General features: G+C 30.3%; 1 protein-coding gene across 3 annotated transcripts; it reads left to right on the top strand.

Annotated features, from left to right (window-relative positions):
• Positions 1 to 18,102: 18,102 nt before the first annotated feature.
• LOC129000797 (sodium/hydrogen exchanger 9B2-like) lies at positions 18,103 to 49,836 on the top strand. Of its 3 annotated transcripts, none has more exons than XM_054427806.1 (12): positions 18,103 to 18,253; positions 36,857 to 37,053; positions 38,034 to 38,112; positions 38,817 to 39,191; positions 41,583 to 41,765; positions 43,572 to 43,747; positions 44,638 to 44,744; positions 45,548 to 45,712; positions 46,685 to 46,828; positions 47,365 to 47,466; positions 48,516 to 48,669; positions 49,280 to 49,836. In XM_054427806.1, the coding sequence occupies exons 1-12, from the start codon at positions 18,246 to 18,248 to the stop codon at positions 49,480 to 49,482; spliced, it is 1,893 nt and encodes a 630-aa protein (XP_054283781.1). In that variant the 5' UTR covers positions 18,103 to 18,245; the 3' UTR covers positions 49,483 to 49,836. The 3 variants fall into 3 exon arrangements, with proteins under 3 accessions (XP_054283781.1, XP_054283780.1, XP_054283779.1); XM_054427805.1 differs by lacking the exon at positions 18,103 to 18,253 and adding an exon at positions 34,929 to 35,028 and having other exon boundaries at positions 36,857 to 37,008; XM_054427804.1 differs by lacking the exon at positions 18,103 to 18,253 and adding an exon at positions 34,929 to 35,028.
• The last annotated feature ends 22,253 nt before the right edge of the window (positions 49,837 to 72,089 follow it).

Raw genomic sequence — 72,089 nt, 5'->3', positions numbered from 1 at the left:
AATTACTCAACAAGGTATGTTTTAGCAGCTGAGTTATCTAGCTATAGATGACAAATCAATAAAAGCTGACTTAATGAAGCACAAGGTAAAACTAACTATACAGCATTTAAGAATCAAACACACTACATCTTTGAAAATGTGAAAAACCTTGAGTTTATACATTTTATTAATTCAGATAATTTTAATAAATATTTAAAAGTTAAAATAATGTACAAACCTTATCAGATTGTTCAATAAAATACATCATGGAGTATACAGTAATTACTCGCCTTAGGCTCGTACTCGTAACTTTTACAATTTTTGGAAGTAGGGCGTTTTTTGAAGGTGAAGGAGTGCGATTTTCCAAAAATACTTAAAAGTGTCTTGTAGAAAATTTCATTCCAAACTCACGATTTTTCCTCAAATTGAATCTAGCTCTTACCGTTTTCAAGCTATAGCCGTTTGAAAAAAACGTGTTTTGTCGTTTTCAGAGGTGCGCCATTTTGGATATTTGGAGGGGTTGAAATTTGAAAATGGGCCTTTTGCAAATTTTATCGCTAATTTAAGATCCCATAGTACAATACTACGCAAATTCCAAGTCTCCAGCACATTTCTAAACGGTTCAGATGAGCATACGAAAGTCGGTATTTTTCAATGTTATTTCCCATAAGAATAACATAGGGGGGAAATTGTTAATTTAGGGGGGGTTGAAAGGGGAAACTGCGACTTTTCGGGATTTTCCCGGGGGTTTGGGCACTAGACCTACAAAACGCCGAAAATTTCAAGTCTCTAGCTCATCTAGAAGTGCCCAAACATTAGTATACCTGATCAGTGAATGAGTGAGTTACACATCGGGCTGTATAGTTTATTAGAAGTGAGTTACACATCGGGCTGTATAGTTTATTAGATTATCAACAGTAAAACTGTGCAAAAACAAAATCTGTAAACCGTGTTTTATTGTAGTTTATTATTAATTTCTCACTGGTTTATATCAATAATAGTATTGAATAGCATATCATTTGAAAGATTATTAAATGACCAAGTTTTTTATTCATTTCAACATTGCATAAATGCAGGTTTATGTATCAAAGTGGGCTCATGAACATTTTCGTAATTTATTAATTTAATGACATTTTTACTTTATTTTGGATATAACGTGGACTATGTAATGGTATAATTGTTGAATGAAACCTTTAATTTATAGCAAATTTAATATTCTTTCCAATGATTTTAACTATAACTCTCTAAAGTAATTGGTTAAGTTTTTATTACATAAATTGTGGAGCAAAGTCTAATAAAATAAGAAAAACACAAAATCCCCTATTACAGCCAAACGGTTGAAAACCAGACATGGGTTTATAGAACATTTTTTGTTCATTTTAGTGAGTAGAACCTACTGGCGAAGTTAACACGCTAAGTAGAAACTCACCCTGTATTTGTTAAATAGATTTGCAAATATTCAACATTATAAATGAAAATTTAACTTTTGACAACCTAAATGAGTACAGCGTATAACACGTTTTTAATAGCCTTTAGTTTATAAAATCTAGATTTTTTATTTGGAATGTTTTTTTGTGTGGTTATACATATTCTATAATTATAATTTAATGAATTATATAAATAAAAAAAAATATAAAAGCTATAATTAATACCACATGTTACGAATACAAACATCTTGCTTGGTCTTTCAATGGGCCTAATTTATTAAGAGTTCCATCGTGTGTTTATTGGTATAGTAATCGATTATTTCCTTACAGTTAAAAGTAAACCCATAATAAAGTAAGGGACATTTCAAAGTAATCACCATGTTACTGTTCGGTTAGACAACGTTCTGTGCAGAAAATGGCTCAATTTACATATAAATTACTTCACAAACAATGGTTTCACGTAACCATTACTAGTTTTGAATGGTGTGCGTCTGAAATTTGCAGACCAATTTAGTTGAGTGTTCAAAACTTCTGTACAAATCATAACCAACAATACCTAGTGGTTCAATAACTTCGTGGCCCCTTATACGATTCTAGTCATATTATTAAGAAAACATGTTTAAATAGTTGTCCCATTGGCAATTTATATAAATACGTTTGAAAATAATGTTGTAGAATACACCGATTTGTTGAACATTTTTGTGTTAAACATAGAATATGTTTCATCAGGATTATGTAAAACAAAATATTATTTTTGCCTTTCTTAATTTCGAATAAAATGAGCAGATGATTTTCTCATGTATTTTCTACATTAGTAGAATTTTATATTGAAGAGACAAAAAGGCTTTTAAAGAAAAAAGGTTGAAACGTTTCAAGTGTTTGTGGGTTGTCATGAATCGATGGTTTCTTTTCACCAATCTGAGAAGCTTAGTCCGAGATTCTTCCGCTACGCCAGTAGTTTTATTTAGTTAATGAATCAACAAGTTTGAATATTTAGTTTTCACCATATTACACCGTCTTAAGAAACTTTTTATTCAAGGTTTAAGTCCAGAAATCCTCTGTTTGCCGTCTGCTTAATCGAATGGAGTTTCATTTCGTACTACTATGCGGTAATGTGTTTTTACTCTTCACCAGCTTATTTGGAAATGAGTGGTTTATAAAAAACATAAACCATCTTAGCGGTTTTGTGTAGTGATTGTTTGTCCTTTAGTCGGTTGGAATATATAACGGAATTTTACAGTTGTTCCTTTATATTCTTAGGTTATATTCGAGTGGTATGTTTGAAAATATTGTACTCTACTCATTCAAAATGTGTACTAGACTCGTATGGAATCCTACAATTCCAGTAAACACCTATTTCCGGACTAGTACGAAATACATTATTACATTGTAGATCTACAATAATCTAGATTAAAATATTTGATGAAAGCTAGGAAGGAACTAAGGAGCTAAGGAAGTATAGGTTATTTTATATCCAACCATCATAAAATAGTATATTACGTTACTAGTCCTGAAAATAGGTGTTTGCCGGACGAGTGTGGTCTGTGGTCATTCCCGTTTGAGACGAAGTCAAGTACGGGATTACCATACGAGTCCGGTACACACATTTTGACGAGTGACGTACGATGGTTTACGCCGTACTACTAAATCTGTATGAATCCTTAATTATTACCACCAACTAAAGGACTGAAAATCACTAGTCATAACCTTTAAGAGAGGTTATGTTTTGTGTTGCTACTCATTACTACCCAAATACCAAAATACCCAAATAATCAGCTGATTGGTGTCCGGTAAAACTCATTACAGTACAGTAGTACGCAATGAAACCCCATTTGATTAAGATGGTGGCAAACAGCTGTTTTCTGGACTAAATCCTTGCGTGGGAAGTTCGTCAAAATAGTGTAGTGTGGCGTAAATATGTTTTCACAAATCACAATCTTTCAAATATTGTCATTACTGGTGTACACCATTTAAAGAAAATATAACTTACTGATTACGACCAATGACTTATCTAATATACTGCTTTATATTTGAACCTTGAACCTGCCCTGTTTAAGTAATTAACCACTCCCCCCCCCTCTGCTTTACAGATAAGACCACGAGGAAGGCCTGTTTAGGCCGTAGTCTATGCAAATTGAATTGTCGGTGCGCAAGTCGCTACAGTGTAAATTATGACGACTTCATTTCTAGGTGATAATACAGTAGTCCTGGTTAGTGAAGTTGTGCTAAATATTCTTGAAGGTTGCACTAGGACAGTAAGATCTACAGTGGCATAGAGAGGTCTCTGCTTGATGTGTTCTTTTATTTTGACAACCATTCGGAAATTGCAGGTAAGAAATCTTAAAAAAATATATATATAATTTGTTTTAGACATTTGATAATTATTTGTCTTTGTATTCTTAAACCAAATATGTGGTTGAGACTGCTTATTTAATAACTGTGAAAGATTTCAACCGGTAAAAATAAGCAGTTAAAGTAATTAATTTCAACTTTTGTGAGATATTGACCGGCAAATATAAAATACAGTAACAGTAAGTAAAATATGTCATGCAACGTTCATGGTTTGTTATTTAGGTTTGAATATTTATTAGGTACTTTTAAACACCCCACATAAATTAAGGTCTAGTGTTAGTAAAAAAATCTTGATTTAATGTATTTCGGGACTTATAGACCATTCTAAACATAACAGAGCGTTTGAATTGTTCACTATCATTTTTACTTCACACACGTCTAACTAATTCCGGATATTTATATGTTATTTTCGGTTCTTTCGTTCTCTTTAGTCAACAACAATTACAATTCTTGGATGCCTTCCTTAATTACACATACTTAGTACAATAATATTTAAGGTATTGAAGTGTATTGCATAATTTATTATTAAATCGAAAGTCCAAAATTACGGATAACCATTATAAACAACATGCTAAAAGATTTACAACAATTGTTACGATTGATAGAACACGTTAATAACTAATTGACTCAACGTGTATTGAACAGTTTCATGGTAATGAACACTGTAGTGTAACAACTACATGTTCACAACACCGCTCTTGTCTATAGTGTTCTTCGTAATGCTCAATGAAGTTCAGCACTTTAGATACATTTACTTCTAATTACTTCTGTGAACACTGGTGTAACTATCTGCTTATAACGTATAAAATTCCTCCATAAAACGTATGAGAACTTGCTGATGAGTTATTATCGTATAAAATCTGCTTTATGTTTTATTATTTTTATTTGGCCTATTAAAGGGAAAAAAATTAAAATTTGCCTAAAATTTTCTGTAGAAACAATATTGTTTTATAATTACACTATGATTGGTATACACAGTTTTAAATTATAAATTTATGTTTAATACTTTTTCAGGTCTTATTTTCACCTTAAAATGAAAACGTAAATACAAATAAATTTTCGTTGTTTTGGTATGCCTACATAAGTTTGACAAAAAGATGATTTTTCTAATTTCATATATTCATTAGTACATTTAGAGCAGTCACTTTTCCCGAAATGATACTTTTTTTTCTCCAAGAGCATAAATAGCCTTGAAATGTGTATTTGCATAAATCACGAGAAAAAATGTCTCTTAAATGAACAATTAGTTATTGCATTCTATTTAGTAAGTTCTTACAAAAGTCAATATAATTCTTTCAGCAGCATGTAAAGAGAAGAAAATCTGATCGTATAAAATATGCATTTAGTGAATTTAAAATACCCTGAAACGTTGTTTAAACATAATTTATTTCGTATTTCATACTTCCAACATTCCTTATCCTAAAACGAAATAATCTGGAGGGTGAAGAGAAAGCAAATTATTAAAAATTTCTCTCTTGTGAATAACTTTTCTCGAGAGTTAGAATTTATGATGACTATTATTCTTTAAGACCAGAAATGTTAATATTCTCCTGCTCTCCTTTTAATTGGTTATTATGAAGCGAAAATATTTACAAAGTTTTGCTTGATTAAACTATATAATCAGTTGTTTACTAGTTAGTATGATGTAATGCATTTTTTTTAGATTTGTAAACCTGTGTTATATTAATTGTTAAAGATTTTTCAAATGTAGGCTATAATCTTGCAACAGATTAACCGTCGGAAAGATAATTAATGTGTATGAAATTAAATAACTGTGTAAGAATTTTGCGAAATGGAATATTTATATTATTAATGCGCTACATGAAACTTAGTGAACAATAAGATTTTTTTGTTAAAAGATTTAGCCCCACGAGTTTTATACCAAAATGTTCGTCTAGGTCTGTAGATTTGCAAACTGACCTAAAATGTTTGAAAGAACCCTTGGGCTCTGCCCCAGTGGCTTTTAAAGCTCCCATGTTATCCTTATGAAGAACACATTTGTTTACATTATGATCAGCTGGATAATTTAATTGCTGTTAATATTTTAGTTGCAATTTATGAAAACGTGTACGCTACAAACATTTACTGACTTGGTTGAAATGAAATATTTACTATTTAAATTTGGGTTGGCGTAAATACTACAATGGAAAAAAGCTAGAGAAACCCTGGACAATTTGAAATTACTAAATAAAAGAAAACTGAGTTACAATTTGCTGCATTTTTTTAGCAATCATTGAAAGAACTGATTTGCAAACCATGGAAACATAAGAATGCCATAGAACACCACCATTTAGAATAAATAAATAATGTTTTTTTTTATTTATAATTTTTATCATGGACAACCTAATGCAGCTATGAGTTGGAAACATTTGTAGAAATCACAAAAATCAAGCTTTTGAAAAATGATAAGATATTTACGAGAATTGTTGATTATATCGACCTGTTATATACATCATGAGTAGTTCAATAATCTTTGAGTCGGCTCTTCATCAGAACTATGACTGTTGTTTGTTTTTAAAAAAAGCCTGTAGTATTTCGCGATCGCTCGAATTCGAGCAACAGGTACGCTAGTAGGTATTTTTATTAATAGTCCCAACAAGATATTTTGAGTTTTTTTGTTGTAACATACGGAGATTTAAATAGTATATAACCGTAAAAGGGAATATTTAATTATTCCAATATGAAGCCCAATGGCTTACAAATATTATTCACGAATGTAAAAATTACAGAATAAGGTGTTGATTGGTGGTCTCAAACGTAGAAACTAAAATGCCTTTTCTTAATAATATTGAATTTCCATCAGTGACATGTAAATCAAGTTATAATCAATTGAGTTGTATTTTATTCAACAGTCTAAACTGCGGCAGGGAAACAGTTTGAACATTTGATCGATTTTGAGCTGACGTCTGCCGTGGAATATAAGTTGACTTGCCTGTCCTATAAGACTTTAGAAAAGGTCTGTCAACGTCCGAATAACCGAAGTACGAAACGCAGTCAAGCAGTGTCGTGGTTTTTATCACGCTAAATTATTACAAGGAACAAATATTACAACTAAGCAACTAAATTACAATTGTTAGCTCTGTGATATGGATTGATGTGTCGAATGCGTTGAGTCTTATCACTGACTATTTGGGCTGCAGAACTCAAGTGTGCAAAACCAGTGATGGACCGAGGACAAAAGAAGTCATTTTGATGCCACAAAGTTCGATACTATTTCCATATCAATGGCACCCTGCCTATACGACAGCTTTTTAAGATTCAAGGTTCCGGATGCGAGAATGCTTTTGTTGATTACGACGACGTAGACCTCATTGCTGTACGCATCGATGAGCTAACCGAACTAAAACTGAACCTGGTCATGCGTGTAAAAATAACGACCTATGAGTTATCACTTGGTGACACAACTCTATTGACGCTACACCAAGTCACGACTGTACTTGGTCACTTTGACGACTTATCAGATGGTGTTAATATAGTAGTAGTCTTAGTAGTGAGAGACGGCAGTGAGCCCTTTGATGTAAGACAACTTGGACTAGTTCTGCTTAAATAAGTCAATTGTTTAAAAAATGTTGTCCAAGAAATTGGGGAGGTTTTAAGTGTGTAGTTTACAGAATGCATACCCCACATGAGACCACTGCTGCTTAAATTGTGCTTCAACACATTGTGGTTGAAATACGCACATAAGTAACGTCCCCATCTTAAATAATTGATTGACTGATTGGCATTTTCTCTTCCTAAGCAATTGCATCAACTGCTATTGTAATATATGTATTTTTGTCTTTGAATCTATAAAATGTATCTTTGAAATCCCTGAAAATATATCAAGTATTGCTATATTTATTCGTGTAAATAGTATATGAGCCGTATACACCTGCTTTGGTAACAGAATCAAAGCTTTTGGAGGAGAGTCGTTCTTTTGGATCATGAGGATAACAAAGACCAATATCGATAATGAATGAGTGGATAATGAATTGGTCAAAGCGAATACATTTGGCGGGCCGATAGTTAATTAGGAGGGAAATCAAGGGTAATTATTGGTCTAATTGGATGAGGAAATAATCGCAATGTAGTCCTAAATGCGATTTCATTTTCCATTATGACTCTTGTATCACAAGCCTGTTTTTAATATTTGACTTAGCATTTGATTTAAATTTGAAATATTATATTATTACTTGATTCATGCTTGATACGCCATACATAAATTGTTAGGTTGATTCTTTATAACGTTAAGATTAAGATATGAACGGATCTTTATGTGTATAAATGCTCAATTTCATAATTACCTAATATGTTTAATCGTTTATATAATATAGCCTACTGTACTAGCAAACCCATCGAGGCTTCGCTCACGAAAATTTAAATTGAAAATATAAATGTTCAATCTGAGTAGGGCCTACACTTCTTGATTTTTTTATTCATTTAACTGTTAAAAATCTATTATGCAGTAAAACACTTTTTAAAACCACAAAAATAATAAATATTTAAATTGTATGTAATAACACATAAACAGCTGCTCCCTCAATTAATAGGACTAATTCAAAAGTATTCATGTGTTAAAATGTAAACAAATCTTTTCCCAATCAGGACAGCATGGGAAGCCACTGGGGCAGAGCTCTGATAGAATTTCTTGAAAACGCTCCTTATTGGAAACTCCATGCCAATTCCTGAGTTCTTACGGCTTGTAGTTTTTTAGATACAGTGATCAGTGAGTCAGTGAATTTTATTTGACTTTTATAAGTAAGATATTTTTGATGTACCATCATACACATTTGTTAGCCTCAAGTGGTGTATTAAAATAATAAACATGCGCGAATTCTTAATTAAAATGCACGTTTTTTAAATAACACAGCAACCTTTCAAAAGTACAGTCGTTCAAGTTACACGAGCCTCTAATTTTATTTTTGCTAAACTTTGCTTGTATTGCTTGCCATACGGTCATTTGATTCGATCTTTCTGATCCAAATTAATTATAACAATGTGATTTATAGTTAAAATAATATTTTTTTTAGCATACCCATTCAAATACTTTAATTTTTCAAAAGGCGATATTTTTGATTAACGCGAGCTTAGATGATGAGTGTAAATGAATGTATCAAAAGTAAATAGCTTACCCTATTCAAATTAGGTTTTTAAGTAGAAATAAGCTAACTAAAAGTGAATTAGTATTGGCATTTTTAAATATCCATAAAAAAGTGGGTGTTCAAAAAAGGTGAGCATGTAATTTACGTAGTGACACCTTTGGTCAGAATAAACAAAAAAGTTCAAATAAACATTCTTGTTCTGTTTAGCACCTATCTGTATTTATGTGTTTTACAAAAACATTCATAACTCCTTAACATTTTGTGTGACAGCGTTGAAATTGTGTGAAAATCTTCATCTTAAAGGCTTATAGGCTGTTATCTTTTTGCTAAATATGAATAAAAAACGCTTAAAACTTTTCAAAATGATGGCTGTTTTGACAATGAAGAGGTTCCCATGAACGTGACATGATATTGGTGGTAAAATGACTAATTATCATTTCTACCTGTGACAGATTCAAATCCTATTTCCAATTCTGACACATCTCCTCAATTAGTTTGGACATGTCATTGGAACTTCTGTCTGTTGTGTCATAATTAGACGTCAATGAATGTATGTTGACCTTATTTTGACATAAAGCTGAATCCCTATCCCATTCCCTGATAAATAGACACTTCCATATCGATAGTTTGGTTTCGATATATTTTTTCAATCTATTATAGCCAGAAAAAATATTGTATTTTGAAATATTTTTCGGGATCGAAATGAAACTGCTTGAACTATTTTCCCAATAAATTGAACTAATGTTCATTTGTACATCCTTGATAACATATGTAAGCAAAGATATCATTTGTTTAGCGAAACACGCCTTCTGGCGACATCTGTTAGTTGAAAATTTATTTTCTCTAATTAAGTTATACTTCACTTGGAGTCCAGCAGACAGTTTTGCTACGAGCCATGTCACTCAGCTCATTAACTATTGTTATGTTAATGGCCATGTCAAGTTAATTAGTTCGTGTTCACCCGATGCTAATGTTAATGCCCTTGTAGGCAGCGATTGCTTGCATTGTCCACTGTACAGGTCCCTTGCCTATGAGGTACACAGCATTAGAGGTACATTACAGCAACAAAAATTGTATGACTGCCTGTTTAAAATACGTAGTTTAACATAGTACCTCTTCAATGTTTGCATACAGTCAAATATACTTCAAAAGATATTAGTTTTTCGATGGAACCAAATTGGAAAGCCAATTTGAATATTAATATATTATAAACTTTATGATAGGTTGTATTATATAGTTTGTTAACACCTATATATTTTAATTGTAATTTCTAATGTTTATTTTAAGGTGGCAGTAAATAACAAGTCTATTAAATTCCCTACAATTGCATGCACGTTTAAAAACATAGATGTTAATAACATCGAAATTAAAAATTAATTTAATGGCTGGTTTATGCTAAGTATATGATCAAATGGTGTTTAAATTCTTATTGTGAATAACACCAATCTCAAATCCAATTTTATAGGATAGTTTACACTAAATATATCAATAAAGTTAGCCTCTAGATTGGGTATATACAATTATTAGGTCATACCTTAGCAATCTTACGTAGTCGATTCAACGAAATCGATTTCAAACACCCACCATCAGTCGGGTTCTAGGTCGACCAAATTTTAAAAGTTGTATCCACCCAAAGGGGTTTGTAAAAGGTACAATAACACTAATTACGTTACAATAAACACGGAATTTACATCTAAATGAGGAGAAAATCCAAGTTTTTAAAATTTGGGTTAACCTCACTTTTGAAATGACCCCACTTTTTAAAAGTAAGATTATCCCATTTTTTTAACAATTGTTTTTGTTTAACCTAATTTATATGCCAAATTTGTGTTCATTGTAAAAGTATTCAGTGTTATTTTATATTTTACAAAACGCTTCGGGTGTATACAGCTTTTAAAATTTGGTCGACCTAGAACCCGACTGATGATAAATCTTTGGGAAATCGATTTCGTTGGGTTTACAAAGGATTGCTAAGGTAAGAATTTATAATTTCAATTGCTAAATTTATTATCAAATAACGTTAAATAGTAAAATCAAATATTTGAAATACTGTATTCAGAATATTGCAACCAACAGTCACTGATTACTTCTTTTATCTGTCCTATTTCATATTTAAGTGCGTTTTTCATCAATACAACTACGGACTATAATATAAGAATACCATTTAACAATAATACTAAGGCGTCTTCTTACCATTAATATAAAAAAATCCATTTAATTTATTAAAATATGTGCTCAATTTGAATCGTTCCTAACAGAAATGCCTCATTTAAATTTAATATTTTCAGGAAAAATATAAAAGCTGTATTAGTATGAAAACTTAACAAAATCATACATCATACAACATTATCATACAAAACATTATTAATACTGGTGAATTCACTGGGAAATAACTTTTAATGAATGGTTCAATGAAATGTTCAGCCATATTTTTAGAGTAATAAGGAAAATCGCTACACAGGATGGAATGTTGAAAAGTTTTATCGGGCGTGGATTCATTTTTATGGATCAATAAAACGTTATATTCATTAGGCAGTTTGTAGAAAAGAATTTTTCATTGTACGTTTCAATGAAAATATGGTTGAAACTGTTGAATACAATTCGGGTTGTTTTCCCATAAGATAATAATGTCTTTGTTTACAAAGAAAATTATACGTTAGAATAACTCTAACTGAACACTTAAAATCTATAAAATAAGGAAAACTCGTGTAAGATAAGGGCCTGCTAATGTTAAATATTTAATCTACGACCACCCTGAAAACATTACCCATTGCTCATTAGGAATATAAAGAAATATTAGTGTATCTATACGTTATTGGTACGATAAGGAAAATGATGAAAACATAAACATAAATAAATAATGCATTTAGTTGGATAGGCCTATCATGGGGACGAAACACTGCCGTTATAACTAAACGTAACTAATTGTATTATTTGTTTATGTGTCGTGTGTTAAGTGTCATGAGTGTAAACCAACAACGATGCTATACAAGCGGATTTTTTAATGTACATTCCTGGACTGTATGCTTGACAATGGCATCTCGCCGAAACATGTAGCTACGGAAGCTAAAATTTGGAACTGTTGACAGGTAATATAAAACAAGTAATAATAAAATTAGGTAAAGTAAACTACTTTTGCTAATGTGTCATAACTAATATTTTCAATTTTTTTACAACTTTCTTTATTTTATTTGGGTGTATGTAGGTAGGTGCACGTAAAATAATGTTCTCAGACAATGTTATGCAAATGCTATGTGGCTAATGTTCTTGTTCCATACAATTGAAGCCATTGTTGGCCTACGTTTAAACACCCGGATAACATTGTGACTGGCAAACAGACATTACCCCGCATTTTTAACAGTACTGTATACGAAAATGTATTCAGGGTTTCATTTTGTAAATTAGGATCACACACATAACACATTTAGATCAAATTATGATGATATTTTAACTTGGTAAAGTTGTCATTGCATTTTAAAAGCTTAAATATTCGTTACTTCATTATTTTATTCAATTAAATATGACACAAAACGTAAGAACATGATGAGTATGTTGTCATTTAGTTTGGTTTTTTTAAACATTTTAAAACAAAGAGTATATTACACAAAAGACTTGTTCTTAGTGTGCATTTAGGACCTAGTCAGACATATGTGATCGTATATATTTTTATAAACCCCTAAACTTTACAACTATTTTTCAGGTTACGAGATCATAATATTAAATCAGAAAATAATATGCATGGGTAAGTAAAAATCATTCTGGCTACAAAATTGTTTAATTATAGATAGACCAATCAATTAATATTCATTACTAGGTTTGCAGGGCTAAACAATGTTTTAGTAACTCAACGTCGTAAATGAAGAGGTTTTAGAAAGCCTTGACGTCAACTCTTAAAAATATGTTGATTTTTTAATAATTCATAAACTATACACTATAAAATAGTATATTTATAAATAACTAGGATTCATTTTGTTTTATGAAAATATAGTTTACCATGTATTATCTGTAACATATTTTTGTAAATTTAATCTACACACTAATTTGTGTTGAAATTTCTTTCTAGAATATAAAGCAACAGAAAACAATCTAGAACAAATCCCCAAAGCTATCAAGGAAATTGGCCAACTTCATGATGTGGTGAGGCAGATAAAATAAAGTTACAACAGTAAATAATGAAAACCGTGACAAGAATCTCTCATCAGAACGTTGACAAAACATTACCCCCCCCCCCTCCCACGTTTGCTCAACACTCCCCTGTCCTTCTCACTCACTCAATCCGCACTCAATCTCTCTATTTCACTTCATAACGCTACGTGACGGTTTAGTCCATCAAATAATCTTGTCTTGTGTTAAGAGTTAAAATAATCACAGTTTAAATGAAAGGGTATTAAATTTGGATAATAATTTTGGATTTAAATTTGGGTAATTTAAATTTGGGTATAGTATTCCTTATAATGAATTTGTTGCAGTTCTTTTTTTCAGTAAAAAAAAAAAATTAAACAATAAACCATTTGTTTGTTGGAATGAAACAAGACCAAACGACCACTAAGTAGGCTGCTTAAGTAAAAATAAATATTGATGAAAAATAATAAAAAATAAAAAATAATACATCTTAAAGTTTATTTTTTTAATATCATTTCAACATTAATACTTAAAGGTAACTCTAGCGCTTGAAAATCTATGTTATTAATGACATGCAAAGAATGTATAGGGTTTTAAAAAATGTATAAATAAATTGTTATGGTACTTTAAAAACAAGAATATCTGGTTTCGTACACGTTAACTAAGTTTGAAAATTCCTGCTACATATTTACTTAACGAACATTCTACATTTTCCACAATACTTTCCCTAATACAGTATAATAACAACATTCGTTCAATGAACATATTTTGCATACTAACCACTGAACCGAATCAGTTTGAACATTGAAAGTTTTGAGATGAAAATGGGAAAGTAAGGGCTTATCAGTTTCCATTTATATACAAAAATAACCGTATTGTAATGATTTGTTACGTTAGAGTTTTTCAAACCTGAATTTTACACTTTTTAGCAGCTTAGTCGACTGGTAATAGTATCATAGATGAAGTAATATAATAAAAAGTAATTAATAATAAATAAGTAATAAATAAAAGTAATGTAATTATATTACTTCATCTATAATAGTATATTTTTTGCGTTTATTTATCGTTAGTTTTAATCATTAGTTGAAAAACACAAGCAATTATTTTGTAGTACGTGATCATACATACTAACATTAGTTTTAATTAAAGTTAGGACTGTCTACTGTCTTATAACCATAAAGAAAAAAACCATTCGCAAAGAAGTTTAGGAGTTGTTTATAAATGTATAATGATAAAGAAAGAATTTAATAATAAAATTACTCATCTTGGTGAAAATTTATTTTAAATATACAAACGGTTATTAGATTTACATAATATATTATTATCCATGTTTTAAATTTCCCCTTTATTACAGTTTAATAAGCTCGCCATGAAGCCGCAGAATTTTCAGGTAAACTGATTACGTCTGAGGCCCAAGAGAAAAATGGATAGAAAGTAGTTTCAGCAGTAAATAATGAAACCCGTGACATGAATACAACACTGGTTTTACCGCTAACCCTGCCCACCTTACCGTATAACTTGTGTGTACACTTTTTAAAGTAAAAATTGGGTTTCGTAATTCTATCACAGAAGTCAATAAACAGCGCCATAGAAAAAAAAAACATACACCTTAATATCCAAATAATATACAACACTTTTTATTTGTATATTTTTAAGCACTAAAGTATAGACGGTAGTAAAAACGAATATATTGGTCGAACATAATGCTATCGTTTTATTTTTTTTCTGCTACCTGAGAAAGTTCCTTGCAACGGCCATAGCACACAAAGTAGCTAATAGCTGCATGTACTTACTTTTGCCGCAATCATTTTCTTTCCTCGCACACATTTTTTTCTGCACTCCAGTATTGCAACCAAATAACATAAAACCGTGTGCTTTTTTAGGCACGTAGTACGTGTATGCTACGACTATGATCAGCTGGTTTAGTGTTACGTTTTTGTATTAATAGTCAAAGGTGTTACCCATTTTGTTCAACGCTTGGTTTTAACCTAACCTAAAACGTGTTGTGTAGTGTTTGAAAGAATATTTTGTTATATGAGTAAATGTTGGAAAAATGTAATGTGTATCATAGGTGCAAAATGCCTTTACTGCACTCGAGAAACTTTTCAATATGGAGAATTTCACTCATTTGCAGCAGGTTATGAAATTTGAAATCACAAGAAAAATAATATTTGGTATTCTTATATCGGCTAATAATTTCGTATTTTAAAATTTAAAGCAATATTGGCCTTGTAAAATAAACTAGACTCTCAGAATATTAAAACTTCACGGAAAAGGTCTGAGGTTTTTTCTATTAAATAGTTCAGACTACTTAATTAATTATAGTAGTGTGTTTGCACGTTTGATAATTGATTAAATTAACATGTTTGGATTCAAATAATAAAGCCTAATTATCTTTCAGATAGTAACGGTATCTATAGCAAGAAGTGGGATATCCCACAGAAGTTTTGCATTATTGTTTATTCTTTTAAAAATAGTGCTGGCTAAAAGTCCCGATCAAATGTGTGAAAAATAAATAATTATATTTGCTTTTTAATCTCATTATAATTATAATTTCATTTTTAATCAAAGTTTTTATATCATCTAAAGTTTAATTGTAACTTTCAACTTGTAATTTCCATTAGATTTGCATTGGGCGATCAGCAGATTTACTGATAATATTAGTTTGTAATTTATTATGAAACAGGCCCCTGTGCGTGTTTTACCAACTTATCGTTTTATTATTACATACATTATTATTATTTGCTTCTGACTACAATAAAAGTGACCTGTTTTGTCACTTTGCTTATATGTTCCTCATTTATCAATGTTATGCGTATTACTACATGAACTACATTAAAACTACTTTTCAATTCATCCTGTCAATTATTTCAGATTTAGTTCTGTTTATTAAATTATAAGGTTTCAAACGCACCACTTCATGTTAATTCTTTCTACAACCATTTCTCATAGCAAATTAGTCAAATGAAGAACGTCTAGTTACCAGCGTAGCTTACTTGAGTGTTTCAAATTATTATTGTTTTACAGTGACGTTGGTAGCGAGCTCATTGCAAAACATGTGGCCATACTGAACAGGTGGTTCCTATTATAGCGTTGTAGATTGGTTGTAGCCTGGGCAAATGCAGCCAAAAACAGCTGTTCTGCCATTGCTCGCAGACCTTGTTATTTAATAATCTTGTGAGGTAAAATTTATAAATCATACACGAAAATGATTGTAATTTTGAAGTATAGCAACTTTAATTTTTATACATCAAAGTTAATTAGATCAAAATTTAGTATTGACTTTTTATATTAAAATTAATAGATACATGATTTGTTGTCACACTAAGTTAAATCATTAATTATTTGATACTAAAGTAGACAGAAATTCCATTAATTTGGACCACTCGTCGTTGAGTTTGTATTAAAAATACCATAGTTGTGTGAGAAAGTCGCAGAAACGCTACTGTCTAAAATTATATTTTTCGCCTTTCTTTTTGTTCCTGACATAATAAATTAATTGATGAGTCATATGAGTTTCGATGGTTCACAATAAGTCCATCTGTTTGACTTGATAAAATAGTTTATGTATTCGACACAAATCTGTAACTTATATCAGCAAAATTTGTCAGTGGCTCACTCTCATCAACTTGAATAAAATTGCATCAAAATACTTTAACATGGGGATGGAACATCTAGTTGTATAAATAGTCAATAGTACGTAAAACTATAAACATTTACGAAATGTATGAATGTAATATTTTGCATTCTTGATACTCTAATATGGCATACCTAAGTAAATAAGTATAAATTATAAATAAATAGTAATTAAAAATTTTATAATTTGTAAAAGTTATATATCAGTAAACAGTATTAGTTTTAATAGTAAATAATAGGCCTATATATTTTAAATGGGTTTGAACACAGGAATAACAACGAGTTCGAGATTGGACAAAGTTCAATCGGTATTCAATCAAATATGCATCAAAGGTTTAAATGACATTCAAAAGTCAGTTGTTTGGAAATTGATACGCTGTCCCAAAAAGACTTGTTTTAGTCAAAGACTGTATTTTGTCAAGCTAAATATAAAAGTGCATATCTCATTGAAAGTTTGTACAGCTAGTTAAAGTCCACCAAAAACATAATTTCATTTGAGTTTTTGTTATCTTTTATTTTCAAGGTAAAAGTCAACAATTTATAACATAAAAGTCTCGTCATGTACTAATATTGTAAACCATTTACATAAAAGAGAGAGTAAAATATTAAGGTTCTAGGTGGTTGAATGAAGATTTATTTTTGCTAAATGGTCTTCTTAAAATAAAACGTACGGTAATAACTGTATCCTGAATAAAAACTGCACCATCACCACAAATATAAATTACCAATGTACCAATTAAAAAAATATGTCATTAATTTGGATTAATTGTTTGTCTATTCAGGTACAATGTATACACATTTCATATTGTATTAAATTTTTTTCTGCAAAAAATAATATGTAATTAAGTATTAAGTAATATTAATTAAGTAATTAATCTATATTAAGTAGAAAACTTGGTACATAAGTAAAATATGAATTTACTTATACTTTAATAAATCGTATTATATTACCTCAGTTTTCCAAATTCGTCCAACCTTTTTTTAGTAAAATAACCACTTAAAACTGTATCTTAAACTTAAAGCAAAATAACATATACATAACCTATCAGTCATCCCTAAATATATTCGTGTCCCATGCAAACCCTTTTTAAATAATATTTCAACTTAAAATTCAAAGTAACATACACATGGTTTTATAGATTTATCACTGAGAATTTTTTTTATGGAGAAAAATCCCTAAAAACTCTGAATGTCTTTCTGAATCGTCTGGTAGGAAATATATATCAAAGTTAATAAAATTATATTTCTGAAAAGATTTACTTGAAATAGCTTTATTTCTATCTAAATATTTTTTAAACAATTATTTATAAATTTCTCGTTCCACATATAACACACATAAAATAGGGGGTTTACATGATAAATAACTTGTGTGTGACTTAAGGTATCTCTTGAAAAGCTACGTCACTAGTCACGTGATCACTACAGTCAGCTGATGTCACAGGCGTCCCAACTGATCAGCTGATTTGTGTCATGTTTGTTGTTCTGGTCAGTGGTTCGAGTGAGGTGGCACCGCTTGATGGCCTAGTGCCTTGGCGGTTTAGTTTACTTTTTTTATAGTAATTGTGTGTTTTTATGTGAGTGCTTGGTTTATTTATTGTAGTGGAACTTAACAAACAGTAATTATTTTTACGAAATTCTAAACGAAACAATGATTAAGTAAGTATATATTTCTTTTTAGATGGTAAACATATTTTTTTTGCTCTTAGTTTACATTAATGATAGTGTGTGTGAAAATAAACTATTGTAAATATTTTAAGTAACGGATAAAATACTACGAAACTTTAAATGTTATACCACTTGCGGGTAAGGGAGAAATAATATTTATGGATATTTTGATTATCATGAAGTCTAACCTAAGGATCCAATAGTAGTTTGATTTAGCCAGTATAACATTTTATGAACTTATCCATTTTAGAAACTACTTTAGACTTCCTTACGTAAAAGGAGATTTCGGATTTTGAATAGTGTGAGAAATGCTTATTTTTTTTATATATTTTAAAACTACATGTAAATAAAACACATTTAAAACCATAATACCGTTACTAGATGATTGCAAACCATACAGTACACATATAAAAAAAGTTTTAAATATGTCTAACTAGTTTCAAAAATAATATTAAAAAAAAAAACTTTTTGTATGAAACATTTCACGAGTAATATCACGAGGTATTGCTGTACATCTATTTTCACTTCAACAATCATCTTTATAAGAATGAAAAATACGAAAATAATAGATTTGTATGCTGCAAATATATGCAACTTTAACAAATGCTAAATGCGTTTAATTAACGTTTAGCCAAAATTTTAATAAGATTCCACTCGAAATGTCATAACGAAAAATAAAATCAATACACAACAACACTTGTATCCAGGTCGATTTAATTTATCTCGTAAATACAGACGGTGTCCAATTTAACCAATTTTAGGTTAATTGTAATCTATGTTTACATTTCCTTGTGTTGACTGATACCGGATGTGGAAACGAAGCTAACCCATAGTTGAGGCAAGTGAATACTGTCACATTGTCACTCTGTTGTCAAAGTGTCAAGTGACCTTGGACCACGCTAACAAGCCGATCAGCTGGTGATAATTATCCAAACACCTGTTAACAGTTTTATCTATGTCTTCCACCTTGTCCAACTGTTTAGAGCCAAAATTAGAAGCTCAATAACAGCTGCCTTGATTAATATTGTATGACGTTTATGTTAAGGATCATCTGGAATCATTATCACTACTTTGTTGATTGAAGTTGTCATCCATGTGTGGGATAGAAATACAGTTTAGGACCCAGCTTCACACCATAGGATGCTAGGCTCAAGCTTGAAATGTTTTACATATTACTTTAGGCTTAAGCCGATATTATGACATGGATAAAATAATTGCTGATATACAGGATTAGAACTTACAACTTCTAGTACTAAACTCGTGTGCTCTACCACTATACCAGCACACTCCCAAAACATGTCAATCGTCAATAAAATATTACTCTTACATAATAATTTCTTATTTCCTATATCATAACGCCACATTTTTATGAAAGAAGACTATAAAATATGTTATCAACAAATCAAGGGCTACATGGACAGATGAATAGCAGACGGTTTATGGCTGGCTTCAATGAGATACGTCAGCATCTGCCAACTTGTTTGTCTGTCGTATTTCAAATTTATTTTTGTGTTTACGTCGTTTTCATAAATTCTTTCATTGTTACGCATGAAATATAATATATACAAAAAATAAGTTGATAAGGTGCTTTATGTAACAAAATTTATTATTTAGAAGACAACGTAAGATTTCTGGTAATTAAATTTAAATGTTTAAATTCATTAACATAGTAAAAATTCAAATCTAAACCTTACTACACCTTTATTTTTGTTTCCCATTCTTAACTAATTTGTTTGTAGAAGTCTTTAGGTTGGTAGGTAGGTTTTAAACGTGTTAATACACTCTTAACTGTCATGATTCCTTTATATTAAACATTTAAGTCTGAAAAATAAACATATTCCTAACACCAACACAATTGTTTTCTCTATGTTTGTTACATTTAGAGGGGACACCCAACAATTAATTATGTATGTGTTCAGTTTTTTTTAAAGATACATTTAAGACTCCAAGTAGGACTAACGCATTAAATATGAATAACAAAGCTATGCTGAACATAAAGATACCAAACTTAAAAATGCAATGAGGATGCTCCTAAAGACCATTTTATTACCATCTCCAACACTAATGTGGTAATAAATGGGGGATTGCGATAGTAAAATCTCCTTACTATTACTTCCTGTACTAATAATTCACAGTTTGTGAATGACAAAATATTTTTTGTGTTTTGTATGCTATATACATTTATATTTATGCGTGCCAAGCTATATAAACATAGCTATTCAACTTTAATCAGTGATTACTCTTTGATTGACTTTAGATCAAATTTTCCTCTTGTGCTGTGTATTTGGCAAAGACAACGTATCACCGACAACCAAACAGTGGTCAGCTGTTTAGCATGCAGCCTGCAGACCTGGTAGGAGAGAGTGGGGCTTCCTGTTACAATCGCAGCTAATTTACATTCCCAGACAATAGCCCTATCTCCTAGTTTACACGTTTGTTTGGGTCATTCAGCAATATACATAAGTAGACATTTTAACTCTAGATGGAGGAATTGAACGTCATATAGGGAGGTATCATGAAAGGAACACCAAAATGTCATGAAAGTGAGTTTGCAACTAAGAAATTCTGGCTGGGAAACATGGTTTGTTGGTTATTTAATTCGTTTATAACCCGGGAACGAAGGAAAAAGGTTAGTCACTGATAAACATGGATTTTGAGTGTTTTAAAATGCCAGGGTACATATGCATTTGTGTAGCCTAAATTCAAAAATGTTATCCCTTTTTGTAAAACTTTTTAAAATATATTTATAAGCTGGATATTTCTTTCCTTTCATCTTAAAGCTTAAAAGGTTTTTGCCAGTGGGGAATCAAATATTAGTGGCATATTTGATTGGGGTATTTGATTATCAGGATTTCCTCCACAAATGGTTTCATAAAATAATAATTTGTACGTTCAAATTTACTATGTTCATACTTTTCAAATGATTTTCATTACACTCTCGGCCATGTAATGATTGACAGCGATAAATAGAATCGTTGTAACAAAATATAAAATAAGTAAATCTATATAGTTTAAAGTACTTGTATACTTTATATAATGATGTAAAGTATTCAAGTACCTATAATTCTAAAACTTGCGCTAACCTAGTTTGAATGAAAATTAAATGGAATGAGTGGGTTTTAAATTTAAATGACAAACAACTGTTTCTTAAAATAATAGCTTTCATACAGTTCCATAAATCTTATTCATAATTACACGTCATAAACACAACCGGAATTGATTTATATGACAGGATTCGAAGAGGACTGAAATAAACTGTAGGGTAAGTGAGATAAAATGTGAAAAACCCTCATTTGTAAAGTGCAATAACGGCTGAAATATTGTTGTCAGCATTCATCATCTTGCTTGACTGGTGCTTTCGGATTTTCATACTAGTGTCTTCAATTATTTCTAAACAATTACGATGATAAAGCGAAAAGTGTTTTCTTCTTTCGGATGCTAGATACGTTTTGCGGTTTAAACAAAATAATGCGGGAATCTGTTTTGTTATTTTCTTAACGAGTTTGGAATTTTGACGATGTTTATGTCTAGACTCTGCCCTCGTTAAATACTTGGACTTTTTGTTTGGTAGAACTATTAATTTTGATCAATGAAAAATGTGGCCTGAGTTCGAAACTGAGCTTGCTTGTAATCGAATCAATAACCCGAGTATTGGGAATTGATCACTTTGACCACTAGACTACACGAAATTTCTACAGGTCATGAAATCTCCTGTTGTATTCTCTGTCGATAATATCGACACAATAAACTCACATAAACTCATAAACACATAAACTCTAAACTTATGGCTTAAATCGTTTCATAAATAGAAAACAATAAATAATCAATGTATAACTATAGTTTTTGACACCTTTTGACAATATTGTTTTCCTTAGAAGTTTTAAATAAAGCACTAAATAACGATTGGATTCCATTTTCTTCAAACCGTTTGGAAATCATTCCTCAATACGACGGTTATAAATATACCCTAAAATGATTGCGAGTTCAATTAATATTTTTACTGTTGATTTATTTAAAGACGTACGTCTAAAACTTGCCTGATTCAAAATCTTAAAGCTATAATATGTGATCTAATTAAGGGTTTATTATGGATCTGGATGTCAATTATTATTAAGATATTATTTATTATATCTCAAAATGGTAAATGTATACAACTGATATCAGGAATACTTTGGTTAGAGATGTAACAATATGAAGAACGTAAAAAATAGCTATTTAAACTTACAAGCTAGCTGCATGAGACTAATTCAAGGTTTATGTTTCATATCACCAAGGATTTCTTAAATTTTAAATCAAAATCTTATCAAATAATTGATCTTATTATTAAAATACTTATTATAAAACATAATTTATTTGCCTTTCAAAATAAACTAACTCCTAAGTTTCATACATACATGAACGTGCACTTAAAGTTTTAAAGGAAATAACGCAGAACAGATGGCAGTGAAATATTCATGGTAGAATGATCTCGTTGGAACGTCAGACTGTTGGGGTGGGGGTTGCTATATTGGCCAATTACCAGTAAGGATGGTGATGACAGCAACGCTCTCAACCCTTGCCCATATCACCCACAGTGCGCACAGATAGTCACTGTCGGTGCTGCTACTGACAGTGATCACTTTTCCTAAATATTCTGCAAAATACTCTTGCCTGATGTCTTTCCAATTTATCCAACGTATTTATTCACTGTAATATTTTCGTGAATGCAAGTTGTATGTTGATATGCAAAAAAAGTGTTCGTTCTGTTGTATTTTGTACATGGTTAATAAACGTATTCTAAATAAGACCATATTAAGGACTATGTTTTGTGTAGAAGTTTATATAATTGTCTTAAATTAAATCTTGGAGGAGCAAGCTGGCTTAGTGGTAGAACTTGGGACTTCGGTCTAGAAGGTCCCGGCATCAAATCCCTCCAATTACCAATAAGTTTCATCAAAGCAGTAATATATGCTGAGACCCCTCTTGATCTAGTCTACAGAAGATCTTAGTGTAATACAAAGATTATTTAAAGTATCAAAATATAGTATTTTATAGCCTATTTAGAATAGCTAAATTAAGTTTATTGCTAATTAAACAAAGTTGATTGAATTACAGAATTGAAAATTAGTTATATTTAATCATTGCTCTTTATGGGAAATAAAAAAACAAATTTTAAAATGTTCTCCGAAAAATCCACTTTAAAATGACCAGCTATTTCGAGTATACAATTAATGTATAAAATGACTGATTTTGACGGAATCTGTTTTAATGGAATGTATACTTTGTCGGAATACTAAGTCAACGAAAACACATTGTAATTCTGACTAAGGGCAGCTGGTTGTCTAAGGTGAGTCGTTTAATAAATATTAAATGGGTGGACAGGGTACAAAACTTAGTCAAACGGTTGGAACGAAGGGTATTAAACACTAAGTAGTCAAAAATCCAAACAATACTTAATATGCGATATTTAATTGGCAATATTTCCTTGATAGAGCAAACAATTTATTTTGATAGTTACTTCTACTAACTCTCATATTAGCATTTCAAATTCTTATAACATGAATTTATACACAACTAACGTTTATTTAAAATCCATGTTTTAGCCCCTGAGCTGTATAATAACTAAAAATAGGCTCTACCTTCGTCACTGCAGCTCAAAATCTTGTGCTGTAACTATGTTACGGCCGTTTCGGCATTACAATGCCATCGTCAGACTACAAAAACACAAACCCAAAGCTTACACCGAAAATAATTTGGACGATATAATTTTAAACTACACACATAGTTACACATAGTTACATAGTACATAGTTACATAGTTACATAGTTACACCACAAGATTTTGAGCTGCAGTGACGAAGGTAAAGCCTATTTTTAGTTTTAACGTTTATTGATTGCTTGTTTAACCATCCAGTGGCTCAAGAAAAAAAAATGTTTGTGCTTTGATGTCAAGAGATGACAAACACAATTTAAAATTCAAATGTTGGTGCTGCCATCAAGTATATCTCTCTTTGTTTCCTTGAGTGACTGGTTCGTATTATGTAAAGTGTCACTACAAACTATAAGGCTGAGTTAAGGAATGGATAGAGTTCTTTACTCTAATTCTGAATGTTGCTGGCTTGAGTTTTGTATCACTTTACTTGATCCACTCTAGTGTTTTATGGATTAATTTTTTTTATTTTGATCTAATACCAATCCAGTTTATTGTTGGCAAAATACCAACTGGAATAAGTAACACATGGGCGATGGATCATCTAATGGATAAAAATGCTTATGCTATAAATTATTCGCGTATCATTTTGATAAATTGTAAGATGATTGTTTAATAATTAAGTAGATAAAAATGTTTGACTACGTTATGTCAAATGATAGAAAAATATTTTAAGATTTTTTTGTATCTAGTTTACTTAGGCTATTTTTGTATAAAAGTCCTACACTCAAGTTCAGATAACATGCTATGCAATTTTGTGATATGATAACGAAAGTTAACACAAAAACACAACAACCTTATGTTATACACTTAACATACACTTGTGACATATCCTAGATAATTTATTATTTACTTAAATCAAAGATTAAGTATTTTTACAAAACACGCTATTGATTTTCAAAATATCAAAGTTGTAGCCTCCACCTCAAATTACCTCGAACGTATAGGTCTAAAAACCACAGAGATCAGCACAAAAACCATTTAAAGATCATCATTGACCAAGAAGGCATTGATTCAAGTAATACTTGGTACAATTGTAGAGAAAGTAAAATTTAAAAGCTCTGTAAGCTTTGAAAGACGTAGTACATAATGGTCAACGAACGCTGGGTAAACGTACGAGATATGTAAACAAGTCAACCCCACTACACATTCCAAGGACATCCAACCCCGTCCCTATCAATATAATCATTGACTATTGGATACTGAAGTAGACATCCCATCTATATGGATCAGCTGTCGCCAATTTGTATTAAAAACGAATATAGTTGTGTGAGCCAATCACAGAATGCGCTAGTGTCTAAATTATATTTTTTGTTGCTGACATAGTTGATGGGTCTTATCAGTTGCAATAGCTCACAATATTCCATTCTATTAGTTTGATTTGGTAAAAAGTACATTAACATAAATTCTAAATTGTTACTTTAGGTCAGCACAATCTGTTGGCGGTTCAGAACAACTACGACGATTTTGATTAGAAAACTGGTGACAACTTGAACATGGGGGTATAATGTACGACCTCACCCTATGAACGCCACTTACTACTTGTCACTGTGCGGAAGTCAAGTCACCCTAAAGATGGCACGCTGTACCGATGCCGAAACGTTGGTGAATGATAGTGTTAAGTCTTTTTTCACACAGTCAATATCCGAATATAATGGGAGCATATTCGGGAAGATGAAAAAAAGAATAAAATCACTTTACTATATAAAGTCCGGTTATATTATAATTTAATCGATATTTTTTTATATTATTTCTTCAGAAGTCAGCTGTGTGTCAATAGCAAACCAATCATCGTAAAGTTACTTCTACACAATTAAACAGAAATGGCTAGTCTTCCAGTCAACTATACTCCGAGCCAACAATTAATAATTATAAATTGTACTCTCCCAAAGTCCAAAGTTTGCCCCAAGTTTGATTCAAACTTGTCCATCAACTGCTTTTAGTCAAATAGAACGTTGGTTGGTGATTAGAATTTACCGTAACGTGGTTACCAGAGAAGTTTAACAAGAACATCGATCCAGTAGTAAAACCAGTTTTCTGAAACGGTGAATCTTTTTTTACGAATTTATAGAGAAGTTATTAAAGGCCCCTTATTCTTTATGGATTTTATTATATTTTGGTATAATTTAATATAAATAAGTCACGTATGATAAAACGTCTTGTAACTTATCTCCCTCAAATGATACATACAGTACCAGTCTCCATTCATTGATTGGGATTTATTCATTGGGATTGGAGGTAAATTTGGGAGTTTTGCATATTTCATGCGCTAATAATCAATACTATGTAGATTAGTTACATCATTAAACAGGATAATCGTATAAATGGGGTTTTCAAAATATGTAGTCCGCAACAGAAAAGAGTAAAAGGCAATTTGCCGCCAGAGGTGGAGTTTATTGGAGCATTTCTGCCCACTGAAAAGCCACCTAACAACATCAGGGTGCCAATCATGGCTTTATTCCTGACATATATTTTAGACCAATTTTGTTGAACGAGGAGGATTTTTTATAGATTTGTTTAGGATTGAGTAGCCAACTAACATAATAAGAGGAGTAATTGTAACTACAACTATAGTTACAATTGCTCAGGAATCTTGTTGAAAAGATGTTGATTAATGTTATCGTACTGCAACATTGCTTTCAATTAACCTAACAATTTATTTGTAATATTAAATCATATAAATTATATTTGTATCGTATGCCAAAGACCAATATTATTAATATGGTACGGATTTATTGCTTTATAAAATTTCTGCCAAATACAAGTCGCTCTTTTCCATCTGTTGTGTCTGTTTCATATAACAAAACAGAAAAAAAAATTATGTTAATATTTGTTGAACTATCCTATTTAGATTTTTTGTCAATTTCCTCGTCAGAGTCGAAGGTATAAGGTTTCTATTTCCAAACCATACCCCACATGGTTGGGCTATGAACGCATTTTTTCCCCTTAGCGTTCCAAATCCGTTGTGTTTTTTTTTTTTTTTTTTTTTTTTTTTTACCGTATTGTGTTAATTTTAAAATTGGTTTAGTATACGTCATAAGAACCCGTTTACTACGCCTGGAAAAGTGTTCCCTGGTTAATAATTAATTGTTCATATTAATATCAATGTAGAAGTTATAGTAGTTCCAATAATTGTATTAATTCCGTCATATATTATTTTGAGGAAGTTTTTAATGAAAGTTGGAGACGTAGCACTGGTTTTTCATACAAACTAGTACTAAAATACAAAATAATAGCTGTTGCTTCTAACATAAGTAACACTTTGAACAACGTATTAACTTTATATATTTTTACTCACAATATAATATGATAAGTTAATACCTGTTACTAGGTGGTTTTAAACAAATGCATCGTATTATTTTTTTGTTGACCTTTTACGTAACTTAAATACTGAAAACAAATCAAATGGTAAAAAATCTACTATTTGGTGACAACATTTATTACACCATCGGTAATTTTAATAGCTTACAAAGCCAACTCTTTTATAACTGAAGGTGAAACACAAGACCAGTGTTATAGACCTGAACAGCCCAAGTAACACATGTCCATTACAACTCCGGCATCTGCACGTAATATCTTTGTCGATAGCCATCACTCATTTATTACCCGATATTTACTTCAGACAATAATCTTTAACTTGTATAACTTAGGATTTATGGCTGAACTTTTCTTTCAGCTCAATATTTTATTTTTTTAAAGTCTTCTATGTTTTATTACAGATTTACTGAAACAATACACTTTTTGGTTTTAGTCATAACAACACGGGTAACGGACCAATTAGGTTCGAAGGATTGAGATAAAAGAAGTAAAATTGTAATGATTCGAACTTCAACTAATCAGCTGTTCAGGCCAATTGAATTGTTGAGTAGTTCAATTAGTGATTGGTACAATGTTTCGTTGCATCACTGTCAGTGGCTATGAGAGGTTATAAACAAAAACATGACCTCTCTTAGAAGCTATGAATATTGATTTTCAGTTATTAAAACACTGCCGTAAGCAAAGTAGTGTACGCAACTCGCGTAAATAGTGTTAATGACACTCGTAGATGTTTTTAAATGTTCTACTCGTTTCGTTAACAGTATCTTTACGCAATCGTTGCGTAAACTACTATTACAAAACTTGTACTATCTTTCTTACTGGCAATATCGTTAATGTTACAGCTACGGTTAATGATACACAATTTTGCAAATATTCGAAGGAAAACATTTACCTGGTTATGGTATCCAAACTAAACTAAACTGTTTTTTTTGACAAACTAAAATAGTAACCTAAAATAGTAACATAACATGGTCATTTCAAGGTTTTATTTTTAGTAAAATTTACTCATTTTCGGTATATTATTACTATAAACAATGCGTGTAAGGTTTATATTTTTCACCGTTTTACTTTTTATGTTTAAGGAATCATAGAAATACTGACACAAAAAACATAAACCTTTCAACTACCTTTTTTTAGGTAAAGTATAATGTTGTCCTAAACATAAGGCTGCAATAGTTAAAGGTGTCTTTTAATTTATGCAATAATACATGGCCAAAGAATGAATCACCTGATACTGCCAAAATGAGCCTCTGTTTTTGAAAGACTTAGCTGTTTCATACTGCGGATTGAGCACATTATCAGGTCATCATGTACATTCTAAACTATTGAATGTGCTCTATTTGCAAACTTAAAAGCTGCAGTCTTTCAAACTATACGGGGTCGTTTTGACAGTAAACCAGTTAATTTAAACCCGTTTTATTTAATTTAAACTATCCAAAGACCAATACATCAATACATATAAAAAAGTACAGTAAGGTTAATATAAAACATTGCTACCTGCAACGGCCCTTTTGAGTTAATACCACAACATTGAATCGTAAACGTAAACAATCTATATTTAGGATTAGTTAGAATTGCGTATCCTCTTGGTAACATAATACAACTATGCTATTTCTGCTCCACTCAACAATATAAATTTGAGTTGGAGCTTACATGATAAAACTTATCCTATTTATCAAACCGGAACCCAGTTTGCTCGCTTCACTGGTTTAGCCGTTGCCAGTTTAAATTAGTCGCAGCCAGCTCAACTTTGCACTCTGAAATACAAGACGAGTACATGTAAAATGTCAATGAATGTATATAGTAATTTCTCTCTCAATGTAACAGTGTTCAGTTACCATCATGTTTAACGAAAACTTATTCTAATTCTACAATACAACATTTATCAGATGTTTCAATTTTAATGATCCCGTAGGTGTTTGATAAAAAGTTAGTTTGTCAAAAGTTTGTTTTTACAAAATAAAATTTTAAATTAATATTAAGAAATTTGTGAAATTAGCATATTTTTGTTAAACAAAAACAAAAGCAGTGTGCAAAATAAACGTAGAAAGAATGAAAGAAAAATGTCCGTCCCATAAAACATTCCTTGCAAAGTATTTCAATGTATCTTTAGTACATAACAAAAAGTATGAACAGTTGAAACTTTTTTCACGATCGTTTGTTTTTAGTACATAGCATTAAGTATGTTTAGATGTTATTGTTTAATTTTTTGTTTACCAAACGCGTGCAAAAAACTGGTTTTATTCAAACAAAATAATATCCGCAATCATACACACCACTGTTGTTACAAAACGCATTCAAATTTAATTTAAAGTAATAATTAAAGGAAGAAAAAACATCATAAACACATCGAACATACATTTGAATTTGCAAATGAATCAATCTATCTCAGTTTGCAATTATTTCAATCACATTTTCCTTTTGCTTTTTTCCATTTGCTTCTAGGATAACAATGAAAATATGAAAAAAAGTTCATTACTATTTGTATTTTAATTTATATTTTTACACAAGAGACTTTTAACGTATAATTCGTTTAAGGTACGAACTTGTGACCTTTTGTTAGTTTAATATTATCAGTTATTCATTAGAATCACTCATGATGACAAGTCAACTTTGTAAAAGCAGCGAATTTTCTATTTTATTTAAGAAATTTGGACTGGAAAATATTTAGTTGACTACCAAAAATTTGCCCAAGCGTAGGCACTAATGGATTTTTATTTTTGTTCAAAAGGCATAACCCTTAAGACACCTTTACGATACATAAGTTTATTTTTAGCTATTCTTTTAAGTTTCAATGATAAAGTTGTACAGTCAATGGCTATAGCTGAAAGCTTAAATTCACTAACTACATGGTTTTTCACATACTAATATGGTAGTCTTAAGTTTCAAATAATCTGTAACCTAACTAGAACTTATGCCCTTATGAGTCCAATATATGAAAGTAGAGACGCAAAATTTGTCATGAAATATAGCAAAACTCGTTAGTTGAAAAATCATCACATCCACATCTTTTTGCGTAAATGTATAGTAAAAATATTATATTTTGGTTTTTTTACTCTTATAGATGTCTACTAAACACTTGCCTAATATAATTAGATACGCAGTTAAATTTTTGACCATTACAGAAGGAAAGACTGGAAATAAGTTCTTCAAGAAAGATCAGACGGGATGACTGGGTCCATTATGGTCCATGTTTCTGTGAGGATAAAGCAGGGCTGACAACATGAATTAATGAAACTTCCAGTACTATTAATCATCTCTTTTGAGAGAAAAAAATCATCGAGTGCACTTTTATTGCTGCTATTATATCAATATCCATCATTCTTTTTATGACGACAGTTATTTATTAAAATTTTACCATGTTGAAACCTATTTTTACATGCATAGTCAATTAAAAACTATACAATGCAACCGAAACGTTTTTTAGAAGAGTGTATGTAATATTATATGCTAGTATGTAACAGTTTTAATTTGAACCACTTGAATGATTTCTTTCTCCAAAGTTATAATCTATATGCTAATTCTCATATACTTTAAATAAGTTAAGGAAGTGACTATTTGTTTATTAATCTGGCATCGTGTTTTATTTTCCTAAAGCTGTTATAACGAGGTTGTCCAAAATGGTAATTTTTCTGTAATACAGTATTTTGATAATTCCCATGTCAATTATTTTATTTAGATTGGTAAAAGAAAGTCCATGATTTTATCAAAAAGTTCTTATTATATTTGTTTATTCGCTACATTGTTTATAAATAGACTTAAAATATTATCGAGTTTTGTTAGATCGTCATATATTTTTTAAATTATCCCTAAAAACGAGATAACTAATTAACAATTCATATGCAATTGTAATATGGTTATCATGTGAATTATTTAAGGCATACGAAGTGTTAATTAATATTAATTAGTGTTAATCAGTTATTTGAAGACCACTCATATCACCAGAGTAGTTAAGGACATTATGAGGGTACTATCAGGTGATGTCTCTAAAGCAAAATCTAAATCTGTATTTAAATAAAGATATGCATCACGCATAGGTTTCGGTCAACAGTTCAGTTCAGTTTTAATCAGACAGTTTACCTATATTAAAATATTTGAATTGATGGAAATCCGTGTACAATTTCCGATCCAAACTAACTTAAACTATAAATTTAGACTTGGTAAAATGAATTAGTTGGAATGACTATCCCACTCAATTTTTCACCGGCTCTTTATTCTACAATCATTATTTAGGAAGATGTATTTATACAGTTTTACATCATAGACAGTCTTAGATAAACCGTTCAAATAGTAAAGTAAACGATGATTTGAATTGGCTCTGCTTGTCAAGTATCGTTCGTCAGGATATTTTTTTTTATTATTTTAATTTCAAAATTCGGATAAGGAAACTAACAGACTATACATATTCAATAGACGGATGGTTCAAGAACCACAGCGGCGTCACTAAGCTCTTCATATAACAACACTCCTCTCCCCACATTTGACTTGGAAATTTGACTTCTCGACGGATTTTTATTTACTTAATAAGCAGACTACACGAAATACAAGATGTGGCTGGCAATATAGTTTTTATTTGCTCTACACTAACTAATTTTTTACCTAAAATCACTAAATTATATAAGTACATTGGGAGTTATCATAAAATCTATGAAAATATTTTTGGTTACGAATAATTCTTAAAATATAACCACAATATTGTTTATAATAAGTGAAATATGTAGTTGCTTTTAAATTAAAAAAGTAATATATTATTTTTGATGTTAGCATGTAGTTTTGTTTCATCATTACGAAATATTGTGACAAGAGAATTCGTTATTAATTGACTAATTAAATATTGTATTACATATTTCAAAAATGACTCATATCATTCTCTACTTAGAGAAAGACATAGCGTGTTGTTTTAAAATAAACATAATTGGTGGTAATTATTTTAGAACATAGAAGTGCAGTGTTGATTTAACCCTTACAATATTACATTACAATGTGTATAACAATAACGAGCGGCCAATTAAACTCCTGTCACTTTTGAAACCTAAAGTACAATGATCTAAAGTATTGTGGCAATTTCCAGTTGTGATATTAACGATTGTAATAGATTCTGATGACAAATTTATCCCATGATATTCCTTGTGGTCTCTGAGTAGTTGAGCGACGAATGGCAAATTATGAAAAAATATAATGTGTTAATCATAAAGTAAACGGATATAGATTCCAACATGTAGCGTTCGTGTATTTCCAGTTACATTTCTTAGCAAAGTACTCATAATTTCATAAGTACTCATGTGGAAACATGAGAATCAAACCTGGATTACCCCAAAATATTTCCATTTACTTTGAAAAGGGCATGGTTATTTTAATGTTTCGAAGTATACTATTTCTATACTGTATCTACAGCTATAGACGTTATGCCCCTCAATTTATTAATAGGCATACTATACGAGTAGTTTCTTAAGCTATTGATTACACAATTGCCAACCTATTACATCATATAACTAGCTTCTACTGTAGTAAAAAAAAAAAAAAACTGGAAGTGTTATCTCAACGAGTTAACACAGATAGTGAATAAAGTGTGCTTTGTACAACTCGCTGTCACGGTTAGGGTTTTTCTAGGTCAACATTGAGTTGTTTCCTGGTGTAATTAACTTGTAGTTCCCCGCTAAATGCTCATTAAGTCTGCGTTTGTCTTAATAGGAGGGAAAAACTGGACGTATAAACTAGTTAGTAAAATGAGTCCAATTACCTTTCGTATCTGACTCATAAACCAATAATGATTACAAGGCACGAAGAAGAATGAATAGTTGTGTCATAATCATTTGAAGGGAATGTAACGAAAATAGGTTATTTCATTTTGAAACAAAACTAGGCAATTATTATTAGCTAGTATTGTTATTGATTGAATAGCCATGAGCTGAGTGAAATAACAACTCTTTAGGAGACTCATCAGATTTATGATTGCAACGTAAACAATATTTGCATACACCAATGAGCCAAGTAAGCGTCCCATTACGATTTCTAATTCGATTGTGATAAACAACGTAAATAAGTAGCGCTATAAACATTGGTTGTTATAAAGAAAAAATAAAAAAAAACATTTTAATGATGTTTGTTAATTTTTGTGTATCAATTTGGACCTAACCGACAAGTTTTGTAAACTTGGCGAGGCCAAGATGTTGTATTATCCTAAAATAAATATATTAGAATTTTTTGAATTTGAACGTGTATATCGATTGAAAATGTCAAAGAAATTTGTAAACAACTAGCTTTCTTCTACTAGCAACCCGTAAAATAAAGTCAAACACAGCTATGCCATATCACCTAAGAGTCTGTCGTTACCAATATGATTGTGTTAAAATAAAGATATGGACGCCACCTAGGTGAGTATTTTAACCCAAACACGAGAACTAGAGTGAAATACAAAATATAGGGCTTATTGTAGCTTTGTTATTGACTAAGATCAGCTGTTTCATCAGTCAGGATCATTTGGGGATATACCTTTTCTGGTTCATTGCTATTTAAATGGAGATTCTCTACAAGTTCAAGTACATATAGCACGAAAACCACAAAACCGACCACACTGATTTTTTACACACTTAATTATCACATCCATATCTTTATGTTAAACCACTTTTTAAAGAAATATATCAACATAAAAATTATTTTCAACCATTTAAAGAATACCAATTTCTATGCGACATTCTAAATATAAACATTAAATATTTACTTTATTTTATGTATTACTAATCAATATGTGTTTGATTTAATGTACTCACCAAGTACCCAAAATAATGCATGCAAAATCATACGTTTCTACGTAGTACAGTTTTACTAATTGTACCTAAAGATAAAAAAAAAACTTTCAGAAAGCAAAATCAAAGCATAGTGTAGCCAAAACCTCGGTAGGGTTAGCTTTGTTTAATTATCGTTATCATAAGAAGCGTTCTAAAATTCTAAGTATCATATTTTCTTAATCTGGAAGAAACGAAGATTAATTAAAAAAAACTAATATTGATTATTTTTTACATAAAAGGTTCCGTCTCCCCATGCTCAATTATCAACAAAAACTCGGCTCAATTTCATGTTTATGAGATACCTAAAGCTAATAACCCAAATAAAAGTGAAGGGTGAGTGTAGAATGGTGATAGATGATTTGTGTAGCTTTGTTACTGACTAAGATCAGCTGTTTCAACAGTGAGGATCCATTTGTTCAAAGTCAGGAAACTAGATCAAGTTTCAAACCATCAAAAAGCTTCTGACTTTTCTCAGGATTGAACCAGCGACCTTTTGACTAGCAGTCAATTAACATAACTACTAAGACACTTCAGCACCTAGCCACAACTGTATCGTTCCTACCGAACAGTGTTTCAATAATTTTGTATGTTTAATTATACTAAATAAATCTAAATGAAATTGATTTGGAAACAACAAAAACAAAAACTTGTAAATTCTGTCGTCTGTGACAACATCGTTTTACCACATTTCCATCAAAGAACCGTCTTGTCACTTTCCTCGTTATCAACCACCTGCCTTATCCAACTCCGCCTGAATGCCTTGATTACTAGTTCCTGCCACAGTCATTAGTATTGTGCGTGCAAGCAAACGTGGATATGTAGTGTTTCAGTGTTGGTTTACACTACACACCTTTCATCGTAGAGTGTGACAGTTTACAGAATTATGCAAGACGATGCGGTACACAGTACGAAAAAGGTGGCTAGGAAGCTATTAGATTGGAAAAATGAATACTTCTTTGGGTTATTTTCTCGGTATGTTTGTTGAGTATTTTTCATGTTTAAGGATTTGTAATTACGTTTTAATGGGTTTAACTTTTGTTAAACATTTAGCTATTTAAAAAAAAATAGTTTCGATGTGTAGATATGTGGTTTTAATTGAAAATTTCAAACGGTTACTAATCCGTTTACCGGAGCAATGTTGAGATGTAGTTATTTTACGTTAAAATGGCTTCATATAAATTTAAAGCTATGGTCGTTTATATAATGTGATGTGTCGCTTATTTTGTATGAAAAAGAGAGCTAAATACTCAAAAAAGTTAATAGATGTTCCTTTCAAAAGTAATAAACTTTATAGTTATAAAACTAGTTTTACTATAGACAGTTTTACGGGAAGTGCACTTAAATTAAGTAATCTCTGCATTAATTAATCAATGTATATACGTGACGTGGATAGCCTGCTTACATGTTTATTTAGATTTATAGTATATTTCGTAGCTAGGCCGAAAATGAGGTTTTGCCGACTCGGGGACTTAGAACGATCGAGAGCTGGAAAATTATTTAGGTCCATGGTACAACCGCTATTTTTCACCACACTTTACCACGTTATAAAAGCTTTAGGAAAATATACCATTATGTCAGAATAATAAACAAATAGTCACTTCTTTAACTTATTTAAAATATTTGAGGATTAGCATAAAGATTATAACTTTAGAGCAAGAAATAATTCAAGCGGTACAAATTAAAACCGTTACATACTAGCATATAATATTACATACACTCTTTTAAAAAAGCGTTTCGGTTGCATTGCATGGTTTTTAATTGACTATGCTTGTAAATATGGGTTTCATCTAATAACTACCACTATTCACTACAATAATAATGCAGAAGAACAATGAACACAACTACAACTTTAAGGTTGTGTGGAAATTTGAGGAATTGGTGAAAATAATAATAAATAGTTGCTAGGCAGCTTTGAAAATATCACAAGTTTATTTCAATGCTATGGATACTGATTGTGTATTTAATATGCATTAATGTGTTGAGAAAGTAAGTGAACAGCTAATTTTTGGCCCTAAGGATGTAAAAACCTGCGTTGTCCCCCAAATCACGATGACAGCTATTATGGACAGCAAAACGTAGCTTTCGGCCTCTAATAAACGTTTGTAAAACGGCTAAAAACATCTTAGTGTGGTGGAAAATATGTTTTTTATAGTTTAATTCGCATTTCTTTGAATAAATTTATTATTAATTTTTTATTACTGTACTTAGATATTTCAAACTCTTGTATACGAGTTTTAGCGAGGGAAAACAGGTATCTCCTAATAGTCATCTGGTGCCTTAATCTTTATCCAATTTTTATCATAGGAAAACATATTTTAATGTACAGTTTTAAAATCATAAACGAATATTTTCGTCCAAGTAAAAAGAATCCTTAAAAAAGTATTCTTTTAGTTTTATCTATTACTGCTATAACTTAACTTGTTCCAATGTGGCAAATAACACTTTTATTCCTATATTTAAGACATATAAATTTTCGTTTCAGGCTAAATCGTTACCTTATCATATTCATATCGAAATAAAAGACAACATACGCCCCTTTGGAATTAATCTTTGAAACCTACAGTTGTATTGTTGTTCTCCGATCTCTTTAGGTTTTTAACTTATTGAAATGCTAACTGCTGAACCACCGGTTTAACCATGTAAAATAATTAAATCAAACATTGACACCTGAAATTAATTCAACTTGCAACAACTCAGTGTTAAAACTATTTTCTTATGTTATAAATCCAATCTTTCTCTTTTGCTTAAGTAACATTTTACTTTTAATTAGCTTTGTCTAACCTTGACGTCTCCATGACAGGATGACCGCAGTAGACGACAGCCGAGAAGCACATGGAACTCTCAACACAGGGTTCACACACGATGAGCCACGCAGGAAGGTGAGCATCAGCATGGATGCTGTTCACGCTGACGAGGAGCGGAAGAGAAAAATCAGCACCGGCAGCCATCTTGGTAAAAACCTCGGTCTTCATAACGGCGACCACAGTCACTTTGTAGGTTAGAAATATTCTCTTACAAATATTATCTGGCTATCACCGTAATATCACATAAAACACATAACAACTTGTTAAAAACTTCCCAAGTTGTAGTATTTAATAATTCAGGGAGTGAGTCGAGTGGTAAAGCGTGGAGCTTCGGATTCCGTGGGCCTGGGTGCAAATCCCGCCAATCACCAATGGATTCAATGTATAAGATATTACAGCAACCCTCTAAGACTAGCCTTGAGTGATGGGGAAAAAGTTCCAGGCTTTTTTTAATTTTGTTAAGGTATTTTAAGTGAATTCCATATATTAATTAAATACTAATAATGAAAAGAAACATTCACAAAACATATTGGTTTGACCGATTTTTACAAAAAAAAGTTAGAGTAACATCCTTTATCTATTCTAAAATATTCCACGACCGTAGATGAAAATAAAATGCTTTTCCAAATCATATTCTTTTTTGGCAATAGTTTACTTTTTCGATTTAATTTGAAAATAATAATATTCATATTTGTAAGGTTAGTTTTTTTTCATACAAATCAAGCAGACTTACCGGCAGACTTACTTGCATGTGTCTTCTTATTGCACAACATAAATGAAATTAAGCAGCACATACATGTTTTTTTTTATTTTATTAGTTTATAGTTTTGTAATTAACCATTCATTAAAAAGTATGTATTTGACTCGTTCATGCTGTGTATTATATGGTACGTATATAATTTTATTTATTAATTCAATAATAACACTTTTTTATTTGAGCAGTTGAGTTTTTTTTTACTAAAAGAGAATACCAAAAGATGAAGGTCATATATTTATGCTAAATGTTACAAAAGTAAGGAAATTGATAGTTTTATTTTTTATTGACAGATTTTTTATACGTGGAATGAAAATAAATAATACTGATTGTAAATAAATTTTCTAAAAATAATAAACACACAAATTCATTTCCAAAACGAAACATTTAGTATTTTTATAATTTATTTATTTTTTTAGAACACAGTAACACAAGTAGCAACACAGGCCAACTTAACTTGGACCACATACATCAGCAATACAATGCCAGGACTGAAGCGTAAGTACAACTGTTACATTTTCTTTTATTTAAGTAGCGGTTTTTACGAAATTAGAAATATTATGAAAAATGTTATGTTGATTCATAAAGTTCAACCCGTATTGTAAAACACCGAAGTAATACCGTTTTACTTTGTGAAGTAGTTTTCCTTGTTTATAATGCATGAAATTGACTAGATTATTAGAAAACCAGTATGGCGACAAATGAAACAGATAGGACAGTTGCGTTCCTTGAAGTGTGTATCTGGGCAACATATCATTGGTTTATGATGAATATGGCTCCATTTGTAAGTGTTAAGCCCAATTTTGGGGTTAGTGAAAAGCTCCATCAAATATCAAAAGCCTGAAGCGGTTTCACTGTACAGTGGATTTGATACATATAATAACTGTGTGATAGAACCACAGTATTCAAACCAGACAGATGAGGAAAATAAATATATATGTATGTATATGTATCGATACACTCCACTGGTGTCTAGCACTAGTGCTGGTGCTGGTGTCTAGGTCATGCCCCTTCTCGCCCCGTGTCTTATGCAATAGGAATTTCCGCAGTGCTCGCCGTTCGGGCTCTTCCTTGCTCACGAGTATATTTCTGGCACAACACGCCAAAACTGAAAGCGCACGGTTGTCCTATAAGCGTGTTTCCTCTCTTACTTATCTGTTATTGTACTGAATTAATGCCATTAACTAAATCATTTCGGACAGTTCCTGGTGGTACCTGTTGTGCGCCAAGTGTCGTCAGAAGGAGACAGGTCCTGGTTGGGAGCCCAGCTTCTGGCAGATGTTCTGTCCCTACCCCTTCTGTCCCACCTACCGCCACGTGGCCCGGTGCTTCGCCCTCTTCCTTCTGGTCATGCTGGCCTGGGGCGTCGTCTACTCCGTGATGGGCTCCGACGCAGCACCTGGAGGTCCTCTGTTTGCCATGGCCATGCTCGTCATCTCTGCCCACTTCGGAGGTTACTTCTTCAGACTTATCAACTTGCCTGGACTGGCTGGCATGCTTGCTGTGGGAGTGATCTACCAGAACATGGGGCTGGTGGATATTCATGGGCCTTATCTCAAAGTTTCGTCAGTTCTGAGGTAATAGTTTGTTTTAATTTATTTTTTTTTTTATTTAAAACTTTCAAAATAATGTATTAACATTAAAGTTATTATTTGGTATTTATCTGAATCCTGTTTATATCTCTGAGATGTTTATATCCATTTGCTTACAGATTTATTCAGCAGTTATCACAATTTATAATAATTTGTATAAATATACAAAACTATATTCGTTATATTTAAAGTCATTTTCTGGATAAAATTTTTGTTCACAACACTAAAATACAAGAAGAACAGTTTAGATTGCTGTACTATGCTATTAAAATGTGCAAACGGTCCTTGGTATCATGTTGAAAGGCAGATATGCAGGAATATATTGATTACAAAATAAAGTAATGTGAAAATAAGAGTTTTTTTTATGTTTTTATTATATTTTAAAAGTTTAAAATAAAGTAACGGTTTGCAGAAATGCTATTGACTGCGATGTAGGTAAGATTTAAAAGTTGACTATCCATTATAAGAGTTAAATAAGAGTTTTTATGGGATTTGTTTATGCTTTTTTGAAATTTTAAAAGTTCAAAATTAAGTAAGGGCTTGCAAAAATTTTATTGACTGCGATGTAGGTAAGATAAAAAATTCGACTATCCATTATAAATTCCTCAGAAGGACTATATAACTTGTCAAGTATATGTTTTAGGTCATGGAACCTAAAACAATAGAAACGTTTTAATAATACAAAAAGAAACAGATTTTTTAGACTTTTATGATAAAATGTGTGAAAAATATATAAACGTTTTTATCCAAATCCATTAATCATTTCGAGAAAATTTATTAATTATTCTGTAGATAATTTTATACTTTTTTAATGTTAAATTAATTTTGTGGCTTGTTTAATCAATATTGCGGCAAAGGCATTGAAACGGGTTTTATGCCGGAAATTGTAAGTCTTTGACGTTGGACTCTAACAAAGTGAATAAGACGTGTAAATTAAACTCTTCACTGAAGTAATTTCCCTTCATCATATCAAACTTCATCAAACAATCTTTAAAAAAAGTAATTAATTTCCTAAATAATCTATATATATATATATAAAATCCAATGTATGTTTGTTTTTATGTTTGTTTGGTTGTTTTTTGTCCTATATGGACTCCGAAACCTAATGAAACTTTCAGGCATTATTAAACATTATTCAAGGATGGTTTGTGTGAAGTTTGGTGCAGATCCACCAATTGATTCTGTGGTGTTCAATAGCATTAAAAAGTTAATAGGTTTACCAACAGGGTGCAGCACAATTTTTTTTTATTATTTATGACAATTGCTAATTTGCAACCAAAAGGTGAATTAGCGTAGCAAACGAACTTCGACCAGGACGTGATTGAGCCATGCGATCGAGCTCTTCTTGAAAATGAACGAGCATGTGACATAAAACCACATAGGACAGGACGACGTCTGTCGGGCCAGCTAGTATGGATATGAAATATGATGAATATGTTAGTTAATATTATCGTATATCCTGGGCATTTTAAGTAATTATAATTTGAGGGGAGCTAAGGAAATTAGTTGCGTGTCATTCATCAATAAAACCACTCAAGTCAAATCAGTTGATTAAATAACCTATCCAACAACAATACCTTAATTTAATTCACCATCGAAACATTTGGAATACTACTTTTAATGTTTAATTGGAAATGGTATAATGCACTAAGTTAAACATCAACTAAAGAGATTAATCTAGCCATCGCTGTAATGTTAATGGACTAATATGTCTGGCTCAATGTTTAAACGTCCACGCTTTGTTATAAATGGTAATGTTTAGCTGGATTTATATCAACCACTGAGGGTTATGAGTTTGTAACTGAAAACAACTCTGTCTAATTACAAGTAACATTTATCTTGACAAATTTACTTCTACTAGAGCTTTGAGTGTGAATTTTTTTGAATGTGCTTTAAATTAGTAATTTGTTTGATTTATTCAAATTCAGAATCATAGAAAGCCAATTCTTAGGTTATGGATACACTAGCACAAATGCAATTTGAAAAGGTTAGAACTATTGTGTTATAAAAGAACTACAAATACCGTGTTAAAAATATCTTGGTGTTATAATATATGAAAAATAAATAACGTTGAGTTACACGCTTTAAGACATTGAAATGAAAAAAAATATATAAAGTTAAGATCATGCCTGGAAATACTATGGATTAGTAACATCGTAGGGAATTTATTGAAAATAGGACCTCAGGTGTAGTATTTAGCTCTGTAAACGTCCACACACACACACATTGATTAGAAAAAAAAAATCCAGGGGAACCCAATACGAAAGGTCTTTCTCAAAACTCAACCTCGATGATTTCAAACAATACGTTCTCTATATACTTTGTATAAGGGGAGAAAGTAAAAATTAGAACGAGACTAATTCATTGAATCAACAGGAGGATTGCCCTGGTGCTTATCTTGACCAAGGCCGGACTTGACCTTGACCCTGGGGCAATGAAGCGTCTCTTCGGGACCATCCTGCGGCTAGGTCTGGTCCCTTGGTGTGTGGAAGCGGGTATAGTCTACCTAGCTTGTCATTTCATCCTTGGACTACCAGGCATGTGGGCATTGCTGACTGGGTAAGTGTGGCGTCATAAAAAACAAGTAATTTTTTTTTAAGTCTTAGGAAAATCTGAGTAGTTTCTATGTTTAAAAAATGACATGAATCATCAGTAATTGATATCCTGTAAGAAACAGGTTTTATACTATAGTAAGTTGTGTATTTTACAGGATACAGAGTCTTATGCTTATTAATAAAGTGCATTCCATACTAGTAGGTGTGTAATTTATTTTAGACTTAACTTTGCTGTTGTCTGAGCACTTGTAGGTAGGATGTTTATGTCACGCTATGGGTTTCACCAGATGTTGTGGCATATAATATAATTTAAGTTTGATGCTGGGATAGCAATAAAAAATATGTACTGTATTATTATACTCAACATTTTTCAGTATATTGGTACATTGTGTGATGACGTCATGCAAAGATGTACTAAGAATTTTACCTTGTTGATTTTCCCATTCTTTTAGAGTTGCTAAAGACACTATGATATGTTTCTGTTTCGTATTCGAGGTTTGATAAAAATTGTTTATTTATTTCCAATATTTAAACCTAAATAGTAGTTCATAAATTAAAAGACCAGTAATGAAAGAATTGTTCGCATTAGAGTATTAAAGCTTTCAGCAAAAATTTCACTGAAATAAGACAAATACATTTACAGTAACTACATAAGCTACAATTAATAAATCACGCATTAAATCCAGCTGTAGATTTACTACAAAATCAGTAGGTATGTGCCTATATCAGACTTATACAATAATATAGCATGGTGTAAGCAGAATGGGTATAAGATTAAAATAACATTATACGTTATTTATTATGTTTGGAGGGGTTTCGTACTATTTGAATACGACAACTGGTCGGGCTGATTATAATGGTTCTAGTATTCAAAGCGTGTTTTGTAATCTGTATAAACTATCACTCTCTGAATTTGCAATGCTTATCATATACTATAAATGCCAATATAAATCCTATTAAATTTTATAATGATAAAATAATTATTTTTGATCACAAAGTATATGTTTTATCCTACAGTCAAATCAGAAACCTGGTTTAATTTGTATTTAATGTGGTCACGTTTGAGGGGGTGGATTTAATCAAAATGTATATAAATTTCTCAAAGACTCAGTTAATTTTATAATCACGTCAGATGGTAACATAGGTTGCAAAGTCACCAAAACAATAAAAAAGTAAAATTAAAAATATCCTATAAATAAAGCGGGTACAAGTGAATATTTAATAATATCCAGGGGATGGAAAGGAATGCCATCTTCATATAATAGTATTTTTTTTTATAAGTTAAACTGTTTATTTTTGTATGCTACGGTTTATTTAAAAACTATGCATAAAAATACCAAAAAATACAAAGTTAAGACACAAAAAGAAAATTTTACTTTCTAATTGACAACAAATAATTGTAAATTGCTCTCTTAGCTAAAAGCCATAATTATAAACCTAGTTTACTTACACACAACATTTTGGACCTTAGTATAAACTATTTTTGGCGTAGCAAGCTGGTCTAGTGGTTAGAGCGTGGGAATCCGGTTCCTGGGTTCCCGGGTTCAAATCCCGCCAAATCAGCAATGGATTTTATCTAAGTGACAATGCCGTAACCCCTAGGTCTAGCCCGTAGTAATGTGAAAAACGATCCCGGGCTTGTGCCTAACGTCCTAGGAAAAAAGTTATAAACTATTTTTGGTATTTTATAACATTATAGTTGCAAATAGCAATTATGGATTGTACCAATCCAAACAAAACAGTTTGGCTATTTGTTCAGCCTAATTTAGCTTGAGATTATTTAGTTACTTATCACCTCATTGTGTTCCAGAGTGGTGGTAGCTGCCGTGTCTCCAGCCGTAGTTGTACCGTGTTTGTTCCGTATCCGTAGCAAGGGCTACGGTGTAGCTAAGGGAATCCCTACCGTTGTTATTGCCGTTTCTGGCATAGACGACGCTGCGTCCGTAGCCGCCTTTGGTATTCTGCAAGGCCTCATGTTTTCAGAGCGTAAGCGTTTTACTAAAGTTTGTGGAGTTAACTATATTGAAATTGTCTTTAGCTCTAAACACGAGCCATAGAGATTTTATGACCTTTTTCTTGTTGAAGGAATATTAAATGCATTAAACTACGCGCTGTTGGCGCTTGTTACTTTAAAACGATTTGTTGAATCAGGAAAATACTTTAGTATAAACATTCACACTTTCAACTAGATACCTATCGTTCAGGAAGAGCTTCACCTTTTCATCGTGTTTTAAATGCAGCTATTGTTAGCCTATTATAGTTTTACATCATTGTAAACAGTGTAATTAATTTGATTTAATTTCAACTAAATCAAATAAAGTATTATGTTAAATCAAAAATCTATTTAAGAGCTACTGCAATTGCCAGCAAGCGTTAAGTATTATTGATTTCAAAAAATCATAATTAGCCAAATCAACCATATAGTTAAATTATTAGTTTAAATGTAGGAATTGTTACGTTAAAAATTAGTTTTAATTTAAAGTAAAATATTTTTGTTTTGAATATTTACTGATAACACAAAAAAATTAATACATATTTGACCAAATGTTACTATGTAGCTAATTAGTATTATATGGTTAAATACCTTATAAAATAAAATAAAGCTAAACATGAATCAATAAAAACTGAAACGACAGTTTACCTAAGGATAGTTAAAATGAATTGAAGATAGTTAGATGGTACAAATATAGTTATAGAGAACATTTCTTCAACATAAATCATCAAATATTTACCATGTGAATTCAGCAACTTTAAGATAAATATGATAATAAAGTTCAAATTAAATCCGTGAGATTTAACTGTGTAAGTGACACTAATGTAAGTGACTTTTGCAAATAGTGTATACATTTGTTGTATTGTGGTTTTCTATTTTACAGATTCGGCAATGTATAACGTCATCTTGGGAATGGCCTCTGTGTTTTGTGGTGTGGGTTTCGGAATATTTTGGGGACTGCTTCTAAAATACATTCCTGAGAAAGGTGATGTAAGTAAACAATGTTTTAAGTGAATTCTGGAATATTCGTTATTTAAGTCCAGAGATGGATTCTATTTACAATCTAACTGTAATGAAAAATTAAGTGCTTGATTATTATATGACAGTGAAATATTTTACCTAAAATCTAGGGATAGAAACTAAATTTCCTGGTTATATATTGCTTCATCGGTTGGGAAAGAGATTAGTTTAAAAATAAATGTTTAGATTTTGAAAAATCCATAAATTTATTTGACGATAAAAAATTTATTTTTACATAATTGTTAATCTTTTGAAATATTGTTCACCTGTGTTAAGCCAAATTATGGTATGCCGAAAACTTTTTAATTGATTTATAGGAACACCCAGACTTATTAACTGCCAACTTTACAATATATTTGCATTCTAACGTTATATTATTTTTATGGTTCTAATGTTATTCCAGTCTAGTTATTATCAAGATAATGTTATACATTTCATATATTTATTACCAAGAAAATATTACGCCTATAAGTTTCATAAATCTATTAAATCAGTTTTATTTAAAAATTACAAGCGTCTGTTCCTACTTAAAATACTTTCTTTCTTATAAATATTATTGTAAAATAACAAATTCATCCTACCATAAGCTTTACGATTTTGGAATATAAATTTATTCACAAACTCAGACATTTGCAAAATATCATAATAACCGCTATAGGCCAAAATATAATTACAAAATAGTATGTAGAATGTCTATAGACTTTGGTTATGCTATAGATAACAACGGAATGCATATAATTATATGATTACTGATCAATGCACTATTATTTTAGCCGTTCGTTGTGCCTATGAGGATTCTGCTGCTCCTGTGCGGAGGACTTATCTCCGTGTTTGGAAGTGAATTGATAGAACTGGAGGGTGCGGGGCCCCTGGCAGTGGTGGCAGCCTCCTTCATTGCCTCCTGGATTTGGTCAACGCAAGGCTGGCACATAGAGGATGTAAGGTTGAATCTAAATATTTTACGGAGGTTATACATTTATTGATCATATAAACAAATACTTTTTCCTACAGTTTCCTAACAAAATGGGCTTCCTTGCGTTGATTAGCACGCAAAGTTGCAAATTACTGCATTTACTTACTTTTCCCACACTCATTTGTTTTGTCGCACTACAGTATTCCAACCAAACGACAGAAAAAGATATTACGACTTTTATCAGCCGGTGCAGCGTTTTCCATTTCGTTCATCGCATAGGATTTAGGATTTAGCCATTGACTATTATTTAACCTAACTGAAAAACGGGTTGTATAGTGCTTTAAATACTAACTATTTATAAGCTTTATAGAAACTGTAGGAAAATATTATGTGTAACGTGAGTGCAAAGTGCCTTGCTGCACTCAAGAAACTTTCCACACTCGCCTGTGGCTCATGTGTAATAATTTCTCTTATGTGCAGTTAACTGCCACTTCGCACACGACTTACACAAATAACTATTGAGGTGAACATTTTTTTGCTGAGGAAGTAAGTTAGTTAGCTGATTCAAACTCTATTCCTTTATCAAAATGGACTACGAAATGGGAACTGATGAAACCATTGATTACAAGCAAATAGGATAATTTAGTATAACTTCGAAATTCTACTTTTATATATAAAAAATAATAAACGTTCCAATAAGAACAAAACTCAATTTTTTTTAAATTATTTCGACACAGTATTGGATGAAATGTTAATAGTACTACACAAATTTAAAGTATTTCAGAAAACATCCATGTAATATATCAAAATACATATATGCCATATGTAATATATAAAAATGTGTAATTTATAAAATAATGTAACATATAAATAATTTCATGTATTATGCTGCTTTACTTTGCATGCAAGTAAAGTGCTTGGTAAATCCCGAATTCTATAGTAATAGTCTTATAATAATATACAATTGAAAATGGTGCTAATATGATGTTATTTTCAGAACCCTGTCGTGACTGCGTTTGATATTTTCTGGATGGTGTTTGAGCCAATTCTTTTCTCATTGACTGGAACCCAGATTCGTATAAGGGAGATTGATACTCATATATTTATAATAGCCACTGCCACTTTAGCTGCTTCCTGCATCGTAAGTCATGTTTGTATAATAATAGGTTATTACGATAAATAAAATGGTATTTACCGAGTAAGCGTTTTTCAGGTACAACTCTACATTTCAAAACAACTTTTTTCATCATTAAATATAAACTTTATAAAACACACTCTATAAAACGATGAAATAAAAAAGCTTACATTTAAGAAGTGTTTGAGAGTCATATACAAACAATGTGATTTCAATACCAACCATATTGCACGAAACAACATGTCCCATCTTCTTACCTGAATATTGCAAATATTTCATTTTGTTTGTTGATTGAATAAAGTATATGTTTAAAGAAAATAAAATCAAAATAATTTTTATTTATGGAATCGGACAGCCTTAACTATTTAAGTTTGTCAATTTCGTTTGCATATCTTTATTATTTGTTGTAGAATAATTATAGTTGAAGTTTACATTTATTTCGTAAATAATGGCAATAATTTCCATCATATTTTTCTTTTGCAAATTTACTAAGTTTTTGAATATGAATATTTATATTAATTGCCATAATGTCTATTTTTTAGTTGCGGCAAATGGCTACAGTCGTAGTAGCGTTCGGGACAAATTTGAATTTCAAAGAGAAGATATTCGTCGCGTTGTCTTGGATGGCTAAAGCTTCAGTGCAGGTAATGTTTATAGTTTTAAAGAATACGTTGTATTTTACTATAGAATTTATTAGTCTCTTCTTGTCACAACATTTCCTAACTTTAGAATTTAGGTTAATTGTCATTGTTTAAGGCATGTAATTTGTATTGCTCTATTCTCTTTCAGTTTGTTTCTTACTCTTGACCGAACACTTACGGTGTAAAGTATTTTTTTATTTTTATTTTTTTATTAAACCCAATATAAATGTATATTAAATTAACAACGATTCGTCAAAACAGGCCTATATTCATTTATCATAAATACGGTATAAAACTATATATTTGTATAGGAATATATGTTACGCCAGTAAACAAATATGTCCATGATGTTGCACAGGAAATGGGTTTGTTTGACAATATGACTCGTAAAAGAAAATTACTTTTAAGAAATACAGTATAATCACAATATGCACATGTTACGAGTTTATCGTATGATTCACATAAAGTGGTGTTAGCAATTTAAAAGAAATACAAACAAAGTTAATAGGACAAAGTAATGAAGTTGGTGGCTCAGTCGGTAGCTTAACGGACACGAGCCACGGGCCCAAAGAAACGATATCGTGGGTTCGGGACCTGGTACCTGCCACTACTTGTTATCAATATAGTTCACTATTAGGCCTCATTGGCGGAAAAAAATGAAAGAAAAAGAAGCATCCAGCCTCTAGAAAAACTAAACAAACAGATAATACAAATTTAAATTATTAAAATAAACCAATTTTAGTGTCAATTATTATTGACTATTAAAATTGCTGTAATTGATTTTACTCTCTCTAGTAAATGAGACTCTATATTAATAAAACTGCAAAAATAGGGCATCTTGATTATTTATTCACCCTGATTTTTATTCAGCTTAAAATAGTGAATCACTGAATGGTTAAAATATGATGACGTTATATTACTTAGGGTTAAAATATAAACATAAAACTTATACCTTAACGTACATAGTTAAAAGCTGTTATTATAGTTAACAGTTAACTTGTAGCTTAGATAAGAGAAACTATTCTAAATACATGTTTGCACCTATTTTTTAGGCTGCTTTAGCCCCAGTGGCGCTAAGTATGGTTGTGGAGATGGGCAAGAAGCCTGGTTCCGAGGAGTATGAGAGTGCCAAGGTCATGCTAATGTTTTGTGTGTTATCCATTGCACTGACAGCTCCTCTGGGTGCTATACTTATCATGCTTACAGGTAAATTAATTTATTGAAGTGTCAAGTATTTGTAGCTGACATATCAAAATAATTCACTCATAAATTAACTTAATATAACTCTCAATCACTATATTTTGGAGATTTCTTTCGTATTTTTTCTAATTAATATCTTAGTTGGAAATACTATTTTGAAAACACTCTCAGCATTTAGTTTGAAATAATTTTTGAACAACATAAACAGTATATCTTTGTTATTCTTGATTAATTAAACCTCAGTAGTCTGATATAGAAACGCTAAAAACTTATTATATATTTTTTTTACCATAATAAGTGAGAATTGAGATTTTTACCATAGTACCAAAGTGAGAAGAGTGCGTGAAACCAAGTAAATTCAGGAATCAACTACTTTGCGTGAAATAGTCAGTGCAATTAAGCCCACTTTGCAATGAAAATATGCAAGAAAACATCTCCAGATAAATGCAGGAACAATGAATTTCAAACTAATTTTGTTTTGTGGTTAATACCGTTTAACCAATTGTTAAATTCAATATGAAAATTGACATCAGCAAAGAGAACCCAATCAAACAACTCAATCAAACTTTACTTCAATATTAGCCAACATGATTGGAGTGTCTTAATTTTGTTTCAGGCACCAAACTTTTGACAAAGACTGTAGCAGGTCCTCCAGCTGGTTGGCGCCACAGCGCAAGACCTTCTCTTCGTGACATAACCGTCATAGACCAAGGAAATGACGAAGATGACATAGAGAGAAGGTCAATGTCCTCTAGGCACCATTCGCCTCATGCGGTTCGAAGACCCGTGCCTAACCTAGTAGTTACCCACCAGCCCTAGAGTAGGGCGGAAACGTCTGGCAATTTACGGGAAGACATGGTTGACTACGGTTACCTACTATTTAGTATTCCTAGGATGTCCTAGCATTGTTAAGTTGGTTCATGGGCCTTAAGAAAGAGTACAAAATTTCAAACTAAAATTGCTGAATACTTAAATATGTTTATTATAATTATGGAAATACTTAGTGAGAAATGGTGTAAATAAGGGAAAATAAATTTAGTTAACTTGCAATGCTATTAACTTTTTTCTAATTTTAGTAAAATTTTGGAATATATGTTCAATTAAACCATACTGTTTTTTAATCGTTTTTTTCTATGAATAACTTTAATATCTGATTCTTATATTTTTGCTCCAACACCAACCGTATATGAGTAAAAAAACAACACTTGTTAAATTTGTGTTCTGTTGTGTATTACCTATTATTGTTTTGTGTATAAAACTATAGTTTGATTTACACAATTTTAGATGAATTAAGACGATTTAATTTCTAGAGAATTTAAACTTTCAAAATCCATATCAGGTATATATAATATTTTATGATTGATATTGGTTTTGTTTTCATTGCGTTACTGTTTAAAATATATGAGATTGATAAAAACTTTAACATAAAGATTCTAACAATTCATATTAAAATAATAGAATATGTGTGTAACGTTTCAATTGAGTAAATTGGAATAATTAAAATGTTAATCGAACATCATGATGAATTTATTTTTGAACAGGATTTAGGGGATCTAGAACAAATGAATTATTATGTACTTAAAATAGTCTTCCTAGTTAGTTGTACATATATGTATAATCGAAATAGATATTCAATGTATAGACGAAGCGCATGGTTACAAAGTGATATTAAAATAGACTATATAGTTAAAATTGTATAGAAATAAATCTTAAGATGTTCATCGTTATGCATATTATGTTTAGTAAAATATTCTATACAAATAGATATTTTATTACAAAACCCCTTCTAGAGTTTATTCAGTGTTACGATTCGAAACCATTAAGTTAGATTACTGGTTAAGAAAAATATGTTTAAAAACATCATAGTTCTATGGACAGATACTGCCTGTGGAGTATGTTTATTTAATATAATGCAAGTACTTCTAGTAGTTTTAGAAAGTGGTATAGCTTAAAAATGAAACGTTGAGATGGTGAAATGTTGGAGTTCGTAATGTTATTTTCGTAATATCAAAGACAGAACTAGTTTCCAGACCACCAATAAAACAATTTACCTCGTTTATCAGAAACAGTTTGTCAACGAAAGATTTATGTTGGCAGACCTTACCTAGCTTTGGCCAGGGTTAATTTGTTTAGTTGTTTCTCTTCTAGATTCCAAAAATAAAAATATATTTCTATATTTATGATCCACTGACGACAAAATACTGTGTTAACCCCATGCTTTGGATTCGTACTATTTAAAGTGTTAATTTGAGTTGTTAGAGTGTTTTGAGTTGATTGTGGGATTTTTGTGTGTGCAATGAAAAATACTGTATAGTTGTTAGTTATATAGTTTCAGACGGCATACAGCGTATGTTAAGGGCTAGAAAACTATGTATTACACCAAAATAAAAAACCTTTTTTATCTAGTATTGTGGCTTTGAGACACAAGTGTCGTCTTAAAGGTTACAGTTTGGATCATAATGACTACCAAGATCCTAGCCTATGGAATATGCAAATCTGTTTGATGAAAAGGTACAGGTATTAATTAAGCTATCAATCTGTAACACCAAAAAGTATTGGTTTGACTTCCTTCGTATATGCATAGACCATATGCAAAAACTCGTACTCTTAAATTAAATAATGTAAGACAACTCAAACAGGCAAAGTTATCTACATATATATAAATGATATAACCTGAAAGATTATACAAATAAGGGATTTAAATGTACATATAAAAATACTGCTTCGAAATATGATTTAAATACAATAACTTAAAACAGTTTGCTTAGTTTATTTTAACAACGTAAAGAGCTGCATGGTATAAGAGGGTATTGGCCTCTTTGAAGCATAATTATAAGTTGTACATAATAATGTTTGTGCGTAACAAACAATCAATCAGAACTTTTCTGTAGGCAAATATCCCACCCTAAGTTTAGTATTTATTTTTCTATTTATAGTATTATTATCAGCAAACAAAGTTCTCTAATACATTCAAAGCAAATTAAACTGTAGTCATATGATTAAAAAATGAAGTATTGCATGATAAAAATGTTTAATAGTCGTGTATGTCAATTCCTAATGTAATAGCGTTACCTCTTTTAATGGTACGATCTAGCTAGGTTATATCATAATCCTAAATAATTTGATAAACTAATAGTTCATTTATAATAACTAAAAGAAAAAAAAATGTTGTAGGCTCTTGAGCAATCATTCACAATTTGTTTTAAGAATTTAGTAGAATTTAAACTGGTTACAAACACATAGTGACTAAAGTGCAACTTGGTTCCTACAAATATATGTATAAGAGAGAATAATAATGTACGATCATTATTAGTCGACCCGAAAATTTGGCTATCCTGTTTGTTATATATGGCTGCAGAATTTCTCTCAAAAGCAAATGTGATTTTCCTTTCCGAGGATTTATGTTGGCGGCAGTGTACTGGTTTGGTGCCAACATTAAGACAACAAATCCACAGAAAGCTTTGAGTAGGTTTTTGTGAACAATTATGTATTTTACAGTTGCTTTCCTTACTTCACAAAACAAATATAATGTTTGTTTTATTCTTAATATAAGAAGTCGGAACGAAAAAGTTATTTAACGTTTAAATTGGTGTTTTTTTTATAGTATCAGGAAAGCTGGATCATGCATTATCGCTGATTTATTACCATACAACTTTTAAGTTACTATGATAAACTACTTGGAATAAAGCATTTTATTCTACAACGTGAATTCTCCCAATATTAATTTCAAACATTCTTCACTCATGAGAACACCGTGAACTTGTTCCTAGATTGATCTTTGACAAGTTAATGAATAAGTTAATCAGATCTTTGAGATTCGGTGTCACGTTAAAGTCCTTACTTCTGAAGTTTGGAAAGTAATAAATCATCCTGATTTTCAAATAAGTTTTGAAGCTTAAAGAGAGTCAAACTTTGAAATGCTGTACGTTATACGATTATCCTGTCACTAGCTTATACTAGAAAAATATATCAGCTACTACTATTTTGTTTTAATACTACGGAACGATATTCTATTGAACTATATAATGCAAATACTTTACTTATAAAAAAGTCATAACATCTCAATTATTATTACCAATTATAAATCATTGAGATGGGGGCGCCACCTAGGTGCGTATTTTAACCCAAATATGAGAGAAAGGTGAGTGTAGAATGGTGTGTAACCTGTGTAGTTACATTACACTCATTACATTAAACAATTGCATTGCATACATACATTATTATAGTACAACTAAATAAAAAAAATTAAAAAATCTATCCAAACGGAGTTAAAATTTCATATATTTAAATTTTTAAAGAGGTTTTGGTTTTTATAGTTAAAATATCTGTCGATGTGTGTGGACTAAAATTGCGTTTTACTTTTTGAACAAAAAAACCGGCAATTCTTCTTTTCAAAAGTCCTAATCCGTGTACATTTCAACTGACAAAATGTTCGTCTAAACTAAAAGTTCACTCAAGACATTTTACCAAGTGTATCTGCAGCCATCCAAATATAACTGTGAAAAACACTGAAATAAGTGACTTATAAATGAATGACTTTATCTAAAAAAAAATTAAATAAATAACACCATTATCTCTTGGACAAGAGTCACCTTCAAGTAAGAGAAGCAAGTAATTTTGAATTGTACATAATTTAATGAGGGTGTTTTAGAATTCGTGTTGGCTATTTTAGGGTATTATTCTCGAGTAAGAAGCATGTCCAAATATCATATTTAAAGTCCTTCGTTACTCACACAGCCACCATTTTGTTTTTGTTTGTTAACTCTCTAATTGTTTTATAAAAAGTGGTAAAATATACGAATTTGAAACTTTGCACAAACATTTATGACAACTAGACAAAGATACAACTAAATTACAACATTTTTTTAAATTCATAAAACAAATTGGTGGCCATAAAAAATTAGCTTTTCTAAATAACTCAAAAACCTCTGATTTTACAAAAATTTTACTAAAGTATTTTTAAGGCAATTTAAATACAAGTCGATAGGCACCTTATTTTTTAAGATTGGGCGAATATTAATTGATATATGGCAGCTTTAGTAATATGTCACTTTTTAAGTGTACACTCACTGTAAAAGGTTAGTGGAACTGACTTCATTGAATAAACAATAACATCTTCAGACAACAATAAAATCAGCTGACTTAGTTTGTAAAACAACTACGTTGACTTTCACCACAGCTAATTTAAAAATTTTAAGTGTTTTGTGTAAATTTTAAAGACTGTAAAAAGGAATGCAATACTGAAGCCATCCTACTGATAGATCATCGTAAAATACACTTTTGTGGTAATGTAATATTTGTTATTGTTTGAAATAATCTAAAATCACTAAAACACAACTTGCAAATCGGACGGAGACTGTTGCATTGTTGTGGCAGACTTTAGTCGCATGCCTTGGTATGCACTGCAACTAACCTCCAGCGGTCACATATTACTAAATCTGTCATATCTCAGTAATATTTGTTTATTCTTAGAACATAAGGTGTTAACTGATTTGTAATTAAACTACCTTTAAAAAGTTACGCATGTAAATTTTTTGTAAAATTACCGGTTTTTAAGTTATCTAAGAAACAAAATTTTAAATGTCTGCCATTTTGTTTTGTGAATTCAAAACATTTTCATAATTTTTTTGTACCTTTTTCTAGTTCTCATAAATGTTTGTGATAAGTTTCAATTTCGTATCATTTACCACTTTTAAGAAAACAAGAAATACGTTTAAAATTTAAGGTGGCTGTGTGAGTAACTAAGGACTTCCGTACAATTTAAATATGAAATATGAATGTATGTTTCTTACCCAGGAATAATACCCTAAAATATCCGACAAGAATTAATTCTAATTCACTCTGTATTTCTCTTTAGCCCCGCTAACTATTAGCTAATTATGTTTTATTACATTAATACAGTTTTTATGTAAATTTACTTAACATAGTTGTTAATATAAAATTCGATTAGATAATATGCAATGATTAGTTGGGTTATTTCTTTCGTTAATTTAACAAATATTACTACTAGCCTTACACGTATAAAAATATTGAAATTATCATCGTTTGTAGATTGTTGCTAAAGATCCTCAGAGCTAACTGGTTAACCTAAAAATATCATGAGACGCGTTAGACTCGAATCACCAAGGCACATCGTTATAGCCTGACGACAAATCCTACAGATTTCAGGGATCTCACGTTCTGTGGTCTAGCCTCAAAGGTTTATGGTATTGCTTGAATAAATTTATATCTAAATAATACCTCTATTATCAGTAATTTCTAATATGGTACAGTAAAGCAACGTTTCAACTTTCTACAATACCACAAATACCCTTGTTAATCAAATATGTTTTAAATTCAAGCAAGAACACTGCTTAATTGATATTATAAAGAAAAAAAATATTTTATCTTTTATTTAGGAAAGTGCGTTAATTTTCATATTTATGGATGTTAGCCTCCGGATTACTGTATAATACTTAAAGTGGTTTAAATACCTGCATTTAAGTTATCCAATTCGTTGCTTATGTTGCAATCAGAGTTGAAACCGGTTGCAACATAAGCAACGAATTGCATTACTTAAATGCAGGTATTTAAACCACTTTATGCGTTTATTTGTAAACATTTCTCAATGAATTCGATATTTTTGATCGTGAAATTATGTGTTTTTGTATCATTTAACACATAACTTCTGTATCGAACCAAATATAACAACATTATAATTTCCCCAAAAAATACCACGGTTCAATGGTGCTTGAAACCAAAATTTTACTTTACAAATACAACTTGTCAAAGCCTTGAGTTGGTTAAAAAAATAATTTTTTACCCTATATTTTTAAAGAATAAATTAAGGATCGGTTATTGTCATATTGTTTACGCAAGTAGCGTCCTAACCAGTGGCAATTTTCAATAGAATGGATAAAATCAAACTTTCAAGACTTGTAATAACAATATCATATTAAAACCTTGAACGATGATTTCCTCTTGGAGATTAAGTCGTAAAGCAAACAGATTAAACATGTTATAGCTTCTTTATCGCTATTAGGTTATGAAGATTCTTTCTAGAACGTTAAGTGGTTTGAGAAATTGTGGATTAAGCAATTATAAAACAATAAAGCGGCAACAATGAATCACATTTTTAAAGCCACTCTAAACCTTTAATTAACCAAACAATGAAATTTACAATGATGAACTTGAATACAAATCGACCTAGGAAATCAATTAAAATACCTAAAAACAAATAATCTCACTATATCCCTCAAAATTGTAAATTACTGTTGGTAATCTGAAATATGCCTAGTACAAATATTATACTTAAATCTAATAAAATACCTTCAATCAAATAATTTTTCTTACAAATCCATTCTTTGGAGAAAGCCATAGGCCTATGTTGATAAAAGTGTGTTAAAACCTCTAATATTTTTATGGATATGACTTGGATAATTTCAGTGCCTTCTCCACCAAAGCCAGAGACGCGAACGACAACGATAGTAACACACTCCAATAACAATGTTATGTTAAATTAAATGCTATTAAAGGTTTTATAACTTTTTTGTTTACATTTAAATATCTTCATTCAAACAGAGCATTACCAAATAAAGGCTTTATATCTTGACCACACGTGGGTTAACATATAATTTTGGGTAATACAAGAAGCACAACCTTTCATCCTTTATGCATGAGTTAGCTTCCGTCTGACGGGTTGATCCTGAATAGCTTATACTTTCAAAGATATACAATTCCAAGGTTATCTTTGCAGTTTTATTTTCTTTTAACTCTCTTTACATTCGTACATATTTTCTTAGTGCAATGCACACAAAATACAAAGTTTTTTTTTTAAGATTTCTTTAGTTAAAACTTTATGCAGAACAAATTATGATTGTCCTTTTTGTGCCTGCCACTAATCGATTTTTATGCCGAACAAAACGGATGTTTTTCCTATATAAACACTATTTTATGATACTTACTCATCATTGATACGCTATAATCGTATAATTTACGTTAGTTTATACATTTCATTAGATAAATAAATTATTAATACGTGCATTTTGTTTAAGCCTTTTAAATCGTAAATTGCTATGTATTCCTTGGGGTACATTACTGGCGTTTCATATCTTCATATTTTGTATTTGGCATTACGTTAGGATTGAGGAGATTTTTTATATTTAGCTTAAGGAAAACATCCAAATTCATATTACATATAATTCGTATTACCATCCATATTACAATTCATATAAACATTCATATTAGACACAATTCCCTACTAATTGTATTTACTGATATTTAAAACCGCTATAAAACGTGATTGTGAACTAAATAGCCACAATTTTAATAGTTGGAATATTTGACGAAGATACGCGAAACCTTTTATTGTCTCAATATTTTCAAATAAAAAATATAGTTAGAGGCTAGAGATAAAAAGAAGTGGTATCAATCTGTGTCCCAAATTGCTTCTCCAATATCGTTTGGTTCCAATTACATTAGAGGCAAAAACAAATCGCTTTCAAGAGTGATTATTTATCTTAGATAGTTCTTTAGGCGGTTGGAATATAATTAACTTAAATGTAAAAAGAAATATCATTGATGGCAATTGTAATAAAATAATTTAAGTAAATTTAATAAAATAAAGAAACTCTAGCTTGATGATGTTTCTGATATTTATTAGGGTTTTTTTTACAATACTTTGAGTACTAAAATACTACAATATGATATTTATATACAATACTATATTTAAGGTCAACATTACTAACGTTAATTATTATTGAACTATAAAAGTGTTTAGATTTTAAGTGGTTTACACACATACATATGAATAAGAATTGGATTGAATATTTATTTAAAAAACCTAGTTGCTTTGACCGTGCTTCGATACTGGGTGAGAGAATACAGAAGAGAATAATGCGGTTTTAAAATAATAATCTACTATGAGAAACAGATACAATACAATTACCATGGATCACAAGGGGCAAATCTCAATTGTACTTATTGCATTATTATACGAGAATAATAGACAAACATGTTTCTTTATATACGGGGTGTTGAAAAAGTGGTGTACATAATTTACATAGTCACTCCTTGGCAATAATAAAAACAAAATCTAAAATCATTTGTTATCCAAAACCGCTTCGTTAACCAGATATCCACTATTTGAAAATTTTTACAACATTTTCTTCCTGATAATTTTCACATTTTTAACCTGATCTTTATGAAACCTTGTTAAGGTAGAAGAGACCCATGCTAGAAAAAAATAATATTAAGTCAACTAACTTATAATGGCAGTTATTTTAATTATCAAACTTAAAATACTAAAATATGGCTGATAAAAAAATGTCAAGTATACTTTTAAACAGCATTTTTTATTTCCCATGAAACGATACAAGGTCCAAAAAGTTCGATTAAGAAATAACTGTAATTTTTTTAAGTTTATTTTTTTAGATTGATTTTTAGTTCTAAAATGGGCAAACCTGACTAGTTTAGTCTAATTCCTCCCCATTATAAAGCAGGAAATTTCAGTTTTTTTTCATATTGGGAACTTTAAAATGCTTAATAAAAGTGTTCTAGATATGTTTTCATAAAATCAACCATAATATTTTAGTAATTTAAGTTCAATAATTAAAATAACCACCATTTTAAAATTTTAAGTTGAATCAATATAATTAGCTTTTCTGCTATGGGTCCCTTTTACCTTTTCGTACAGAAACAAATTCATAATCGGGTTTAAAAAATTAAAAGATAAAAATGTTTATGTAAAAAATACAAAATGGTGAATATCTGGTTAACGAAGCAATCTTGGAAAACATTGTATTCTTGATTTGCTCTTTATTTTTACCCGAGGAATCATTATGTCTCCACCTTTTTTGAACACGCTGCATATAAATGTTGATTTCAATTTCACTCCACGCTGTAAATAAAATATGTGATTTAAATTTCTTCCAGATGTTTTGAATTTCTGTTTACATTTCCTTGTTAATTCGGTACAACTATACAACCCACAAAGCCCATGTTTCTTTTGGCAAAATTTATGATTTATTTTTATTTGGTTTTTTTTAGAGTAAGTTTTATTTTACAAAGGGATTCCGCACATCTTTAGGAAAATGTATTTCTAACAGTACGTGTAAATTTTCTATGCGACGCATACGAGCTGAGAAAAAAGGTTTTCAAAAAACATGCCTTGTCAATTAATATATAGGAGAACTGTAATAAAACAAATCGTTTCTATAAATATTTTTATCTATACAATTTTATAATAGTATTGGTCAAACCTTATTTTTTAGGTATTTCCAGACATTTTTAGGTAGTTTATTAAGATAGGAATAAGTAATCTAGTTTGACACTATGTAAAACTTATATTTGTATTGAGAAAAATATAATAAACTACTTTCAATTTATTTTAGATTAGTAAATATAAATTAACTATATTAGGAGAACGCTAACTTTATAGGTTGGTAATTAAAATCATAGGGTACAGTCATTTTACCGAAAATATTAAACATAAATGTATTAAAACTAACAGTTGTTTGAAGTATAGATTGTTTATGTCAAATAACATATCGATTGGTTTTGCCAAATGACGTTCAGTGACCTGCCATTTTAGTCTCAATGGACAAAAACGGAGTACAGCTTAGTTGTTACAAAAGTTAAGGTATCTAATTGGCATGGAATTGAAATTGTGGACATAAATATAGTTAGGGTTCCATCAACGGATTTAATTGTAGCATCATTATTATTGAGTAAAGACTACTTCATGCGTGTATAAAGCTTCTATCTGTAAAACGAATAGGCCGTAAAATTAACTATTTTCACAACATTTGTATCGGTTTGCCAATATTTGAAAGATATTTTAAGCATCCATTAACTAGCCAAATCGAACATTTACGGTAAATTTGTTTTCAGCTCAATTTCCATTACAAACTAAGACTTACTTCTAAAATTTGTTTATGATAAGTTACCCGGTAAAAAGTGGAAGTTTTATTTGATTGCATAAATAAACTGTGTTTAAATTGTATGCTCATCATTACAAATGTTATAATTGTGTAAACAGATTACCTTATTTCAAAGGTAATAGAATTATTTTAGATGTGTGTCATTTATGTAAAATGGTCTTTGATCTAGTAAAACCACAATAAGTTTTTAAGCTATAAACACTTTTCCGTGATACTGTTTTGTTCATTCGATACTAAGTGTGACAGGTATAACTAATAATCAAGAAAAGAAAATAGACAAACAAGTTTTTTTTTATTTTCCATATTATTATTGTGCATTGTGTATCCAATTAATGGCTGCAAATTTTCACTCTTTCATAACCATGATAACCCCAATAACTCTGTTATTTAGTTTAAATAATTACTTAAATCCTATATCAACTAAATAGTTAATAAGCTATATAATTAGTATATACCCCCTTAAACTTAATTTGGTCTTGAGTAACTCTACTTCTGAAGTGCCAAGAGGTAAAATATATTGCTGAAGTTTTGAGGTTTCCAACAAAAGTTTGTTTCCTTTTAACCATAGAACCATCGTTACGTGGCATTCACTAATTACATTCGACTTATCAGCAATATCTTAGAAACCTATTTACTAATTTGTTGACTGAAAAATATCTATTATTTCTTTTGTAAGTAGTTGGAAATATTTGGGTTTTAGTGACAATTGCCAGAAGAAAATAAGTAAATCATTGTCCACACACAAGAAAATTTAAGTAATTAGATTTTTTTGAGAAAGGACCATCCATGTTATCTAATAATAAAACCCATTTCCCTCCTTTTTAATAAACTTGAGAATTAAAAAAAATTGTTAAAACGACATTCAATAAACCACTATCTAAAAAAGAGTCTCTATTTCCTAGCCTACAATTAATTAACATTAATAATTTTGTTGCACATAATGTTTAACCTCAGTCTATAAGAAATTTTTTCAACTGTTTTCAGTTCGTTTTTAACTTAAGGTAATTTAGAGGTTGTAAATTGGGTGTCGTGGGAACTCCTAATCATCCAACTTTAAGAAAGTATTAAATCATCCAGATCTTTCAGTTTTTGAGTTTGATTGAAGTAAGGTGAACGCGAAGTTTTACTTTAAAAAAATGTGAAAGGTTATTTTAATCAAGTCAATTTAGTTATTATAATAAATAATGTTATTGTTCATTGACCTTTGAATTACTAAGAATATCATTACGTTTTAAATATTTAATGATTGACATTTCCAAAACGATGTTATTATCCTATTATAATCTGTTGCTATTTAATTAATGTGTCATTACGTTGTAGCTTATTATGACATAAATTGCTTATATTGATTGTTTTACATGGTCAGTATACATAATATTAGACTAAAAATACGAACAAATAGCAACGAGAAATGCTTATTAGAGATTACAAAATTAGAAATAAGAGACAATAAAAGGTGCTTCAAAATCAAAATTTTTTGCTGGAAAAATGAATCTAATATTGCTCGATGAAGTTGAGACCCTTATTTCAAAAAGTCCTAGTGTTTAAGTTTCATAAAACTTTTGTAGATTTTAGGCAGATTATGTAAAGAGTTTACACATTGGAGGTTGTTTTTGTTGCTTGCATAATTGGTTTACATGTTTATACCTATGCTGGAAATAAGACTTATATTATAGGACGAAGGGCAATGAAAAAAGACATTTTCAAACAGCATAACTTAGATATATATCTAATTTAAAACAGATTACTTATATCATATATGGTTTCATTCGATTGGGATGAGGTTAAAAAACAATCTAGGTATGTTAAGTATCATCTACAAGAATCATCATCAGTCAATTTATACGAAGAAGGTTATTTTATTTAAACTTGACTAACATAGATAATACTTAAAGCCACTTTATGTCCATATGAGAAATCAACTCTCATATTTACTATTATTTGTGTACACTAGGTAAATGCAGGATGGCTTAATTATATAATCATTAAAATAAACATAACCACTTCTATTGTAAAAAACTTTGAAAATTTTTTAAAAAAATAAAAAAAAGAAATTTAAATTTTAGAAATGCTAAAACGTTAGATGTTTGGGTCTTAAAATCCAAAGGATTTCAACATCTTCCAATTCATGGCAATTATGCATGTACAAAGGGTTACATATAATGAATTGAAGAAAGATTATTTAAAACTATTCCCTATTCACTTGTTTCTTACTGACGTCAGATAACACCTTTGTAACATATTCCATCTGAATTAAATCCTTGCTCGACTATTCCATTGAAGGAAATTACGCCATAAAACTAACAGATTAAACATTTTATGGCTTCTTTATTGTTAGTCATCTTATAAAGATTCTTAATAACTAGTTTAAGAATAGGTAAAGAGGGTAATATTACTTAAGCGTAATGCCTTATTTAATAGGAAGGTGATACAGGTACTTACGATTTGAATTTAATTTTAATGCTTATGAATCTTCAAAAAGATAACTGGACAAATTTATTGAAATAGTTTGCTTCCGTACAATCAGTTAAAAATATTGAAATTGTGTCATTTATTTGTATTAATTTATTTTATAAAAAAAAAAACACGTGTATATAGCAAAAGGATTTTAAGACTGGTTGTCGCTGAACCAGTTGTTTTTACATAGACATGTAAATGACGAGATGATTTCCTAAAACAGCTAATTAAGTTATTTAAGTTATAGTATTAATTTTATTTTTTTTTACAAATAACATTATTCAAATACTACTTTATTAAACTAGATAATCTATAATCATAATTTTATTAGTTTTACGATTTGGTTTTTTGATAACTTTATGGATTAATAATCGCAAGCCTAGAGGTTTTTATACAGACAACAAATTCAACATGCATAGTTGGTTAACAAAAATATTCCACACAAGGGTAAACATATGACTCACTGTTGGGTAATTCAAATAACAACGTTTCATCTCTTATGCATGAGTTAGCTTCCTTCTGACGACTTTATCCTCAATAGCTTATGCATTCTGGGATCTCAATTCTTTGAAAAGTCTTGACTTTCATTTCCTTTGAACATACTATTTTCCTTGTACATAATTTGCAATACCCAAAATTTGCTTGTATTTTTTTTTTTTTTTTACCTTATTGAGTATTCTTAAAAAATATGATTTTGAAAACTTAAAGCCTGAAGTAAATATTTTTCCCTAGTAGGTATTTTATTTCTCCCTACAAAGGAACGCATTTAATTTTTTTTATCTAGTATTCCTAATAACTGCCAATTTATAAGCTAAGTTATTCGTTCCGTTAGCGTTCATGAGAAGAAACAAGGAGAACAACAATAAGAAACAACAAATAAATACTTTTCCGAAACAAATTTAAGCTAATACAATACACAAATGTATTTATAGGAACATACATGATACTCTTTGAATTCCAAGAGACATTGTATTTTCTAGAAATCGATTTATAACTGGGTCAGGCTTATTGAGGATATATTGTATCGTGCTTGATGGGGTGTGTGACGAATATACATTATAAATTCTGATGACTTGTCTTTCAAAAGCAATTATCTCTTATTCACATGTTTGAGACGTTACTATAATTCATGTGAACAATGAGATTCCTATGGTTTTTTTTCATTTTTTTATTATTTTCTCATGTTACACTTTAAAGTATAGAATTTTCAAATTTTTCTCAAATCCATTATGTAGAAAAAAATAGTATCTTGAAGGGTTTTTCTACGTGTTTGGTCAGAAAAAATAAACTATTGCACATTTAAATATTTTTTTAAATTTTTTATATGAATCTGAAAAGCATAAAACTGGAGATAGAAAGAAGTGATATAAATCTGTGTCCCGAATCGCTTCTCTAATATCACTTGGTCCCAATTACATTGGAGGCAAAAATTGCCATCAAACGTGATTGCTTAAGTGATAGTTATTATTTTCACCAATTAACTTAGATATAGAATTTCTATGTATTTTCTTAAGATAGAGGTTAAACACCTAATTATACTATATCAGATTTGTACAATATCCCCTTATAAAACAATAAAATAGGTGTTCAATAATAGTATTTTGTAGGTATTTACTAGAAATATACATACATTTTAATATTCACAACATTGTGGAGTCTTGTAATTGCAGTAAGATTTTCGATTTTACGTGTCATGTTTACTTGTACTCTAGCCAGTAAAAATTTCTAGAAGTATAAGGAGTTTTAAGTCTAAAGATAACAACTAAATCTTCTCTTTAATGCATTACTGCCTATGCTAAATAATTAATTTCCATAAATAAGGAAGGAAACTTATAAAATAGTTGTTTTACTTAACTAAGATATTTTCAATAAATATTCCTACTTTTGGTAATCAAAAGCAAACAAAAGTTTGGACCGAACAATAAATATTCAATTATAGCTTTCGTTTAACTATTTGATAATCCACTGGGGATCACCCAATTTTTTTAAAACATTAAGACACAAAGTTTAATATCAAATATGTGTATAGAGGAATAAAACACAAACTCTCTCTTACTAACCCTAGAAGCCATCTTACTACATAATTAAAAACCCTCATCATTAAGGCTTGGAAAAATATTATACATAAACAGTGTAACAATTGAACCATTACATTGAGTACTAAGACAATATTTAGGTTAATACGGTATCTTGTAAACCATATAACCCCCTAAAAATTTTTAAAAGTTTAAAATCACCAATGAGTTTGAGTTAAAGTGTCAAGCTATATTAGCCAGTATCCAATATCTATTTAGATTATAAATAGTTTGATAACGTAAACTGAAAAATTCAATGCTTATAAAAACAATTAATCGCTGTCAGGAAGTTAATAAAAAAAATAGGTCTAATAAAATGACAAATTTACATTAACGGACGTATTTACCGTCTTTTGAGTCAAGTGTATATCTATAATAAATGCATATATATTTTTACCTTCACTGATAAAGTAAAAAAAAAACTTGGTATAACAATAATAATTATCAATCACTTCTCTTTCGTGTTATTATTGCTTTATTTCTTAAGGGGGACGGCCCACGAGGAGTAAGACAAAATATTCAACCAGCAGCATAGGTCAAGTTTGGTATCAAATTAAAAGTCTTATTTAGTAAAACACATTGCAGGAAACCCGATCTAAAAGGGACAACCGAGTCAAAAATAGGCCATTCCTGATAATAACCCAGCTGTTATTTTGAGCTCAAATTTGTGAACTTGTATTTTCCTAATGAAGACCTATTTATGATTTTCTTACAACTTCTAGTGGGTGCCCGGAGTTTAATAATAATTGAAAATTCAAGGAGTCATTGAACAGCTGTCATTTTTTAAATGCGTTGTCCGTTTGAGTTCGGTTTGTGTCATTGTGTCTTACTAACGGAGACCTTTAATTTGATACCATACTCAACCTATATGCTGATATTTAGGAATTTTGTCAGACACCTAGTAGGCTCCTCGTCTGACTCCTAAAGGAATAAAAAAGTAATAATGGCTTAAAATAGTAGGCATAAATGGCTATAATTGATTTACCAAGTTTAATTCTCTTATCGATAATAGTACAAACACCGTTTCAGAACATTCAACCACAATATATAACTTATATGTTAATAAACGAATTTTTATTTACTTACTGTATATTTAAAAACATAATACATAACAAAATATATTTATTTAACTCTTACAATGCTGATTAGAAGTAATATAATAAATATAAAATTATAAAATTGATTAGTTTTGTTTCCCTTTTTATAAATCAAACAAATTTACACCTTCAATAATTACTTATTTGTAAATAGTTTTTTAAAATATTTTCCAATGAATATAGTACTATACAACTCACCTAATAATATAATATATATCTTATATATTACAAAATACAATACATATAAATGAAAAAAAATGATGATAAAGTTCCAAAGAGGCAATGGCTTACATGTTAATGTATGAATATATTGTCGTTGATATGCTAATATATTCCAACCACGCAAGATAGACTTGTTGTCTCATATGAGGAGTTATACGGCAAGTTTGATGTTGCATCGTGTTTTGTTTACATACTATGTGTTGAGTTTAGAGCCTATGTGGTTGGATAAGCTGTAAGTCAAGTGAAAATTAAACTGGACTTTTTACATTGAAATCTTAAATTTGGCGAAATAAAGCGCTTGTTTGGTACAAGATTAACAGAGTATTTCAAGCTCTAATTAAAATGTATAAGTAAATTTCAATGCCTACTATTTTAATAATTGTTTAGCGTCTCGTTTTATATTATTCAGTTTTGTAGTATAAATCAATTGAACATTCATGTCCTTAAACATTTTCTCGTAGTGGACATTTATAAATTCTTTAAGTAAGCCAAAATTCTTATCAGTTACTGTCCAACGAAACTATTTTCTTTCTGTTGCAGTTGTTTTTTTTTTACAAAATATTATCCTATGGTATAGAATATTTAGTAAGCCTTCCATCGTGGGCATATTTATCTAAATTATTTTTATTTTGAAAATATATTTTTTTTATTAAAATCAAAAAGTGAAGAGACATAAACTTAGATCATACCATGACTTTGTTAATATCATGTTAACATGTGATGTAGTTAATAAATAAAATACAATATGTATATACACAATTGTGATAATACTTTTGAACACTGTCTACAAACCGATGATTTATTTTGAGGAGATGGATGATCTGGATCAAAAGAGACATCCCTACTATTTTCAGTATTTCCAAATGATATAGAACTATATAAACTTGTAACAACAAGCAAGCCCAACTGATTTTATAGGTAGCCGTAAGATGCGCTCGCCTTTAAATCTAAATGTCGCTGGTTCAATCATAGCCGAGGTACAGTAATTTCCAAATCCAAATGACATTTGTCATTAGGCTACTTTTGTTTCCAATCTACCAACAGTTATTCTTTTATCAAGAAAAATCAGAGTTGGGACCGTTTCCTTACGGAAACAGTTTAGAACACTGGTATCATTGGAATGGAAAAATAGAAAAATAAAAAAAAAACCTGTATGATGAATTGTAAAATTGTTGAACTTAATAAACAATTTACACTATTAATAAAGGAGCTTCCAAATTATTACGGCGAATCGTTCTTTAATTAAAACACAATTATCTTCAACCAAACAATAACTTCTGAGCAAACCTCACAATATGCTGAATTCAGAGTTTAATTAAAACTGACTTGCGGTTAGAATCCAACTGTGACAATCAGTTTAGTTAATCAAAATTATACATAATAATACCTATGTTAATATTTCTTTAATACGTCTACAAACTACTTTTTAATTCCACCCAAAACTCTGCTTCTGAATTATATAAATACAATATGATAAATACAGTGCAAAAAAAAAATCATTATTATAATAATAGTAAACAGAATCCCATTTTAAAACCAAGAACATTTTTTTTCTTATATAAGTTCATGAAATAAAGAAGTATTGCTTAAAAAAAAAGACTAAACCTAAATTTGCATTACAAAAATATTTTTTTACTATTTGCTTTTTGGGATTACTCTTTTTCTGTTTGATTTTATTAAAAAATTAAATTGAATATATATATAGGCAAAAAAAAAAAAATTCAGATGTTTTCATGTTATAAAACATGCATAGCATACAATTTTTAATAATGTTTGTCAAGTTAGAATGAAACCCTCTTAGTCATACTAAAATACAACGGTATACATAATTAATATACTTCTGTGTTTAAACCATCAACAACAAAAAAGCAAAACAAACAAACAAACCAGTACCATTGCACATTATTCCATGGTTTACTCTGCTATAGAACGTGTGTTTGAAAACAAACTGCATGTACATTTAGTTAAACCATTAGTTAAACATTTAGAAGAACCCAATAAAAACAAATTTTCTCTAAATTACTGGGACACCGCATATTATCGTTGTGATTATAACCTCCTAAGATTCATCATTACATTGTTTACCAAGCAAAATTAATGATTAATATAAATTTTTTAGGTTGGATTTTTCCTCCACAAAAAAGCAATTTTTTATTGTTTCATCAACTGTTTCAATTTTCAATTCTTAAAACCTTGAAATCAATATAAATTTGACATTTAAATAGAAGGCATAACCTAAAAATAGTGTGCTAATACTTTGCTCTATATTAAATGTACATGCTACCTAATGTATTAATTTAAATTTAAATTTTAAATTATATTAAATATTTCCAGAATGTAAAGAGCAAAGTTTTTTGGGAAATCACAATTTTTTTTCTTTGTGCTTATCACAAAATTGAATATTGATATTTCAAATGTTATTATTTCCAAATGGACTATGTATAGGAGGGCTTTTTCGACATGCCGATTGATGGAGTTTTGTGCAGCACCAATGTTAGAGTGTTATATATATGTATATATCAAATATAAAAACCGTATTTCAAAAATCTAAATTAATCCTATTATTTCTTAAACAATAAACGACAATGATAAAAAGGCTTTGCACGCTATCTTTAAATAAAAACAACTCAGCTTTTACAAGGAGTTTTATGTAATTTTCTAACATCTTGTAAAATATGTAAAATTTGTATTGCTTGAACCTAGAAAGAAATTATATAAAATTGAAACAATATATGACAAAGAAAGTATCGCAAATCCCGCATAAAGCCACAAATATTTGGCCATGACTTGTTATTCATAGCGGCTCAGAACGTAGCTTAGACAAATAGACGTACTACGGGAGCTCTCATGTGCATATTTACTCAATATTTTTAACGTACAACTTTATTTAGTTTAGGTTTTTGTTGTAAAAATACTATGGAAAACATTTTGCCGAACCCAATTTAGCAAGTTTTATATTTCAGACATCAATTGCTTACATGGTAGAGTTTGATATTTATTTTCATTGTACATTTAATTTCGTGTAGCACAACTGCCACCAACTTACATTGATATTATCTTAGGAATCGTACTGTTTAAAATATCCACTTAAACAATTGCAAGTTTATATTTATTCTACAGATTGTGACCTATAAGAAAGTTATACACTAAATTCGTTCATCATAAATTTAATCTATTTTACAGATATATTTCATAGAAAGCCGAACTAGCAAGTAAACATCAATAATTAACTTGCCCATATACGTAAGAATTTCACTGAAATAGGTGTTTTAGCATTTTATCGACATTTAATATACATTCTTCTGGTGGCATTAAGCAACACAAGCTTGATACATACCTTTGACCTTTTACAAATGCATGTTTCGTAGAACGTCAGTCAGTAGTATTTGTTTGAGTGTGTCTGACAGACAGTGGTTTGAATCACAGTTGAAAATCGTAGTCAGTGTGAGTTATAGTTAAGTCAAATACCAAAGTGTGTTAGGAGTTCGAGTCAATCAAAAATATAATTAAGAAATGGACAATTTAATGGTCCTGGCTCATTTCTATCACCTAAATGGACTCCATGACTTGTCCATACAGGAATCGGTTTTGATTTTAGAAGAGTAGTGGTCTAGTATAGTCCAAGACTTCGGTCCCAGAAATCCCAGGACTCAAATCCTACCATTTACCAATTAGTTTTATTACGTTATAATGCCAAAATACTCTCTACACCTAATATCAAATATTTTATGTGAAAAGCAAATACAAGCAAAATCTTAGAGAAATATCAAATCCCCTAAACAATTTTTCTTTAACCTAAAGTTTGTTCTATCTTTATTATATGGTTATTGGTCACTCTTTTGCGAAAAATTGTATAAAAGAAATAAAATGTATTGAATAATTTGACCCCATAAAATGAATAACGTATACTTTACCTATTAGAATGTATTATATTAGCTTATTTACATGTCCTGCAAGTAAGTTAATACTTAGTCCACGTCATCTGAGGAGTGAACTGGTCTATTGATAAAGCATGGCACTTTTTTCCTAAGGTCCTGGCATAGAATCCCACTAATTAGCCAATGGATTTTATCTAATTAATAACGCCACAACCTATGTCTACTCTGAAGTAATATGAAAAATAATCGTGGTCTTAGGACTAAAACGCCTTTACGTAATCATTTTTATCATACACAGCAAATAAAAAAATAAATAAGATTTGTTCTTACAATATGTGGTATGTTATGTAGGCTAATCTATAGTGTAGGTTGACATTAGTACCACTAAGTTTGATTGAATATTGGCAATACATGTCACTTAGTTGTCCAATACCAACGCTAGTTTAACTACAAGTAAGTGTTTCTATTGATTAATTATTTAATCATGGGAGGACCGAAAAGTTTTTATTAGCAATATAAAACGAATCAGTGTAATATAGGTTCTTTTTTTACAATGAATGATAAAATTGTTAAGGATAGGGTATATACTAACCTAACCTAGTAGCAAAATTTTTTTTAAAATAAACAAAATATTATTCATGTAAAGTTATTGTTGACGATATATAACTTCATGAGAAATGTTAGGGATGATGCATAATGTGGTGTAAGTAATCTATATGATAAACCCCATCTCTCCGCATGATCGCAGCTTACATGCTCCCAAGTTTAACAATCAACGATGTAATATATCTCTTGTTAAGTAAGCACTCCAACAAGTCATATTTCCTAAAAAAATAATTATTTGCAAGAAATTCTTATAAAAATATTGCTTTTCATGATTCATAAACATAATTTATCGAAATTAATTTCGATCATAGACATTTATTATTATTAAGGAAGTGGCAAAATAATGCCATTTACAGTATATACAATGATTTTCAAAAAGGGTATTGTATTTCTTACAGTGAGCACAATTAAAACGGTCGGACAGAAAACAAATGTATATGTTTTGCCTTATTTAAGAAAAATCTGTATTATGAATAATGAGTTTCAATGGGGACGTAATTATATTTCTCAGCGAAACGCCATATTGAATAAGCAAAAAAAGGTTAAAGTTTTTTTACGACCAATCCTTCTAACTAGCATATAACAAATGTAACGTTTAAATTTTGAAACTGGTTGTTAAATTTATGCATAATGTTATTCCAAAGGCCTACATATAGGGTGTGAAGAGTTTTAGATGTTAGATTTAGTATATCACCAAAGGTAACATTTAATTTTAAGACAACCACATTTTTGCTAAGGTCCCAACATTGCTAAATTTGAAGACGCGAGCTCAACGGACGGGAAACTTTCGTAGATAATCAGTCAGCATTTTCATTTCCCTGTTAATTTATATAAAATAGCTTAAATATCGCAATTAGTTAAGAGACTGCTTAGTGCTAAAGCTCCTGCTACATAAGTAGGCAAATCCCTCTTGGGACTAAAAATAGTCAACAAAGATTTATGTCTGGTTATTAATATTAGCCTTCTACCGTAACATCGGTTGAATCACATGAACTACAGATGTAAATGTGTACCTAGTAGCAAGGTGTGTATGCATAGAGAAAGCTTATACTTCAAAGGGGGAATAAAATTGTTGCCAAAAACCAAAGCTTAAATTGAAATCAACGCATTTATTTTGAAGAAGTTCCGGGCTAAGCACGTTAAGGAAGTTGCCACCTGACATTTTCCAACCCACTTCTGGACTTTACAACAGAAACAAGAAAAAACACTCTCGCTCTCAATGGCGTCTCTGCTGTTACTAGTCGGATGTTTTCATTGGCTTAGAAAGAAATTAGCGTCAAAATTGTTTATATTTCCTTCACTTTTACTACTAATATATTGAATAATGTTTATTTCTAAAGATACTTTTTTTACTGTGTAGCCTACCAAATTAATGGGACACAACAATATTTATACTTTAGACAAATATAAAAGTGATGTTGGTTTGGAAGAATTTTATGGAAAATAAAATGAAATTTGTAGCCACTGAAAAAAGTCATGCTGTAAACCGAATGCTAAGAGTTAAAATTCGAAAGGGTTGTAATCGATTTAATTTTGTTAGGCATGTTTGATGGATTTTTGTGTATTTTATCAGTTATAAAAACAATACCGGACCATGATCTAACATTATGAAGTAAGCAATAAAATGATTAAATCAAAAAACATTATTTAGTTTTTGTTTGTAGCTTAATATACTTTTGTGAATGTGTTTCCAGGTCATTTATTTCACAAGTAAAAATATTTGATAATCAATAAACTTTACAACAAAACAATCTCCCTTTTGAAAGTCTTAACCTCAAACTATATCTTTAAAAAGTAAAAAATCTATTACCTTGCTAAACAACAAAATACCCTAATTTATTTTATTTTCTAATCTGGTAACATCGTTATAGACGAACATCACCTAAACGCTTTTAGCAAGTGGTCCAAACCTGTAGTGGATGGCCTCGGAATCGAACCTGTCCCACCCGCACAACAAAGTGTCAAAAACCTATGACTGTAACCACTAGGCTAGCAACACATACACATTTGAACCATTATAAAGCTAGACAATATCCTAAATAATGCTGTACATGCCATGTTATCAGGAAAACGTCACTCCTTAATGATATTTATTCTTTAATCGAGTCTTGACTTACTTCTGGCACGCCTTTATACTATCATGCCACCCTAAGAATACTTGAAAGAGCTATA

This window comes from Macrosteles quadrilineatus, unplaced genomic scaffold, assembly GCF_028750875.1.
Source record: "Macrosteles quadrilineatus isolate MER2022 unplaced genomic scaffold, UCM_ALF_1.0 Scaffold_8__2_contigs__length_117827958, whole genome shotgun sequence".
Lineage (NCBI taxonomy): Eukaryota > Metazoa > Arthropoda > Insecta > Hemiptera > Cicadellidae > Macrosteles > Macrosteles quadrilineatus.
Note: the sequence above shows the minus strand (reverse complement) of the source record. Positions and strands in the feature narration are given on the sequence as shown.

Bases quoted from the DNA above. Each gene is read 5' to 3' on its own strand.
- LOC129000797 (XM_054427804.1), top strand. From the start codon at position 34,940: ATGCAAGACGATGCGGTACACAGTACGAAAAAGGTGGCTAGGAAGCTA. The intron at 35,029-36,856 runs GTATGTTTGTTG...TCTCCATGACAG, and splicing joins TTCTTTGGGTTATTTTCTCG to GATGACCGCAGTAGACGACA. The intron at 39,192-41,582 runs GTAATAGTTTGT...TTGAATCAACAG, and splicing joins AAAGTTTCGTCAGTTCTGAG to GAGGATTGCCCTGGTGCTTA.